The sequence below is a fragment of the Mesocricetus auratus genome, unplaced genomic scaffold (assembly GCF_017639785.1).
Source record: "Mesocricetus auratus isolate SY011 unplaced genomic scaffold, BCM_Maur_2.0 Super-Scaffold_4256, whole genome shotgun sequence".
Classification (NCBI taxonomy): Eukaryota; Metazoa; Chordata; class Mammalia; order Rodentia; family Cricetidae; genus Mesocricetus; species Mesocricetus auratus.
Genome location: NW_024429182.1, coordinates 37237431 through 37309519, shown reverse-complemented (window position 1 = coordinate 37309519; position 72089 = coordinate 37237431). Strand labels below are relative to the sequence as shown.

Genomic DNA, 72089 nt, shown 5'->3' with positions numbered 1-72089 from the left:
GCCAGCTCAACGTGCACCTTCTTGTCTCCATCATGTCTGATCAGACCACATCAACATCACAGTTTCTCACCGCCTGTTTGATCTGGTGCTTGTTGCTGGCCTGGATATCTCCAGTGAACACATGTGTGTTGCTGTTGTCTGTTCTCTTCACAATGTTCTCAGTGGCCAGGGGGATCTTGGTGCTGGCATAGTGGACACACTGGTTTCTCTTGGGGGTGTTCCTGTAAGGATAGAAAGGGCTGCCTCCTAGTCAACTAAAGGTCCATGACCTGCCAATCTTCTTTTTGTGGCTGTGGGTGGTTTTTAACACTACCTTGGCTTTTAAAGCCTTTGTGTTGGCTTCAGCCTTGTGAGGGGCAGGTGCTTCTGTCTTCACTTTAGGTGCTATCTCTTGCCAAAAGGGCTGTCTCTTTCTTAAGAGTTAGTAAAGCTTGCTAAAAACGAATCAGATTCTGGCATCACTAAGGTGATGCTGTTTAAATTGTCAAGTCAATAGCTAATAGTTATTGTTAGTTCGTTTGCTTCCTTATTTGTTTTTCTGACACTAGGTCTCACTCTATAGCCCAAGCTGATTTGAACTTGCAATTACTATTCTTTAACTTTTCAAGTGCTAGTCAGTTCTTTCTTTTTTCTGTTTGTTTTGGTTTTGTTTTTGTTTTTCAAGACAGGGTTTCTCTGTGTAGCCCTGGCTGTCCTGGAGCTCACTCTGTAGATCAGGCTGGCCTCAAACTCACAGACATCAGCCTGCCTCTGCCTCCCCAGTGCCAGGATGAAAGGTTTGTACCACCACCACCCAGCCAGTTCTCTTTCTTGATTAAATTTTAGGATGGCATATTTTCTAAAATATTGCTCATTCTACCAGTTTAGAAATTTAGAGATATGAGCTTGTTTGTATTCATCATTTGCAATATTTTTAATCCCTAAGAATCTGCACAGTGATTTCAATATTGCTTACAGCTTTCCCCTTTTATTTCTGGACTGAGCCTGCCAGAGATTGACTATTTTATGAGATTTTCCAAGAAGTCAGCTTTTGTTTGTCACAGTTTTACAGTTTCTTGTTTCTATTTTACTTCATTTTAGTATTATTATTGCTATTTTCCTGATTATACCCTTTTAGATTTATAGCATCATTTTTAATTACCCCTTACTATAATACTAACTTACTTTCAAATTTTCTCAATATCTAGTAAGTGAGGTAAATATGGTAATTTCAATGCCTATATGTCTGCTTCTATTTCATAATTTCTTTTATCAAATCAATATTTCCATTTTCCCTTTTAGTATTTTTTAGAGTTTTTCATTAGCATGTATTAGCTCACATACAATGGGTTTCATCGCATCATTTTATACATATATAATGTATTTGAGCATAATCATTCCCCACTACCCTCTCTTGTCTCCTTTGCACTCTTTCTGATCTCCTTCCTCTTCTCAACTAGTCCCCCTCTACTTTCATGGCTGTTTTTTGTTTGTTTCTTAAACAGGTTATTTCGTTGGGGTAACTTATAGGAATATGGGTAGTGAGTTAGTTACAGAAACATGGGCAAATTACCAAGGGCTACATACTAGAGAAAATGTTTCTCCCTTTCCCAGCAACCACTAAAGATCCACAAGCAGGGATGGAACCTTGTGAGACCATTCCTCCCATCTTGATGGAACATTGACTGGTTCAGTATTGTTCAGGTCCTGTGCAGGTTGTCATAGCTGCATAATAACTATCTCATGCCTACGAGACAGCACTCCATAACATTTCACCTCTTCCGACTCGTATATTCTTTCTGCCCCATTTTCCATTATGTTCCCTGAGCCTTGGAGGAAGTGATATAGAAGTCCCATTCAGGACTGAGCATTCAACAATCATTTATTCTTGGCATTTTGGTCAGCTCTAAGTCTTTGAAGTAAAAAGCAGGGTCTCTAACCAAAGCTGATGGCAACACTAATACATGGGCATAAAAAAAATATTTAAAAAGCAATTTGACTCCCTGATACAACTACTGTGTTGGAGCAGACAGAGAGCCCAAGTTGGAGCTTGCAGTAAAGGCCCTTTGCTTTTGCATATAAACTCGGGCTCCTGGTGGTCTCTGGGGAGCTCATGATGCAGGCACAACAGCAACAACATGAATTTTTTTTTACTAGGTCTTATAATTTTCTCAGTCACAGCTTTTTACCAGGCTTATAGTATCTATATGAATTCCCGTCTGTTGATTGGACCTCAAATCCAATGAAAATATAGCAGTCATAAGTCATGCCACTATGGCACTTTCATACTTTGTAGCTTCTTTAATTAATTAATCAACTTATATTTTTGAAACAGGATCTCAGTCTATGCAGCCCAGGCTAACCTCAAACTTGCAGTAGTTCTCCTGACTCACTCTCTTGAGTTCTAGGATTATTGGTGTGAGCCATTGCAGCTTCTTGAGTGTCTTAAACATATTTAAGTTGTTTTCATATTAATCAATTAATCTTTTCATTGTCGATTGTGATGGACTGTTTCTCAGTTTTATTTTCCTCCATGTTTTTGTTTCAGGCTCATCCCCTGTGAGAGTTTCTCCTACACTTTTCCCTCACTATTCCTAGTCTAAAAAAATGACCTGATGAAAGGATGTGGTAGTGGCAAGCTGCCACCCATCATCACAGGGTGACCCATTGCTTAATGATCCCTTGTTTGGTGGACTCACCCCCCTCTGTCATTTGTAGTTAAAGGACAATAGAGCTGTTGGCAAGAAAATGCATGCTTAAATATTAAGACAAAGTTCATTGGCCAATTTACCTTTAAACTTGCTATGGTGTATATCTCAGATTATGAGTTTGTGATAATATAGCAACAGTGGAGATGAGAATGGAGTTTTCCTGGAGTGACAATATGATTAATAATTTGTGATAGTAAAATTATTTTTATATTAAATATAATATACATATGACTACATAACACTAACACAGGTCTTCAAAGAAACTACTATATCCTTTAACTCCAATCCTTAGATGCTAAGAAGTGTCACTCTTCTGATTGCCCAGGTATTATGGTAAACAATAAGTAAGAGTTATCATTAATGAACCAGGTAAAACACAAAGCAAAGAGATGGAATGAAAATGTTCACTACCCATCCATTCGCTACCTCTCTTCAATTTCTGATTTCCTACTTTATAACATGGAGGCTGGTGTCAAAGTCAGTCCTTGGTATGGCAATGAAAGTTTAGTCTTTCCCTTAGACATTCTTTTAGAAAAGCTGTGCAAAGCCATAAGTATACCACATTACTGAATATTCTGCTTAAGTACAATAACTCCAACCACTAACCATTCTTTCTATTCTAACCCAATCTTTGTAGTCTTTCTGTGACCACCCTACTTTCCAAACTAAACACATATTGAACCTCATGATGAAACTGAATCTTGAAAATAGACTGTCCTGTAAAATGCATGATGTATATTCCATAGAATTGTGCTGCTGGAAGGCTTATAATGGAGAGACAGGACTGTGTGTAGTCTTAGACAAGGGGTTTTCTTCCTAACAAAGAAGGAGACTGAGGTCCCAAAGGAGCCAACTGGATCAGCAACCCCAGCAGGGCAGCTGGAATGTTCTCATACCGGCATTCTCAGAACTTGTCTTCTTTTTTTGGTATTCCATCATCTCCTCCATCATGACATGCTTCCTTGACTCCTGGTCATCTCTCACAGAACAAGGTTTCCTACTGACAGAGGGCCTTATTTATCATTCACTTGTTCAGTCACCCATTCATTTATCCATCTCTCCTCATTTGGCTTTCCTTTGTATTCTCTTGTACATGTTGGCAGCTTTTCAACTTAATAGCCCGTGAAAATCTATGCCACCTTATTTGCAGTTTCTTTTCCTTTCTTCCTTTCATCGCGTGTTTATTTTGGCATAATAATCTTTCCACTTAAATATTCAGTGAAGTAGTGAATAAGAAGTAGTATGTTACCAGGCAGTGTTAGCACACACCTTTAATCCCAGCACTAGGGAGGCAGAGGCAGATGGATCTCTGTGAGTTCAAGGTCAGCCTGGTCTACGGCCCTAGTTCCATGACAGCAAGGACTACACAAAGAAACTCTATCTTGGAAAAAAAAGAGGGAAGAAGGAGGAGGAGGAGGAGGAGGAGGAGGAGGAGGAGGAGGAGGAGGAGGAGGAGGAGAAGGAGAAGAAGAAGAAGAAGAAGAAGAAGAAGAAGAAGAAGAAGAAGAAGAAGAAGAAGAAGAAGAAGAAGAAGAAAAATGCCTTTCACTGAAGTTTCCAGCAAAAATCTGACCAAGTGGGACTAGAGAAATGGCTCAGCAGTTGGGAGCACTTCAAAGAACCTGGGTTCAATTCCCAGCACCCACATGGCAGCTCACAACTGCTAGTAACTCTGATCTCAGGGAATCTAACACCTTCTTCTCACTCCACAGGTATCACATGCATATGATACAAAGGCATACATGCAGGCAAACCACTCATACCCAAAAAACAAAAATAAATAAAATCTAAACCAAAAAACCCATCATCAATTTCCTCAACAGCTAACTATAGGGAACATTGTTAGAAACAATGTAAATTGTGAATCACTTTTGGTTAAATCAAACACTTTATGTCATGTGTATATATGCCAAGTGAGAGGACTGAAAGGCAATGAACACCACCCATGGCTTTTATGTCATTGAGACAAGTTCTTACTTTGTCACACAGGATGCCTCTCAAGACATCTTCCATCAGCCTATGAAGTAGCTGAGACTCCAGGCATACAGCCCCTTGCCTAGCCTAGTGTCTCGCAGTTTCCAAGCAACATGCTCTATCTCCACACAGTACTATTTCTTTGACTCCCTGCCCCTGGGCTCCTCCCTTCTCCCCCCCCCCCCACTATCTTCTGTTGTTTTGGTTTTTTTAAATGTAAGGCCTAACCTTACATTTAAAAATGAGATTGTGGCTTACTTACCTGCTTGTTTTGTAGCAGTGGGGACTGTACCTGTCTGTGCTAAGCAAGCACTCTTTCACTCAGCCCCCAGCCCCAGCCCCCATGCGTTTCAAAGCACTCTCATGTTTAGCTTTTATGTTGACCTAGAGGTATTTTTCTCTGCTTTGCTTTATTTTTAGTTCAGTGTGAGTGTAAAAGTCACCAAAAGGTTAAAAAACTGAAAAGGGGAGAAAGTGCAAATGTTTAATGTTATAGTTTACTTTTTTTTAAGAAACTGCATTTAACTTTCAAGTTGCTGTTTAATATTTAAATTTTTTTTAAAGCCTGGCCCAATACTTGAGAGGCAGAGGCAGGCAGATCTATAAGATTTGAGGGTAGTTCAAGCTATATGTCCAGTTTCAGGCCAGCCAGCCAAGCTCCCTATTAAGACCCTACCTTAAAAAAAAAAAGGAAAAAAATTAAAAATTAAATTTGTTTTCATTGTTTAAGTTACATATCTTTGCTTATGCAAAAAAATGCTAGCTATCTTTAAAATATATAGCTGTTTTACTTTCCTTTAGACTCAGCAGATGAATTTTAAGATACAAATTAGAATCATTCAGTAAAGATGAGTCTATTGTGTTCAGGGAATCTTATGAAGCACTGGGAACTTAAAGATGAATTCAGCTCAGATTCTGCCTCTAGCTCATAACCTAATCTACTCTAATTTTTAAATGGGGGAAACAGACTACTAGGAAAGCAATGAGATAAATGCTAAAGACATAGAAGACCCTCTCTGTAGCTAACTGGGATTTTTGGTAGGTATAGGAATCTGAAAGGGAAGATTCTTTGCTTAGCCTTTGCTTAGTCTCTCCTGAAACAAACCAAAAGAATCTGTGCTTGGTTCCTTTAAGAGTTGCAAAGCAACTAGCTTGCAAAGCTCCCCTCAAGTAATTTAAGGTTCTCAGTTAGTGGCTAATAATTAACATCCATCTACTAGACAACTCCACTTGATCAACCCGCAGAGACCGCAAACTCAACTTACTCGAAAGGCGACTCTTTATGCTTGCCTAAAAACCTCTCTCGCTACATTTTTCGAGACATGTTCCAGTCTGGCTTGCAATTCCCAGTCTTCATGTCTCAGCTCCCTGAGTGCTAGTATCACAGCAGTAATGATGAACTGGTACCTTATGTCTCTTTCCTGAGACTGAGTCCCTGAATCATTTGCCATTGCCCTTGAGTAAAGGGCATGGGTATTCAAAGAGTTATCTCGAACTGAGCTCAGCCTTTTCTTTTTCCTTTGTTCCTTGTTGTATTAGAGATCAACCTAGGTTTGTACGTAGTAAGAAACGGGTCCTTTAAGATCTAGCCTGCTCCTGCTGTCTCAGCCTCTCCAGCTCCATTGCTACCTCTCCACATTGCATTTCCTTCAGTTCCTACATGCAAAGTAAGATGTCACCTCAGGAACCTTGTGCTGGCTGCCCCCTTTTTCTGGAAAGGCCACCCTCCACCCATCTTCCCCTTCTTGCTTGGTTTGATGCTGCTCAACTGCACTCCGGGTCTCCCTGATGTTTTGGTGAGGTGTTACATTTTCTTCAAGCACCCTTCAGCTCTCCTGGCACAGTACCAGTCACGCCATATTGCTGCTAGTTATTGTCCTCCTTTTCAAGCTGTAGGTCTTCGGAGGTCGGGATTGTTCCTGTTCGGTCCACCATTCTATTCTTGGGAATTGAAACTAGCGTATCCAACTCTAGCTAGATACACACTGGCAGGTAGCTGGGATTAAAAAACAAAAATCAATCTCTTCTTTACAAAGAGTTAAAGAAAACTGCCTATGGGCTCTGTGATTTAATTCAAAGAAACAGATGTCCAGAAGCTCATTTTAGTTAACCAGCAGGTGTATCTGAAAGTTCCATATCTCAAAGCGAGCTTTTCTTGGTTCTCAAAGGGTTAAAGCAGTGATTCTGGGTTCCCTTATGAGATCCATCTACTTCCCTCGTCACCTCCCCCACTCCCCTCTATGATTGTGGGCTGGTCACTGTAATAGCTTACCCACTCTACCAATACTTTGAAATTCCTCTGCCTCGTCCCTTCCTTTGCTCTTGCTGAATAATTTGGAACCAATCAATAGCCATCTTTTTCCAAGAGATGTGCTGGAATTAGCATCTACTGAATCTCACAGACGCCAAAAGCTAGAGAGTGTCTGACCCACTATGTTCTCTACAGCAACATGTTAGAAGAGAGACACTAGCAGATAAATATGATGGACTTAAATACCACCAGACATACAAAACCATGGTAGTAGTATAGAGATTTCTTGAGAACCAGTGGGGTCCCAGCCAGGTCTCTTCCTAAAGGAGTGAGCCTGGAAAATGACATTTGACAGCATTATAACATGATGCTCTAGGTTGAAGGCCTAAGAGCCAGTTTGTTGACTTTTTTGGTGAGGTGTTATGTTTTCTTCAAGCCACTGCTGCTTTTGGAACTTACACGCAGTGTGCAGAAAAATCTTAGAAACTTGTCTATCAGCACCAAAATCCATTTATGGTTTCCCAGGCAACTCTCTACATTGCTAAGACATTCAAGTTGTTATAAACTTTGAGGCTAGCAATTTGGCATACGGCAGCTCTGGCATTTCCCTCTTGGCTGTCTGCTTCATTCATGCCCCTCAGCGCTCCGGTCTGTGAGACCAGCCGCATAATTTGCAGGGTGAGTGCAAAATAAAAGTGTGAGACTCTTGTTTTTAAATGAAAATTTCCAGGCAGTGACAAGGGAACATTAAACCCAGCACAGGGCTCTTTTAAGGGTGGGGCCCTGGGCGGCTGCACAAGTGGAATGCCCATGGAGTCCACAGCAGTTCTCTCTGCATCTCGGGAAACTGGACCCTGTGAGCTCCTTTGCTGTTTGCTTCTGGTTAGTTCATTGGATAGGAGACACTGACAGCTGACTATAGAGGGCAGAAAGGAAGAGAACATTTTATTCCTCTGTTGCTGCAGCTGTCTCTGAAGCTTCCCACAACGGGGAAGATCATTTTTTCCCAGACTCAACAGCTGCAGCAACCAATGACTCGGGTTCCAGTATCCTGCAGGGATTCTAACTAGGCTTCTGTAGTTTTGCAAGGGAGACATGTTTTCAGATCTCTTTAGCTGATTTTGTCTTTGCGCAAACGTCATACAATGGTCTTACACAAACCTAGACTGTACAGCGTATCACATACCTAGACCACATGGGACACATCTACGGTACAGTCTATTGTTCCTAAGGCTACAGTGAACAAAGCCCTAGTCAAGCAGAAGAGAAGGTGATGTAACCAGAATTCAGTAAACTAAAGATATATGAAGCTGTTGCTGCATCAAACTGCCTTACAGTAAAGGTTTTTTGACTTGGTTAAGACAGTTCCCTTACGTATCCCTGTGTTGCAGAACACTATATCGTGAACACAACCGTGTGATCACAGTAGCCGTGACTGCCCCCAACCCAAGAACTGCTTAACAAGGACAAGCTGCTCCTAATAGAAGGAGAGATTAGAGAGGGCCATCACACCGTCCCCTGAGATTCTTCCCACTGTCTTCTGAGCCTCCCTCCAGGCTGTAAGTGACTCTGCCTCTGTGCTAGAGTAAGTAGACAGTGGAAAGTTAACTGAAGGGGCCCCTCATGGAGCAGCTATAGGAAGTCATCATCCATGCTAGGTGGGATTTGCACTGCTGCTGGGGTCACCTATGCTCCCATAAGCAAGTCCAATAAATCTAATGGTTTACCAAGCAGGACTTAGGTGGAATCGTTTCTTTGGGCTGACATTTGTGCCTGATCTGGGGCGAGAAGATCGTTGATCCAAATAGACTGTGTATCCAAGGTTATATTAAACTCATGATATTCCTGCTACCTCAACAGTGCTGGGATTAATACAGGCACACACTACCATAACCAGCTATAGTAAACATTTTTCAAAATTATTCTTAACTACTAAGTCATCTCTTCAACCCAACAGTAAACATTAATTTTATAATAAAAGCCCTCTGTAAAATAATGACTAGACTACTGTGTAATGGTTGCATAAAACCACCAGCATCTTCATTTGCTATCACGATCAAGTGGTATATGGCATGAATAATGGTACATGCTATTCTTTTTATCACTGGCCACACAATATGTGTGCTTACATCAGAGTCGCCACAAGGAGAAATGTGTTGTCTTGTGATGATATTCTTATGCTTACACAGGCACCACACGTAAGGGGCTTTTCATGTTCATTATAATTTTTGGGACCCTGGCATATATGCAGTCCACTGTTGACAGTAAGGCCCTTATGCAGCGTGCCAGTATGGCGTGCACATTGCCACTGGTTCCAGCAGCAGGCACTGTCTTCAGCAGGGACAGCAATGAGTGCTTTCAGGGCTCTAGTAAAACCAACTCCTCCCTATTCCCATAATCCTAGGGATAATAGCTGCTTCCTGAAGTCACTGCCCCCAGGCTTATTCTAGCTTCCCATTTTGCTCCTTCAGCTCTTCCAACAATAGCAATTATTCCTTAAATTAAGGTCCCTGGTTAAAACAATTAGTACCATTTCTAATTTCCTGATGAGACACTGGCTGACAAAATGGCTAGGTCCTTAAAATGATGCTTCCCCACTGACCCAGCTGTTCAACTTGGAAGGATACACCTTACGGAATGAATAATACTATGGAATGGGAAGAGAGATAATAAAACTGATACTGCACTTTGTTCCCTGTGCCTTGCTGGAAGAGCAGAGCCAGGAAACAGTCTAACTCCTAATGTCTAACAATGCAGCTGCTGTAAGATAGGGAAGACAAATGCCAATGGGACAAAGTGTAACATGAAATCCAGAAACGGGAATTTAGTATACGATTCAGGTGGTCTTTGAAGTCAATATACGGTAAAGACAGGAGAAGAGAAATTACAGAACAAAATATCTCTTATGAGCCAGGTGGTGGTGGCACACACCTTTAATCCCAGCACTCAGAGGCAGAGGCAGGAGGATTTGTGAGTTCCAGGTCAGCCTGATCTATAGAGCAAGTTCCAGGACAGCTAGGGAACTGAACACTGTCTCAAAACAAACAAAACAACAACAACAAAAAAAAAAAACCCAAGTATCTCTTATGAACAAAATATATAATTAATTAACAAAGAATTGGTAAATAGACTCAATAAATACATTAAAAGGATAATAAATCATGATCTGTGGGGAATAGATTAAGTCCTAAGTGATGTGTGTAGCTGACATGACCACAAGCATGTGAAGGACCCCAGTGCCTCAAATCCACGAGAACAACAAAGCCTTCTCCAAGTCAGGCTCAGAGGAATGGCAAAGCCTTCCTCTGGTCCCAGTACAGACATTTATGAACTATTATTAACTATTATTAGCTAAAACAAGTGTTTGCAGAAACCATTAGCCACAACTTTCTCCTCCTGGATGATGGCAACCTGAACTACTGCCCCACAGAGATTAGCTAGCCTGCATCCTCCTTGTTCATGCTGTCCACAATAACTGACTGAGGCTTCAGGCTGCTGCAGGTGCATCTCCATTGGAGCTCACAGCCCACTTGATCCCACCTTTTCTATGTTTGTCTGTTGGTTTGGTATTCTCTGTTGTCCCAGTTAGATCAATCCTTAAACCTTGAAGGTCTTGGCAATGATAGTTGGACTTTTTTCCCCCAAACAAATTAGTAGTTAAAAAGAAATAAACACTGCTGGAGATAGTGGCACGTGCCTTTTGTCCCAGAATTTGGAAGGAAGAGGTAGATAGATTTTTAAGTTTGAAGCGAGTCTGGTCTACAGAGCAAGTTCAGATAGTCATGGTCACACACAGAAATCCTATCTTGAAAAACCAAGACAGAAAAAAAAAAAACACTGAGTGCAGGGATACATGCCTATAATTCCAGCACTCAGGAGGTCAAGGTAAGAGGCTCTTAAACTGAAGGACAATATGGACAAATAGTGAGTTCCAGGCAAACCTAAACTGTGTAGCAAGACCTTGTCTTAAAAATAATAAATAAATACCACATTAAAAGTATAAAGGTCAAGCAAGATGATTTCCACCAATAAGGGAAAAGCACTTGTCAAAATCCATGACAAACACTCTCAACAAGCTAAAAAAAAGAGAGAACGTTCTCAATATGATTGATAAAGGGCATCTACAAACACACACACACACACACAGATAAGTTCATACTTACTATTTATGGTTTCCTAGGCAACACATATTCTGAAAACTTATTCAGGTTGGCAAAGAAGAAGAAGGAGGAGGAGGAGGAGGAGGAGAAAGAAAGAGGAGGAGAAGAAGAAGAAGAAGAAGAAGAAGAAGAAGAAGAAGAAGAAGAAGAAGAAGAAGAAGAAGAAGATGAAGAAGAAGAAGATGATGATGATGATGATGATTGTGGATAACATTCTGAAAACACATAGCCAGGATCAGGGAGATGGCTCACCAGTAAAAGTGCTTGTTAACAAACTAGATGACCAGACGGGCATTGGTGGCACACGCCTTTGATCCCAGCACTCGGGAGGCAGAGGCAGGCAGATCTCTGTGAGTTCAAGGTCAGCCTGATCTACAGAGCAAGTTCCAGGACAGCCTCCAAAACAATATAGTGAAACCCTGTCTTGAAAACAAAACAAAACAAAACAATAACAACAACAGCAAAACCAAACCAGATGACCTGAGATTGATCCCTGGTATTCACTGGCTAGTGGAAAGAAAGAACAGACTCCTGCAAGTTGTCTTCTGACCTCCATATGTACACAGGAGAAAACGCATATAAAAGATAGATAGATAGATACATAGATACATAGATACATAGATAGATACATAGATAGATACATAGATAGATACATAGATACATAGATAGATAGATAAAGAAAAACCACATAGATAGCTATTTTACCTGCCTGCTCTCAGATAAGCAGAAAACAAGCTACAGTGCCTACTACCTCTACACTAGTCAACATTTTACTAGAGTTGTAGCACAGTCAACAAAAACAGAAAAAGGAATAAAAGTCATGAAGGTCAGGAAAGAAGAGATATCCTTCTCAGGGCTGATGTGAGCAGGTAACAGCAAAGTAAAATCAAACATGGACCAATCAGAGATCAACCGGAGAAAAGTAAGTAAGGTACACACCTCATGCATTATACCAGAAAGATGTTTTTAAGCATGGTGGCACATGCCTTTGATCCCAGCACTTGGGAGGCAGGGGCAGGTGGATCTCTGTGAGTTCGAGGCCAGCCTGGTCTACAAAACAAGTTCCAGGACAGCCTCCCAAACAATACAGAGAAACCCTGTCTGGAAAAAACAAAACAAAAAACAAAAAAAGATGTTTTTAATAAATCAATGAAACCAGAGGAACTAGGAGCATCATGCAACAGCTTTCATCTAATATAGAAGGTATTCTATTTATTAAATAACTCCCAGAAGTATAACAGACTAGTGAGTACAAATATTGTAACAAAAATTTTTTATAAAACTTTCTGGAGTTTTGTGTCTGTGTGACAGTGTCTTGCCTGCATACATGTCTGTGTACCAGATGTATTATGTCTGTTGCCTAGGGAGGTCAGATCCCATATAACTGGAGTTACAGGTTATTGTGAACTACATATGGATGCTAGGAACAAAACCTAGGTCCTCCACAAGAGCAGCAGGTGCTTATAACTGCTGAGCCATCTCTCTGGCCCCTGTAACAAAGATCTTATAATTTCTAGATAGCTAGAACTCAAAAACAAAGTTAAAAGGCAAATAAGTTGAAAAAGTATTTGTGCTTCTTGTCACAGACAGACTCTAGAATCTACAATCTGAGGTCAATGGGAAAGAAAGAGATTAGAGGATAAGAGCCCTCAAACAAGCCAGGCGTTGGTGGCACACGCCTTTAATCCCAGCACTCAGGAGGCAGAGGCAGGCAGATCTCTGTGAGTTCGAGACCAGCCTGGACTACCAAGCGAGTTCCAGGACAGCCTCCAAAGCCACAGAGAAACCCTGTCTCGAAAAACCAAAAAAAAAAAAAAGAAAAAGAAAAAGAAAAAGAAAAAAGAACAAAAGAGCCCTCAAACATATTCCTCAGTCTCCCCATAGTGAAAAGATGCAGATTAAAAGCACCTCAATAACATCATTTTTCATCAATCAGACTAGCAAAAGTCAAACACTATTTGTTTTCCAAGACAAACTGTCCTGGAACTTGCTCTGTAGACCAGGCTGGCCTAGAACTCACAGAGATTCACCTTCTGCCACCACCCTGCTCAAACACAGTTTTAACATACTTACTGAAGAGGAAACAAACTTAGGAAAGGGGATAAGAAGGGTAATTGTGAACAATGTGATCAATGCATGCTATATGCATGTATGAAAACATCACAATGAAACCTATTAATCTAAAAAATCCATGCACACAAAAAAGGAAGAGTTTCTTAAAATGTAAAAATGATATGAGCTAATATAAACTCTAAGGAAGGCAATGTAACATTTACTAAAATTACAAATGTGATCTGAGCATGGTGATATGCCAGCAATCCCAGCACTTTGGAGACTGAGACAGGAGGATTGCTAGTTTGAAGCCAACATGGCTTACCTACAGTTTGTCTCAAAACAATAGCAATGTATGCTCCCTTTAACTCAGCAATTGGGTTTCTAGAACTCTTATGTTGCAGGTATATTGCCCTAATGGGAAAAGTTGCTTGTCATAAGATGATAGTCTTTGAAATTCCAAGAGATTCGGTGTAGCTTAAATGCTGAGCAAGAGAGAATTTGTTAAATAAAATAATGTACATTTCTATTGGGATTCTATGGCAGCCCTTAAACCCGAGCAAACTGTATATTGAAGATCAATATATAGTTGACCTTCATGAAGTAACTTTCAAGATTTATTATTGTTAGGAAGGCAAGAAGCAGTACCTTTATAATAGTAGCCATCTGTGTACAGTTGGGGAGGATAGGTATATCGGCTTAGATATACATTAACTATCTGGAGCAGGATTGAAGGTGAACATGAGAAGGGAAAAGGATTTTAAGGAAGGAATGGGGAAGTGGTAAACCACATGGGACAAGAAGAGGAGAAAAAGTCTGCTGGGAAGAAGGGGCACAGGGGTGGGGGGAGGGCCAGGTGGGAGGGGAGGTACAGCAAAAACAAAGCTTTATGAAAATGGCATTATGACCTCAGGATTTGGGGTCTTAATTACAGAATAAGAAAGCTTTCTTTTGCAAACAGTGTCCTAGTTTGCTTTCTATTGCTGTAACAAATATCATGACCAACTTGGAGAGGAAAGGGTTGATTTGACTTGCATGCCCGTCATTGAGGGAAGTCAGGCAGGGACTCACACAGGAACAGAAGCAGGTACTATGGAGGGATGGTACTTATTGCTGCTTTCCCTGGCTTGCTCAGCTTGCTTTCTTATACAACCCAGGACTGCCTGCCTAGGGGTAGCACCACCCATAGAGGCATGGACCCTCCCACACCATCCGTATGCCATATACATACACGTACTTGTGCCTACAAGTGTGCACACACACAATATACAAAATAGATTAATTTTAAATTAAGTTTCTTTCTGAAAGGGACAGCTACTACAGCTAAACTATCCTCGAACTTAATGACACAGCCCTCTGTATTTATAGGTTCCAAGTGTGGATTAAAGAGAAAGTATATAGCTGGGTGTTGGTGGCGCACACCTTTAATTCCAGCACTCGGGAGGCAGAGGCAGGCAGAGCTCTGTGAGTTCCAGACTAGCCTGGTCTATAAGAGCTAGTTCCAGGACAGCCTCCAAAGCCACAGAGAAACCCTGTCTCAAAAAACCAAAAACCAAACCAAAACAACAACAAAACAACCTAAGAAGTATATAGCTGTGTGGTAATGGTGCATGACTTTAATCCCAGCACTTGGGAGGCAGAGGTAGGCAGATCTCTGTGGGTTCAAGGCCAGTCTGATCTACAGAGTGAATTCCAGTGTAACCAGGGTTACAAAGACTATCTCAAAAACATAAAATTTAAAAAAAAAGAAGGTAGCCGGGCAGTGGTGGTGCACACCTTTAATCCCAGCACTTGGGAGGCAGAGGCAGGCAGATCTCTGTGAGTTCGAGGCCAGGCTGGACCGACAGCCTCCAAAACAATACAGAGAAACCCTGTCTCGTAAAACCAAAAAAAAAAAAAAAAAGGTATATGTAAGGTGTTATGTATGCACTTAACAAATACACACATTTTTGTGTCATTAATTCTGTAAACAACACAGTTCAATTACTATTTATACAGATTTACATGCCACTTGGTATTATAAGTAACTATAGATGATTTAAAATGGTATGCAAAGGTCATATGCATATACTATGCCACTTCAAGTAAGAGACTTGAATATCTAGACTTTGATATTAGCAGAGGGTTCTGGAACCAGTCCCCCATGGAAGTCACAGAGCCAACTCACTGTTTCAGTAGACAGAACATGCCAGATCCTGAGCACAGGTCACAGGTCAGTCAGGAAGTGCTGCAAGCTTTTGACCCTGTAGTGTGTGTGTGTGTGTGTGTGTGTGTGTGTGTGTGCGCGTGCGCGCGCGCGTGCGCGCGCGCACACACCTTATACCAACTACCTCCTCCTGTGTAATGGAGAAAACAAACATCACCAGCCAAGCCCCCCCCCCTTTTATAATCTTCTCCATCTCCTGACTTCTCCAGTTTCTAGACAGGCTCAGCTTCCTCTTTCTGCTTCAGAGAACAATGTGGCCAGCCTTCCCTTCCCTTCTCAAGCACTTGAATTTTATTCCCTATGTATTGCAATGAGTTATCTCTTTTATGTCTCTATGTTCAATTTTTTTCCATTGCCTTTCCTTTGTCTTAATGGATACTAGCCCCCAGAGTCAGGAACCTCAGCTTTGTCTAGATTCCTTCAGTATTGCAACCTTTCCTGACCCTTATTTCCTGACCATCTTCCTAGCATGTCCTCATCCCTGTCCCACTTCCCAGGCCCTAGTTCAGGATTTTGTCTCGTTTGTTTTGGGTTTTCTGGTTGTTTGGTTTGGCTTTGGTTATTTGAGACAGGGCTTCTCTGTGTAGTCCTGGCTGTCCTGGAACTCACAGAGATTGGACTGTCTCTATCCCCGCTCCCCTAGTGCTGCATTTAAAGATGTGCAGCACCACCGCTTGGTGTGACTTTTGTGTCTTTAATCAAGTTCTTGTTTGTTGTTTGTTTGGTTTGGTTTGGTTTAGTTTGGTTTTTGAGACAGGTTTTCTCTGCGTTGCCCCACCTGTCCTGGAATTTGTTTTGTAGATCAGATTGACCTCGAACTCACAGAGATCTGTCTGCCTCTGCCTCCCAAACACTGGGATTAAAGGCATGAGCCACCACCTGTAGGAGGAAACAGCACTCCGCCATTAGCCATGTGACTTATTAGAGGTGCATACAGATGAGATAATAAAAGGGCAGTTTACCGCACCGCTAACCACACCCACTTTAGGCATGACTAAAGACATATACAGACGTAGTTGGTGAACTATGTCACTAGCCAGGCCCACTTTTGGGCATGGCTAAGGGCATGTACAGAGGAAGGAACAAAAGACTGAGCAGCAGAAGTCGCCCTTTTTCCGGCTTCCAGTTCGGTGGCGGAAAAATACTCGGCTCATCTGGGTTGCTTGTTTGCCTCTTGTGAGTAATTTCTACAATAAATACTTACTTATACTTTCAGTAAGTGTGCCGTTTATCATTGCAGCATTATTTTGATGTCAGAAGTTCTGGAACCCGGATCCAGGCGCCCTGAAAGCGGCTGCTCCTTGGCCCGACCACCGGCCCCAGGTACACGTGGACTCTCCTTCCGCTAAATTCCCCACCACTTCGCTCGGCAAGGCACGATTCCCGCAGGCGGGAACCAGCACCTTCTACCTGCCGGTAAGGTTAAGTGGTCTTCCGAGATTTTTTCTCACGGCCATGTGCTCTTTCACTGGTGGCCTGCTGAATTCGGCCTGAATAAAACTCCACTGGTAACAAACTTTTTTTTTTTTTTTTTGGTTTTTCAAGACAGGGTTTCTCTGTATTATTTTGGAGGTTGTCCTGGAACTCACTCTGTAGACCAGGCTGGCCTCAAACTCACAAAAATCCGCTTGCCTCTGCCTCCCGAGTGCTGGGATTAAAGGTGTGTGCCACCAAAGCCTGGCTTGCACCATCAACGCCCGGCTCACTGGTAACAAACTTAACTGCTATATACAATGTCAACTAACATTACAATGCAGGATGTTAAGAATTTTCTTGTTTTTTGTATGGATGGGATATTAGAAAGGGTTGAGGACCTACCTGGAAGGTACTTTTTACCCACGATGGTGATTATTAGTTTCATAATCCATATAATTTTGCTTAAGAAATGGTTCAAAATAGGGTGAAATATGACAAACTTATACAGGTCATACAGTCATCACAGGATGGTTATGAAATCCTAATACAAAGAATTCAGGAAATGGAAAATTCCTTGCAGGATAGTAAGGAAGGTTTGGTAAAAAAATATTCAGGATATTAAAAATGATAATGTAGATCTGACAAACAGGTTTAAAGAGATGGAACATAAAATTGAATTACTTTCAGGAAAAATATGTTCCATATCTATCGATTCAACAGACAGAATAGAAAAAGTGGAACATAATGTTGAAACGTTTAACCAACAAAACTGTTCCATGTTTGATGATTTCACTAGCAAACTACAAAGACTGGAACATAAGATTGAAAAGCTAACAGAAAAGATGTGTTCCATGTCTGAGAGCAATGACAAACTAGCTGATAGAATGTTATTTCTGGAAGGCAGTTTACATGCTATTGAGATACTTTCTAAGGATGAGAATATTAAATGTTTGGAATCACGTGTAAATGATGAATGCAAAAAAATGAACAATTCCATGATGTCCTTAGAAAATTATTTGACCCAAGAACTTCAAAAGCTCAGAGAAACAATGATAAATAGATTGCAGGTCTTAGAAGATGTCCAATCTGATACTTCAGAATCAGACATACAGGCAACAGGTCAGGACAAGGATTTCGTTGCTTATCAATGGGAACCTATACAGATGAAGGACCTAAAGGGAATCAAGGAGGCCATTGTTTCATATGGTCTTCATTCTCCCTATGTCAGAGAGCTCCTAACCTCATGGGCCACTGCAAATAGAGTCACCCCAAGAGACTGGGCCCAATTGGTCTCTGCAGTGCTCGAAAATTCATGTCAAATTCAATGGAGAGCTTTATGGAGGCAAGAGGCAAAAGTCCTAGAGATTCAGGGATTAAAGAACGGTTATGAAGCGCCCCTAGACAAGATTCTTGGAGAGGGTGCTTACGCTGACCCGCAGGTACAGTATGCATATGACAAGCACATGTTGTCTTTATGTCTGTCATACAGCTGCTTTGAATGCTTTGGATAAGGTTTGTGAAACAGGAGAGATAATGCAACCCTATACCAAAGTAGTACAGGGTCCAAGGGAAAGGTTCACTGAATTTTTAGAGAGATTGTCCAGAGCAATAGAAGTACAAGTAACAAATCCAGAATCTAGGCAACTCTTTATAGAATCTTTGGCATATGAGAATGCAAATCCATAATGCAAGCAGATACTTTGGCCATTAAAAATAAGATCAGCACCATTGGAGGAATGGGTCCTATATACAGCTAACCTTGAATGTAAAAGTCAGGACACGGGAGCTTGGGTAGGTGAAGCAATTTCTACAGGCTTGAGGAGGCACCAGGATGCCAAATACCCTACCCGTGACGATATGGAGGCCTGGGTAGGGGAGGCAATCTCCAAAAATTTTAACAGACATAAAGATGCCACATGCTTTTTTTTTTTTTTTTTTTTTTTTGGTTTTTCGAGACAGGGTTTCTCTGTGGCTTTGGAGGCTGTCCCGGAACTCACTTTGTAGACCAGGCTGGCCTTGAACTCACAGAGATCCGCCTGCCTCTGCCTCCCGAGTGCTGGGATTAAAGGCGTGCGCCACCAACGCCCGGCTGATGCCACATGCTTTAACTGTTGTAAAATATGACATCTGAGTAGGAACTGTAGACAAAGCATTCCTAGAAGTAATGCTTCTACCAGGAATGCTTCAGACAGAAGGACTCAGCCTTCCGGTCTCTGCAGGAGGTGTGGAAAGGGAAGTCATTGGACCAAGTAATGCTGGACAACTACAGATAGACAAGGTAGACTTATCCAGGGGCCTCAGGAAGGCCCCGAAACCCAAGATAGTCCGGTCATTCCCAGTGACAGTGGAGGACAGCCTCTCCCAGGAAAATTAGAAGATCCACTGCCCATTGTAAGTAATACAGCACTGGATAATACATTAGCTCCAGAGTATGAATCAATTATATCAGGAGGAAATACAAAACATATATTTTGGCAAACTTCTATACAATATCATAGACCCAAGTTACCAGTTAAAGTAAATAATACCGTGATTAATGACATTCTAGACACTGGACTACAGAGAAGAATTCTGAACTGAACCAACCGGTGTATTTTAAGGATGTTATGACCTCAGTCTGGAAATAAGGATATGTGTTACGTTAGGGAAGTGGTTTTGCTTTTGTTTCCACAGGAGAAGAAAAACTTTGGGTTCCATCAAAATTAAGATTCTATCAGAACAGAAGACATCTCACGAGGAGGAAAGATAACAGCTCATCTACAAAATCATATTCTACCATGGGTAATGTGACCTCATAAAAGGAAATAGAAGTGTTTTGTTTTTTGTCTTCACAGGTAAACTCAGTAAAGAATACTGGACGTATGGATTCCTGAAGCATCAACCACCACCAGGCTTTTAATCAAGATTTTTATGAGTAGCTTGCAATTTGCTTCTGGCCTCCTCACTCTGTTTTCCTCAATTTATTCTCCATCTTATTCCCCAGCAATTCTCTCCTGTGAGGCTGTGGACTACGAGTCCTCAAAATTTACACATTGTATCATTATTAAGAGATGAGACTTTTGGTGAGTCCCCATCAGCAGGCTGCAGCCTTGTGGACTGGATTGGGGTGCTTACAAAAGGGCTTGAGGGAGGGAGGGAGAACACTCTGCATTTTTTTTCTTCCATTCCTTCAGCCATGTAAGAACACAACATCTGAAGTACCAACTTGGAAGAAGGGATGTAAGCCCTCACTCGATATTGGACCTCCCTATACTTTAGTCATCTACTTCCCAGCCTCAAGAACTAATCTGTAAATTCCTTTTAAAAATGCCCAAATTATGACATGTTGCCATAGCAGTACATGGACCAGTACAAGGCCTTTCTTGGTATATTCACACTCCCTACCACTCTCAGAAGCCAATCCCAGTGACTACTGTGTACATTGAATGTGTGTGGCATTATCCACTCATGCAGCCTCATTCCTGTTGTTGGCCACTGACAAGATGTCTTTTTCCCATCTTCTATCACCCTTCATAGTTCAGCACTAAGAAAATTCCCAGGAAAAAGCTTCCCAAGAAGAAAGAGCTATGTTATGATGATCTGAAAACATCTTACTTTGCCATACTGTGATATCTTTAGGAAAATATACTATTGCAGTCCCTTCTACATCAACTGTATCAATTCACATTTTACATTATACTACTTAGAAAACTTGTAATGGTATGGGTTTACCTTATCCTTTATGCTAGAATTGCTGCATATAGGGAACTTATATTATTATAAACCCCATAAAGCTATAATTTTGGATTTAAATACTCAACACGTGTTTGCTTGTTTGTTTTTCAAGACAGGGTTTCCCTGTGTAGCCCTGGCAGTCCTGGAACTCTCTATGTAGACCAAGCTGGCCTCAAAGTTGGAGATCCTCCTGCCTCTGCCTCCTCAGTGCTGAGATTAAAGACATGTGCCACCATGCCCAGCCTCCTAGTATGTATTTTGAATAAAATGTTTTAAATGTTGCTTGAATTTACCCACGTATTTATCACTCCCAAGGCTCTGCACTCTTTCCTAAAGGACCCAATGGCTCATGTCTATAATCTTAGCCCCCTTCCCCTCTAAGATTAGGGAGACTGTCATGAGTTCTAGGCCAGACTGGGCTAGAGAGTGAGACCCTACGGGAAAAAAGGCGTGGGGTGGGATAAACAAATTAAAAGCCAAATAAAACAAGAACTCTCACCAACTGCACATTAGAACTTACTTTTTTTCATCCTCAAAAACTTCTTATATGGGTCGGCTGGTGACAGATCTCATTTTCCTTTAACGGGAAAGTATTTTATTCTGCCTTCATCCCTGAAGAGTATTTCCAGTAGACACAGAAATCTGTCTGACAGGAAGTTTTTCTTTCAGTCCTGTAAAATGCCACTGTTGCTTCTTATGGGAAATCTGTGCTACTCATATTCTGTTCCTGTAGTTACCGGATGACTACTCCTCTGACAGTTTTAAAATTCTCCCTTTATCTTCACATTTCCAGAGTTGGGCTGTGATATGCCTTCTTATTATTTTCTTTGTATTAATCCCGCTTAAGTTGCACTGAGGTTTTTGCATCTGTCAATGTATGTTTTACTATGCCCTTCCTTCCTTATCTTCAGGGAATGTGTTACAAGACTCCCAGGAGATGCTGAAACCACAGATAACTCTAAGTCAGACATATAATACAGATATATCATGTTATATAATATATATGTGTGTCAAGGATAAAGATTAATTCATGAATTCAGCAAAATAAGAGATTAACAGCATTAACTAAAGGCTAGGGTAGAGCTGAGAGACAGAGTGCTTGCTTAATAATAACTAATGATAAAATAGAATACTAATGGACTATAGATGTAGCTCAGTGATAGAGAGCTTGCCTAGATAACTATGGGTTTGGTCCTCCAGACCTCAGAAAATTATAACAATATAACTAATAAAAATTATATGATTCCTCACTATCTCTTTCCCTCTCCTGCCACTCTCAAAATATGTTGTGCTGGCCAGGTGTGGTATTGCACAACTGTCATCCAAATACTTGGAAGGTAAAAGCAAGAAGATCATGAGGCCAGGCTAGGGTACATAGCAAGACTCTGTCTCAAAACAAATATATAGGGCTGGCAAGATGGTTCAGTGGGTAGGGGCACTGGTTGCCAAATCTAAAATCTCGAGTTCTATCCCCAGAACCCACATTGCAGAAGGAGAGAACTTACCCCTGCACCCCATCCTCTAACCTCTATAGAAGTGCCATAGTATGCATGTCCCACAATCAATAATCAATCAATAAATAAATGTCATAAAAATCTGTAAGTGAAATCTTACTGTATTAATATTTCTTACCTGCAGTTGACAGTAGGTAACAAGGCTTGACATATGTCTTCAAATACACCACCTGTCTCCCCCACCCCCTTTCTGATACTACACAGCACAATTGTTAAGTTTTCTAATGTTTCCCACCAAGTCCCCAAGGCTTGCTCTTTCTTTTGTTTTGTTTCTTCTTTCAACATTTTTTCCCTCTGTATGCCTCTAAGTGCATAATTTTAACTGATCTGTCATTAAGTTCATTGACTCTTGGTTAATCATCACCATCTGTTGTTAACCCTTACAATGACCGCCTCATTCCTCTCTCCCTCTTCCCCTTCCTTCTTTCCTTCCTTCCCTCCTTCCTTCTTTCCTTTCCTTTTTTCCACCTGTGTGGTGCTGGAGATTGAACCCAGTGCCTTGTGCCTGCTCTGAAATTACTATGCCACTGATCTATCTCTAGGCCCTTCACATATGTTTTCAAATTCTAGAACTGCAATTTGAATTCTTATTTCTCTGCTGAGGTTTCCTATGCGCTCATCGTGAATAGATTCTTTCCATTTATACATATAATAGCTGCTTTAGAAGTCCTAGCTCTAGTACCCACCATCTGGTCAACCTCTATCCATGACTGTCTTTTCTGGTGGTAGTGGGTTGTGATTCTCTCTTTCGCTACAAGCTGAGTTTAAAATCTATTCTGGGCATTGTAAGTAATGCATCAGCCACAGCCTAGTTTCTCTTCTCTAGCTTTCACTCTTCTGGAATTTCTTCCTTAGATTTTCATTAGCTAAGGGTGCCCAAGCTTTGTTCTCTGACTCTTAAGACAATAAGGGCAGATGTGGTGCCTTTGGTCTATAACCCCAGCCCTTGGGAGGCAAATGCAGGAGGATTTCCATGAGTTCATGGTTATCCTAAACTATAGAGTAAAAACATTGTCTCAAAAAAAAGAAGAAAGAAAGAAAGAAAGAAGGAAAGAAAAAGGAAAGCAAAGAAAAGACAATGAGACTGTATACACACGCATCCTGTTCACGTGGTAGCCACTTTAAATGGCATTGATTGGTACTGCCCTCATTTGCTTTCTATTGTCCTGATAAACGCCATGACCAAAAGCAACTTGAAGAGGAAGAGTTTATTTCTTATTACAACTCCCAGGTCACTATCTATCACTGAAGGAGGTCAGCAGGAACTCAAGGCAGGAACCTTGAGTCGAGCAGAAACCATGGAGAAATGTTCTTACCAGTCTGCTCTCCCTTCCTATACTTCACAGGACCATCTGTCCAGTGATGGCACTGCCCACAGTGAGCTGAGCCCTCCTATGTCAATCATTAATCAAGAAAATGCCCCATGGCCTTCCTCACTGGACAATCTGATGGAGGCATTTTTTTTCCAGCTGAGGTTCCCTCTTCCCAGATGACCCCAGTTTGCATCAGGTTGACAAATGACTAACCATCACAGGAACCTACCATCACCCTTAAAGCTGCTATAAGCAAGAAGTTACACCAAGCTAAACCCTGAGTCCCTAAATTTTTAGAAATTTGATCGACAAATAAAGATTTGTCAAAATTTGCAATGGTGGTGCACACCTTTAATCCCAGCACTCGGGAGGCAGAGGCAGGTGGATCTCTGTGAGTTCAAGGTCAGCCTGGTCTACAGAGCAAGTTCTGGGACAGGCTCCAAAGCTACACAGAGAAACGCTGTCTGAAAAATCAAAGATAAATAGATAGATAGATAGATAGATAGATAGATAGATAGATAGATATTATATATGCAACATGATAGCAATGGCTAACTACACCGATCAAATGAATTAACACACCTGTCACTACCTTGATATCAGAATTGATTGGACTTACAAGTGAAGGTGTGCGCCTTTAAAGTCAACACCCTCTTTTCTCTCTACGGATGCCAGCCTTCTTCAAAAGATAAACTGCCTTTTACTGCCTGCTCTGCTGTCCTCCTGAGGCCTAAGCAGTTGCTTTGTTTTGCTTTCTATTTCATCAAGAATTTTGTTTTATAGAGCTATATAGGTTGCTTTGTTTTGTTTGGGGCTGGCTTCAAACTGGTAATCCTCCTGCCTCAGCCTCCTTAGTGCTGAGACTACAGACACGTACCACAGTGCAGGTTTATTTTTATTTTTCATACAGAGTACATAGTTTATTCTGCTCTTGTATCTACATGAATATATAGCAGGAGCTTACTCCGCTATACTAGATATAGGGCCAAGAGCTATTTCCATCTCTCTGCCTTCTGGGCATGTGGATGAATCGTGCTTTCTATTCCCCTTAAGGGTGGGATGGCAATGTTTGAGATGTGAGTGGAAGTTCTGCTTTCAATGTTCCAGATGGTGGCTCTCCCATCGACCCTTGGGCCCTGAACTGACAGACACATCAACCCATCTTTGTTTTGAATGTATTCTAAACAATAAACAAGTCATTTTTTTTTACTTAAGCAACTAACATCAGGGAGTCATACATTATTATAACTTCTTCACATAACATATCCTGACTAATCCAGGCCTCATGTTGTTCTCATTTGTATTAGTTTCTGTGACTGCTGGGACAATGTGCCACAGCTTTAGTGGACTAAAAATAAAAATGTATCTCAGCATCTGTCTGTAGGGGTGTGTCCAGCAGAGGTTCTTCAGAAAAAGCGTCCCCTTAACTTTCCAGCATCTGGAAGCTGCCTGTGTTCCTCTCCTCCATCTTCAGAGCTAGGTGTGGCATCATCATTCCAGCCTCTGCTCTCCTCATAGGAGCCTGTGAGCATGTCATGCCTACTCCGTTAATCCACAATAAACATTCTATCTCAAGGTCCTCAACTGAGTCAACATCTGAAAACTTCTTTTGCTATGGTCACATATTCAAAGACTGAGGATCCAGACATGGACATTTTGGGGAGACTACTATTCAGCATACCAAAACCAAAATGCTGCAGTCTCTAACGCAGTAATTCAGACAGAGGAGGGGCTAGATAAGTATGTATCAATTAAATAAAATCTTGCTATTAGCATTAGCACCACATGGGAGCTCATTAAAATGTAGCACTCTGGCCCACCCCAAACCTAGTGAACCAAAATCTTCATTTTAACAAGCTCCCAGGTGAGCCTCTCATTCAGTAAGGATGAGATGTACTGGGGTGTCATCTAATCTAATAACAATGGCTAACACAGATTGAGCCCTTTCAATAGATGCTTCGAGTGCTCTTCCTCACACACTCATGACCCACCTCTAACCTCAGGTGCATCGAACATTTCTGTGGAGTGCAAATTTCTGACTGATTCCTGAATACTCTCTGGCCCAGAGCTTTCTTCAAAGTCGAGGAGCCCAGAAGCAGAGAGGCTGGTCTTTCTGGAGGAGACTCTCGTCAGTGAGAATGTAGTGCTGGTGGATAAGTCCCTCTGCTTCCCATTCTTGGAATGGCAAATTGTAAGAGGCTTTCCTGTAGAAGGCATCTCAACTGTGCTCCCCAGTACTGGCTCTTCTCCTTCCCCTGGATTGAAATCCCTTGTGGAGAAGTTACCTGCTGCAGAGAAGCTACCTGCCTGTCTCCAGGTTCGTTTCTATCGAAAACACCAAGGTGGAACGTGCTCAGCACCAGGCCCTCTGCTGAATTCCGCGTCATTTTTAGCATGTTGTATGCTTGCATCGATTCTGTGAAGAGGTACTATTTTAACCCCTTTTTAGATGAACTTTTAAGAGCCATGTGTAGGTGCTAATGTCTGTAAACCCCTGTTCTCATGATACATAAGAACTGCCAAGAATACAAGGCCAGCCTGGTCTACACAGTGAGACTGTCTTTAAAAAAGATGCATATGAACAAAACCAGTGTGGTGGTGTATGGCAGGAATCCCAGTATTCAGGAGGTGGAGGCAAGAAGATTTGAAAGCCAAGGTCATTCTTAGCTATATAGTTACAGTTCTAGGCTAGCCTGGGCTGTATGAGGCCCCATCTCAAAAAACAAATAACAACCCCCAATTCCATGAAATTCTAAAAGAATATAATTTTCCTAACATCAAAGAAATAATGAGTGGTAGAACCCAACTGATAAGGGTTAACTGGCTTGACCTTAGAACATGTCCACTCAGTGTATTGCATCTCTCCAGAAAGAACGCACGGCAGCTTCCAATGCACAGAATTTCTCATATTAAGACTAGAAAGGCAAGACATGGCGGTGCACACCTTTAGTCCTAGCACTCAGGATGCAGAAGCAGGCAGATCTCTTGAGTTTGAGGTCAGCCTTGTCTACAGAGTGAGTTCCATGACAGCCAGAGCTACACAAAGAAATCCTGTCCCCAAAACCAAAAATGACTGAAAAGAAACAGGGCCTCCCTTAACCAAATACTAGGCAGACTAAAGCAGGAGAACTGCCATGAGTCTGACACATATTATATTATATTATATTATATTATATTATATTATATTACATTATACATAATAACAAAAAAACCCTGTCTCAAAAGGGGGGCCAGCAAGATGACTCAGCAGATAAAGACACTTGTCTGGTGATCTTGGCTCCATCCCTGGAACCCACATAAAGGTGGAAGGAAAGTACCAACTCAACAAAGTTGCCCTCTGACCTCCAAAAGTGCCCATCATGTAGACACAGAACAGTAATAAATAAAGCTCTAAAACTATGAGCAAAAAGAATTAAATATTTAAGACTGAGAAAGATCAGGGCCTACGCTCTCAGCTACTCATAAGGCTTGAAGGTAGGAGACTTAAAAGTTCAAGGTCTACTAGGCTACATAGCAAAGTCCAAGCCAGCCTGCTCTACTTAGTGAGAACTATCTCAAAATAAGAAGACGGCTGCTGTGGGCATGGGACAAGAGCTCAAACAGAGAAACACTTTCCGGGGAATATGAGGAGTCCAGTTTAAATCATCAGCATCCAATAAAAAGCCACAAGTCAGGTGTGGTGGTATGTACCTGTAACCCCGGTGTTGGGTGAGGAGGATGAGGAGATACCCAGATCCCAGTGGCTAACTGGAAAATCAGTTAGCCAAAACAGGGAGCCAAAACACACACTCCATTGTGATCATAGTAAAGAAATCCACTTCTAAATCCCAAAGTGTAATCTAATAAGTCCTAGGGTTCTATCCACTTTTCCTCCTCCCCTGTCCTTCCCTCTCGCCCTACCCCTTTCTTTCTCCTTCCTTCCTTCTTTCCTTCCTTCCTTCCTTCCTTCCTTCCTTCTTTTTTTAAGACAGGGTCTTGGGCAGAAGCCTAGGTTGCTCTTGACATGGCAATCCTCCTGCCTCTGCCTCCCAGTCACTGGGGCGACAGGTAGAGCCAATGTGTCCCACTTTGCAGTGCCTCTCAAAGGGGCCAGCAAAACTGTTTTGAACATTGTCCTCAGTGTGTCTTCTTTCCTTGCCATGCAATTCCCAGCCAATGAAAGGCTTGTGATGTTGCTACTCATTAACTTTTTTTAAATACATTTTCCAAATCCTTCTAGAAAGGGCTATCTTTTTACCAAGTATCCCCTGACCATGTTACAGGTTCATGAAAGTAACTTAAGTTAGCCCAATCAAACCAAAGGAAAGACTTGCATAAGACATAAGTGTCTTCCTCTTTATCATGACAAGTGTGAACACGAAGGCATATTATACCACTGTCCCTGGCTGGCATTTCTCACAGTGTCAGGAACTGGCCCAGGAGGAAAATGATACTGTAAATGGCAGAGTGGAAAGACGGGTAGGGGGTAATAGGTGACGTTGATGCTAGAATGGTGGAGTATGCAGATGAAAAGAGACATCGTGTTATGATCAAGCTGTGTCTGTGGACCCTTTGGGCCAGGAGCTTTTCCCACTACACTATGACGCCTTTACACAAATCTGCTCAGCGTCATGAGGAATCAAGTACTCCAGCCAAGACAAACACACAGCTGTGTCCTCACTCTGCATGGCGGGCACGTTCTTCAGCGTTTGTGTCTGGAGTAGGAGAAACGGCCCATGTGACACACCCTGCTCCCCCACACATACAGATGACATCTGGAAATGCCATTGTGTGTTTCAGCAGCTGACTACAGCCACGGCAGGAAGAACTTGTTTACAGTTCTTTGCCTTACTCACAGGCAGCGGCGGGATAATGGAACACTCAAAAACATGAGTTCTGGATGCAGGGTCCTGAGAGCAGATCTCAGCTTTGCCCCCGTGTGACTTTGGCTTTGTACCTTAATTTCCTCATCAATAAACACGGAGTGTCCAAATTGCAGAGTGCATATTTTATCAGTGTCTGGGAAATATAAGAGTTCAAATGTTAACAGAGCTTTATCCTCTGTATTTGGCTTTGGCAACATTCACTGGGAATGTATTATCTTCCAGGCATTGTTGTAGGAATGAAGAATATATCAATGAACAAAATAGCTTGTATTCCAGCAAGAGAGAGACCCAGAATTAACAATTAATATGGAATGGGAAAACAAAACCAAGAAGGAAAAAAAAAAAGAAAACAAATGTTTTCTTGGAAAAGAAAATGTAAAACAGAGCCAGGGGCGATGGAAAGTGTCAGGGTTTGCAAAGCTGGCCAGTGCAGTTTCCTCTCAGAAGGGTCATTTGAGCAGAGGCCTGAAGAGAGTGAAGGAAATCTGGGCATGATTTGCATGTCCATAATCACAGCATTTGGGAGGTAGAGGCAGGGAAATCATGAGGTTAGGGCTAGCCTTGGCCATATAGAGAATTTGAGGCCAACCTGAGACCCTGTCTCAAACTAACGAATAATGAATGAACAAATGAATGTATGACAAAAAGAACAAGGAGTTGCAGGGTGGGGGTTGGGGTCGGGGAGAGGGAAGTCAAGTAGGATCTTAGAGAATGGGGTTCCAGGATAACGGATGCGCCTCTGTGAAGGTTTCCAAGGCAGGAGAGCTGTTGGTTAGCTCCCATGGTAGGAGAGCAGAGTGGCTGGAGCGGTTGGTGTAAGGAAGAGCCACAGAGTAGAAGAGGGGTTTAAAGAGTTCAGAAAGCTCGCCCAGACCCTACACTGTAGGGGCTTGTTCCTCTGTGCAGACTGCAGCAGGTGCTCTGTAGGACACGAGGGGTTTTACAAAGAGATGTCCTGTAACCTGTTATATTTTAAGGAGTCTCATCAGGATGTCAGGCATCATGATGAACATGTGTAACCCCAGCATTCCAGAGGCCAAGACAGGGAAGTTACTGTGAGTTCTACACCAGCCAGAGCTACACAGTGAGGCTGTCTCTAAACGAACAGCTTCTAATGCAAAGCTCCAAATAACTCAGGGAACCACTGAACAGAAGGTGTGAAGTCTTAAGGATCTGTGAGGTCACCAATGGGGTGGGAATGGTGAGGACAAAGCTCTGGAGTCACTTGACTGTAAGAGATTCAGAAGAGAGCTGGAGAAATGACTAAGCAGGTAAAAGCATTTGCATACAAGCCTGACAAACTGAGTTTGATTCCTGGAACCCACAAAGTGGAAGGAGGGAACTCTTATCTCCATAGACACTGTGACATGAAATAATATTTACTCATCCATACATCCATACATCCATCCATACATCCATCCCTCTATGAGACAGGATCTCACTATATATCCCTGACTGGCCTATACCTTGCTATGTAGACCAGGCTAGCCTCAATCTCAGAGATTCACCTGCTTCTGCCTCCCCTGTGCTAGGATTAAAGGCATGCCTGACCTCTTGTTTTTTTTTTTTTGTTTGTTTGTTTCAATTTTATTTTATGTGTATGGGTGTTTTGCTACACATATGCCTGTGCATCAAACTCTCGCCTGGTGTCCCCAGAGGCCAGAAGAGGATATCAGATCCCCTCTAACTGGATTTGTGAGATACCATGTGGTACTGGGAACCAAGGGTCCTCTGGAAGAGCAGCAAGTGCTCTTACCTGCACAGCCATCTCTCTTACAAATAAACGTTTTAAAAAGAGAAGCGAATGGAGGGTATTGGAGGAGACAGCTGAGGAACTGGCCTCTCTTTGCCTTGGCTTCTAGGAGTCTGTTCTTTTTTTGTGATTTTTTTTACTGCCTCTTCCTTCTCTTCTGTGCTTTGAGGTAGCTGATGGAGAGAAATAACTTCCTGAGATTTTGCAGGATGAAAGTCGTTTGTGACCTTGACAAGAGTAGTTCTGGTCTAGTGACAGGGTGAAAGTGTGACTGGTGAGGTCAGATGGAGAGAGAACAGAAGGAGTATGCAGTGAGTGCTACCAACTCAGGGTATGTGCAGTCAGGTAAAAACAGTAAGAAAAGATTACAGACGAGTATGGAGTCCTTGAAGAACACTCATGTAACAAGTCCTCAGACCTTAGCAAACTGGTACCAGGTTAGATGCACTAAGGCACAATTATGGCATAAAGCCCAACACATAGACCCCAACACCTGCCTAAAAACAAGAACACAGGCCTAATCTATCTTAGGCCATGGTTCTGGGAAAGTCCTTAAGTATACTAACCTTGCTTTTTGACTTCTACAGCTCTGCTTATTGCTAACTGTTCTTTCTAATTTAACTGTGTCAACCAGGATATGATTTTTGTGTATAAAACGATAAGCAAGTAGCTACACAATTTGGGAGAGTTCCCCGTGTAGCCCACCGGTAGGCAAATAAAGACTTTCTATTGGTTTTAAGAGTCCATGTGCTCGCCGGGCATTGGTGGCTCACGCCTTTAATCCCAGCACTCGGGAGGCAGAGGCAGGTGGATCTCTGTAAGTTCGAGACCAGCCTGGACTACCACAGGAGTTCCAGGACAGCCTCCAAAGCCACAGAGAAACTCTGCCTCGAAAAACCAAAAAAAAAAAGTTATTAATAAATGGCTCTGGTGTGAGTGCTTGTCTCTAAACCCTACCTGGGGAAGTCATCTCTCTCTCTCTCTCTCTCTCTCTCTCTCTCTCTCTCTCTCTCTCTCTCTCACACACACACACACACACACACACACACACACATACACACACACACACACACGGCTCTCATGAACCCACACTCATCTACACACAATATACATATACACAATAATAATAATAATGATAAAAGTTTTTTTTAATGTTTGTCACTACTATAACAAAACAAGGTAGACTGCTTCACAAAGAAAGGTTTAGTTTGGCTCAGGGTTCTGGAGATTCAAGGCCTAGGAGGGAAAAGATATTCTTGAAGGCATAAAGCATCAGTTGGCAAGAGACAAGGATGCTAGAACATGCCTCTCACCTGATTATAAAGCTAGCAGAATTCACTCCTGGGAGTGTTGCTGATGGCTATCCTTTGCGCCAAGCAACTGCCCTCTTAGGGAGCTCAGCTATATTCCCCCTGTCAAAATGATTATCCCAGTGTGCTTTATTGACTGCTTGTAGCTTGACACAGGGAGGTAGGGAGGACTGGGAGTCCCTCACATGAGGATCTAGTACTTTTTATTCACATGTAAGGAAGGGGAGGGGGTCAAGTAATAGGCCTGAGAAAACATGTCGAGGGAAGCTCAGTCTATAAGGCTACTGGGAAGCTCTCATCACTGGGGGAGTAAAGGCTTTCCTGGGTGACCTACTGGAGGGGGACGAGAGCCCATACCCCATTAAGTATCCACTTACTTGTGCTCTGTAAGGAAACCCAGTACAATCATTGTTTACCCAGAGTGAATTTAGGCAGGAACTTGCCTTGGATTTTTGCTGGGATCTTAGTAGAAGAGTTAGATGTTGTTTACATTTCCTCCTGGGAAGGAAAACTGAGGAACAGGGTCTGCTCCACGGTAGCCAGAGATTTGTTTCTTGTGTGCATGTGTGTCTATACATGTTCACATGTGTATGTGTGTGGGGGGCACATATGTGTACATGCATGTGGAAGCCTGAGGTGGACACCAGAAATTCTGAGCAGCTTGCCCTGCCCACTATGCATTTACATGGCTTCTGGGAATCGAAACTATTGTCTTCTTGCTTGTACAGCAGGCATAAAGCATAAGGAAGCATTGAACAGGGACATGAACCTTGGACTCCCAGATTAAATGATACTCTCGCGCTCTGCCAGTTTAGCTATCCTGGCCTATTCTTTCCCGATCTCACAATAGGGATTAAATTACAACACATGAAGCCGTGGGGCCATTCAGACAATATCCTACGCATAGCACTAGACAACAGGGAGGCATCCTGGTGCTGTGGGTGAGGTATGGATGAGTATCCAAGGGACAGAAGTGTGGGCAGCACCTGCACAGAAAGACAGAGAGCGTGGAGGGTGCAGTGGGCAGAAGGTGAAGCCTTTTGTCAAATTGCCTTCATTTCCTCAGTGACATAAACAGCAGGGCTTTTGGCTCAGAGTGTGGAACCAGGAGGGTGTCTGAGGACACAAGGTGCAATTTAGTTATTTCAGAGTGTGGGGAAGTCCCTGGGGATATGCAAAAGGACAGTGTTGAGAGCCCACTGGAGACTCATGATCATACATTTAGAGTAGCAACATAGCAACTTGCTATGTTAGTTCAGCATGGCACAGTCGGAGGGAAACTGTGCTTGCCAAGAGGTCCCAGGAACCAGGTGAGGGGTGCATGCATACAAACCATGACGTCATAGCTGGGTCGGAAGGATGTAAGGACAAGACTGAACAGTGGAAAAGGAGACTGGAGGCCAAAACTGAGTCAAAGAATTGTGCAAATATGGTTATTGGAGCAAAGAAACTAGGAGAGAATGAAGTGTTGGTTGGGAAGAAGGGTGTAGGACCAGAATTCCGAAATGGCTGTGGTATCTGGTGTGGCAAAGGTCTAGGGTACCCCACACGACAACGGGACGGTTCAGGGACTGGAGTCTCAGATGGGACCATTTACCTACCTGAATGCTAAGTTCATTAGCAGTGTTCACAGTGGCAGGGTGGGGGTGGAGAGCTGTGAGTCAAGTGTGTGCGACTCTTGGAGCATGAAGGAGAATACAGTCAGCAGAAAGGCACAAGGCAGGGCGAGCATCGCCCGGGGACAAGGTCTAAAGCTGCAGGCCTTGGGGAGAAACAGACCAACTTGGGGAAACAACGCTGATGCTGACAACAGATTCTGAATCTCACTCTGGAGGCTTAGTAAACCTCATCCTCTCTTTGGGGCTAGGAGGCCATCCAGGGTAAAGGATTTATTCAGGGCCATGGAGTCAGAAGGAAACAGGCAACAGCCAGACCTTTCATTTCCTTTTCTCTACTTCCCAAATACCAACCCAGTGTTTTGGATATTTAAAAGAACACTTAAAATGCCCTTGTTTGTTTCTGCCTTTATACAAGCAGTGCTGCTCAAGGACAGGGCGGTGGTAACCATGGCAGGGAGCAGAGGGAGGCGAAGGGGCGGTTTTTAAAATGGGGTGAACCTCAGGCAGGCAGCACACAGAGCTGGAACCGCTTGTCCTCCTTGGGGCCCTTTGTTCGTTCAGTTTAACTGTTAGGGAGAGCTGAATTCCTTCCTGCAGGGAAGCAAGCCTGAAAGGGGTTGGTTTGCCTCTCTCTAGGTGTGTCCCTGGGAGTAGATTTTGGGGGACACTGGGGAAAGTTGGGGCAGCTGGCATAAACAGGACGGTCTGCAGTGGCTAAGAAGCCAGCTCTCTTGCCTCCTGGGTGTAGAGCTCTTAGGATCTGTCAGCTGTCTCACCGCCTCTCCCGGACAGGTGGCCGCTCATGGGGGTGGCCCAGAATACCAGCCAAAAAGACTGCCAGGCTTTGCCTTTGTAGGACGGCATGGGGCGGAGGGGGGGGGCAGAGGAGAGTAGAGTTGAGAGTTGCTGGATTAGGAGCCTCAGGTGCCATCCTTTCGAAGACACGCCCCAAGCAGTCTCAGGGCAGGACAGGGCAAACTTGGGGCCCATGGATTTAGGAAAGTCCCATGACTGCAGTGTTTTGCGGCAGGAGGGAGGCAGCCCCAGTGATGGGTGAGGGGAGGGAGAGAGAGGAGGAGGGAAGTAAACAGGAGACCACGGAGAGAGCCAGTTCCCGGTGTTCAGAGAACACCAGCCGCCTCCGGTCCCGGTGGGTGGCTGTATGTGTGGAAATGAAACGGAGTAGGAGGGAGAGCGAGGAACATGCACACACTTCTTGTCTGTCATCCACTCACCTCACCTTCGCGACCCTGCAGCCCACGTCCCTACTGGGGTAGGGGTGGGAGGAGGTGGGAGGAAGACAGTTCGCCAAGCACCCACCCCTAAGTACGAGCAACTGTCGGTGAATCAGAACTGTCTCAGCCGCCTGTCACCTCGGGAGAGGAACATGGCATCATCCTTGGGACACGGGACGGGAGGGGATGGGGGACCCAGCGGCCGGGGCGCGGGGTGTCTACCTCCCAACTTCTAGGGGTCATCGGGGGGAATGGGTGGGACCAGGGTCTCGGGGGTGGGGTGGGGAACGGGACTTGGAAGCAGGGGAGGTGATGAGAGAGGGCGGGAGTGTCCGGTGGTGGGAAGCGCCTGGGAGCGGCGCCGGTACTGAGGGGCGGCTGCTGCTGCCGCCAGTGCGCGGGGTTATGCGAGGTAACCGAGCCTGGAGGAGGAGGGAGGCGGCGTGGGCCGCGGGCCGGGGTGTCTGGCGCTTGTTGGACAAAGAGATGATGAAACGTGAGCGCTATATTTACCAAGGGGGTGGAGACGGGTGGGAGGGGGGGGGGTAAAAAGGACAAACTGTTCCACAACAACCACAGGAAACACAGCCCTTCTGACTCACCCAGAGGACCGCGCCGACCCCAGCGCAAGCATAGCCCCGAGGCAGTACCGGAGCCTGGGGCAGGGGCGGGAGCTTGGGGGGGGGGGCGCAGGACCGAACCCGAGTTCCCCGGCTGAAGATGGGTTGTCTTATAAATAAAAGGCACACTGGGTCAAAAGGCCTCAGGCGTGTGCGCGTACCTTTTGTGGGGTAAAGGTGGGCGCGGAAAGACATTACTGTTTTTCAGCCGCATGGCCGGGTCATCGCGGGAGAGACTGTGCCTGCAGTCGCCGAGAGCAGGATTCCTGCAAAGTCATCTTCACCGCACAGCCTGGCCGGCGGGTCAGCCCGCCCCGCCCCGCCCCGCTCGGGGACAGCAGCACCAGCCACTCCACCCCCACTCCCGCGCCTTGCTCGCAGCGCCCAGAGTTGGGGTGCGGTACGGACTATGTTTAGAGGCTGATGTCATTGTGACACCCTACTCTGCAGTGTTCCCAGGGGTACCGCAGGGCAGGTTTTCCTGATCTTCGAGGACTTGGGGGTGGAAGGTGGCCTGCCTTCTCAGCACAACTCACCCATGGTACCCCAGAGATTAAAAAAAATCTCTCTAGAGTTACGAAACAGGGCGGTGCGCGCACGTGGAGGGTGCTAACCCAGTGGCTAGAGCCCCGAGGGGCTAGCCACCCTCCCGAGTCGCTCCACCCCCAGCTCAGGTGTGGGGGCTAATTTCAAGGTTAGCTCACGTGGGCGCGGGCGCCCGGAGCTCCTTGCACGAGTTTGGGGCGGGTTCCTCGTCCCCCAATCTAGGGCAGTTTGTTCAACTGCAGCAAAGGGAGCTTAATGTTCCAGCAGGGAAGGGATTTCTGAGAACTGGGACTGTCCTCAGATGAACCTGCCTCCTCCGGCTGCTGCTGCGGCGGCAGCCTGCGGAAGACTTTTTAAAGGGGCGATGCCAGTCCCAGACGCTCGGCGCGCAAGTGGCTGAACCGCCCGCCACTCTGCGGCCGGAGCAGAGCACCCGCCTCCGAGCGCCACGCGAGGCCGCTCTGAGCACAGGGGGCTGCGGGCTAAACTTATCCTCCTGCATATGCATGAACGGATGGCCTTTCCGCTCTGCAATGGAGAGGCCTGGAGTTTGCGGTAGGCAGCTTAGTGGAGCGAGAGTAAAGTAGGGCGTCAGTTTTCGCGCTTGCCGGAGCTCCCAGCCCCCTCTAGACACTGGGTGTTAACCTGGCCACAATCGTTTCCCCAGATCCGGCTTTATCGGATTGGGTTTCAGATCCAGGCACATCACTGTAGTGGAGAGCCCACCCCTTCAGTCCAGTCTGTGTCCCCACTAAGCCCACCACCTTCTCCAATTCTGCTTTCACTAAAAAGAACACAGCTTTCCCCAGTAGGCCCTTCATGTGCACTGGGTGGGATGGCCAAAGCTGCAGAGCCCAGGCCGGGAAAGGGAGGGGTGTGGATCCTGCCCAATGTGAGGTCTGACACGTGATCCCCTACCCCCAGCGGGCCATCTGTTCTTCTTCCTTCCCGCCGGGAGGCTGGCAAACTCTGTCCAGGCACAGTCCACGCCTCTCAGCAGGAAAAGACTGCTAAAAGCCAGAATCGGCAGAACCCTGCATCTACAGCATGTGACTTTAGGCTGAACTTCGGTCCTAGAGCAGGGATGCTACCTGGCCATCTGTGTTTTAAACTGAGTGCCAGGTGATTAGCCCCACCCACCAAGATGGGGAAGCCTAGCTTTGGGGCTAAATAAATCTCCCGGGAGGAATCAGCAGCATTAAGCCTGGAAATGCCTTACTGGTGCTTACCTAGGAAAAAGAATAGATTCTAAGCCTCCAGGCCACTTCCTACAGACCAATGAGAGAAGTAGGTGGAGGTGAGGTTATGAAATTAGGAAAAAAGGTATGTTATCTCTAGCTTTTGGGAGGTGCTGGAGCTGGAGGCTAGCCTAGACCCTGTTTTTAAAAAGAATAAATTTGAAAAAAAATCTTCTCATTAAATACCGGACTTTAAGTTTCTCCAACTCACACTGCTGTAACATGTGCTACTTAAGCAGACAAGGTAATGTTCTGAGAGAGCAAATCTTACTTTAGTGGCTCCTGCCCCAGGAGTTTTGAAAGAGTCTCCTATAGCCCACTCAGGCCTGCAACCTACAATTTCCCTTCCTCTTCCTCCCTAGTACTGGGATTATAGGTATGTCCTTCCACACCCCGACCTGTCCTTTTGGAATTTTTAAAGAACCCGGCATCACAGGAATTTGAAAGAGTCTGTGCAACTGTATTAATGTAATCCTATCAGTCTGCAGATAAGGAAACGGCTAAGGGAGGTTGGGTGAGGTCACAGATCCCATTTTAGGCCCAAGAGACATATACCTTCAGGCACTACTATGTACTAGATAACCTGATGATAATTATTTTAGGAAGCATTGGAAACAAGGCTCATTGTTCTGGCTACCAGATCTCAAGCCATAGCCTTGAAAATTTGGGTAATAAAACATAAGCTTAGGGAGAATGTGGAGAGGTAAACAATATAAACTAAAAGCAATTACAGTCTTCAAATTCTAGTGTTCCTCTGGGTGGGGGTATTTGGAGTAGAAATGTAATGAAGACTAACTTAGGAAAGCAAACCTGTTATATTTATGTGGCATAATATTAACGGAGTAATTTGCCAAAATTTAATTGAGACAACCACATGCTGGCTAAATAACATGAGCTGGTTTTAATCATAAAACTATTATAGTACATTCCAACACAGCAAGGAAAATATTGTTGAAAAATACAAAGGAAAACTCATGACATAGGAATTATTATCTCTTGTGCTATATGTCATCAAACACATGTATGTTTTTTAACATGTAGCGCTCATCTAGGACAGACTCCCTTTGTATTTCTGTCCTCATGCCTATCTTGCTGCCAAGAACAAAACTGTCTGAGGCTGAATGGCTGGGAAAGGAGATCATGGTGTGCAGTGCTAGCTAGAATTGCTGGATTTCAGGCCATTCTCTAAATCAAGTGGCAATTTGTTTGCACATCTGTAAGAGAAATTCACATGATGGAATCTTTATAACTGAATCGACGATATCGGAAGACTCAGTCCAAACCACATGAAGTTTTAAAGGGCACCAAAGAGAAGGCCACAAGAAGTAAGGGAAGTTAAAGTCTACATATAGAAAAAAAAAAAACGAGGTTACTATATTCAAATTCAGAATCATAATCTTTAAGGAAAGATGCAGGCTTTGTTTTTTTTTCTTTCTGAGGATAATACTGCAGACCTAGGTCAGAGACAGGGGAAACACAGGTCTGGGAGGCCTTGATCACGGGGCTCCTGGACAGATCCACTGGTTATCTGTACTGTGCCCCAGGGGGCAAGCTGACTTACAAATTCCAATCATGTATCCTAGGGACAGAGTTTATTCTAGAAAAAATGACCATGAATTAAGCAGAATCAATCCCTCCTCCTCCCTTTTTCCCTTTCTTTCTTCCTTCTTTTCCTTTCTTTCTTTCTGAGACAGGATCTCACTCTGTAGCCCAGGCTACCCCCAGGCTGGCCTCCTCAAATGCTCTGTCCTCTAAGTTTGAAAGTTCAAGTGTACACCATCAAAGCCAACTTCTGTGAATTCTTTCCTAATGTTAAGGTTTTCAGAATGCAAAAAGAAAAAAAATCCAAGATGACTTCCCATTACATAGTGTGCTATATTTCTACTTACCTCCCATGGTTACTACAAGGGTCCATGAGGGTGTTTGGGCCTAGGCCTGGCACAGAGCAGAGGTTGCATGCTCCCTGGGGTTGGATACTGATGTGATCGTGATGGTAATTCTCCAGAGATCAGCCCTACTTTCTACCTGTTCCTTTCCTGGGAAATGACCTTGTGTGGTGTCTTTCCTGTATCACTTTAAAAGTCAAAACCATCTACTCTAACCTTCAAACTGGCAGGATTCATCTGAGACCCAGAAGAACACTATGTAAGCATCCCAAGCGTTAAAGGTTAATCACTAGTGGGTGGCAGGGTTAGATATTGTTTTGGTTTTTTTTGTTTTTTGTTTTTTTGTTTTTGTTTTTTCGAGACAGGGTTTCTCTGTATTGTTTTGGAGGCTGTCCTGGAACTCGCTCTGTAGACCAGGCTGGCCTCGAACTCACAGAGATCCGCCTGCCTCTGCCTCCCGAGTGCTGGGATTAAAGCCGTGCGCCACCACCGCCCGGCTCAGGGTTAGATATTGTGAAATAAGCATCTCACAGAAACAAGAGCTTTTCATATTTCATACTCAGGATAAGTGGATGGATTTTGAATCAGCAGTGCCCTTGACCGTATTCCCCTGCTAGGACTACTGGCCTTAGATTCTTTGCTCAGCTATCAGGAAAACAACCCTAGCATTTATGACAAACCTACACTAATTGTTGATCAAGTAATGCCACAAGAGTCAGTTGGTAAGGATGTCTGGCTGATTCCAGTTCTTAAGAATCTATTAAATTAGTTAATATTTCACAGGGGCTTGGTTCTTCTATAGCAGACTGGAATCAGGAACCCTGTGGTTTCTATTGAGTCCTGCTATTATCTACCTGATAAGGTAGAAAAGTATTGTTCTCCAAGCATTTGCAAAGCAAGGGGAGGAAATGTGCCCGGCAGGAATTGGGAGGCGTCCCTGAAAAGGGTTTTTAAAGTTATGTAAATGAGAGTTTTCGCTGGGTTTTCTTAGTTTAAGATAGCACTTGGGGCAGTAGGAACATTGGGGTATAGCAAATACCAAGAAATGGTGGATCTGTGCAAGATTCTGGAACAAGATGTTTTGTTAGCTGTGAATTTTTTTCGATGAATTTCTCATAGTATATGTGTGGGGTGGAAGAACTTTTAACCATCTCCAAAGTGCTGCAATCCAAACAAGGACGAACCGATGCTGTCTCTTCAGAGTTTGTCCTTGGACAATGCGGCCTGCCATACTGAGGCTATGTTTAAAATTATAGATTCACACTGCATTTATTGATCACCCCGTCCTCCCACCACCAGCAACACAAAATGTAAAGATCTGTCCGATTTCACCACAGCTCCGCAGGTTTACAAGTGTCGAGCGCTTGCTTTCGGAACGCCCTTCTGATTGGCCGAGGCAATGCCAGTGACATCAACCAACTTACTTTTGATTGGAAGGCTGGTTGCTGGGACTGTAGCGTTTGCAGGAAGTCACTTAACTATTTGAAGGCTGGAAACCCGAAGCTTAAGTTCTGTTTGGCCCCTAGGGATGGGTGTAACCGCCTGGGGGAGATACGTCTCCTTGCCACGCCAGCTGGCACGTGGGCCGGGAGGCGTGGGCGCGCGCGCGGAGCGGGCAGCATCCGCGGGGATGCGCTGCCCTGCTCGGAACAGTTTCCCTTTTAAATGTCAGCGTTCAGGGCTGGAGGGGCAGCACGCGGCGGCGGAACGGAACGGTCGGATTGGCCGTGCGCTGTAGTTCTAGACGCACCTCTCCACCGAAGGGCCCTTCTGACTGGCAGGGGGAGAAAGTAAACAGAGTTGAATCACCCTCCCCACTGGCCAATTGGAGGGGGCCTGGATTGTGACGTGATGGGATTCTGCGAAATTGTTACTGAGCTGGAGAATGCCGGAGCGGCGCGGCGCGGCAGGACCAGGGGCTCGGTGGCCGTCGGCGGACGCGGGAAGAAGTGTCTTGTAGGCGCGGCGCCCCGATCGGCCCCCGCCCCCCGCTTCCGCGTACTCGGCTGATGCCCCAGGGCGGGAGCTCGGCGAGGAGGCGGCCGAGGGCGTGCGTCTGGCTCGCAGTTGCCTGTCCCCGCGACTCGGACGCGTTTGCAGTCGAATAAACTTGCGACCGCCACGTGTGGCATCTCTCCAAGGAGGCGGCTCAGGAGGAGGGCGCGCCCGTCGGGGGATCGCGCGGGGCGCCGGGCAGGGCGGCGGCGACAGCGGCGGAGCCGACCGCGGCTGCTACGTGCGGAGGCGCAGCCGGTTACGTAAAGATGAGGGGCTGAGGTCGCCTCGGCGCTCCCGTGAGTCGCAAGCTCCCGCGCCCCCGCCCCCTCGGCCTCGCCGCACCGCGCTCGTCGTCCGAGGCCAGGGCAGGGCGAGCCGAAGCTCCGCAGCCACCGTCAAGTTTGGCCGCACCGCCCGGGGTGCCGTCGCCCGCACCATGTCCGCGGCCGCCTACATGGACTTCGTGGCTGCCCAGTGTCTGGTTTCCATCTCCAACCGCACCGCGGTGCCGGAGCATGGGGGCGCTCCGGACGCCGATCGACTGCGACTACCTGAGCGCGAGGTGACCAAGGAGCACGGTGACCCGGGGGACACCTGGAAGGATTATTGCACACTGGTCACCATCGCCAAGAGCTTGTTGGACCTGAACAAGTACCGACCCATCCAGACCCCCTCGGTGTGCAGCGACAGTCTGGAGAGTCCCGATGAGGATATAGGATCCGACAGCGACGTGACCACCGAATCTGGGTCGAGTCCTTCCCACAGCCCGGAGGAGAGACAGGATTCTGGCAACACGCCCAGCCCGCTCTCCCTCCTCCACTCTGGAGTGGCTGCGAAGGGGAAACACGCCTCCGAAAAGAGGCACAAGTGCCCCTACAGTGGCTGTGGCAAAGTCTATGGAAAATCCTCCCATCTTAAAGCCCATTACAGAGTGCATACAGGTTAGCGGCGTCGCCTCTCCCCCCCGCTCCGGGCTTGGCTAACCTTTGGCCGGCCACCATTCCTGGGTGCCCAGGACTCCGCACTCGGCCTAGAGGCTGCAAACATTTTTGGAGAAGATGCTGTTTAACTCTTGCACTCTCTCTCTACTTGGCCGCAACCCTTAGGAGCCACCCGGAGCCCCCAAACTGCCGGGTGGAAAGAGTGGCTTGCGTGGCTTGGCGGGGAACGGGTCCGCCCCTCCCTTCCCCGCCCCGCCCCCGAGACTCCGCACCCCGCTGATGCGGGGCCGCCCCACCTGGGGAGACGCTGGCGGCGGGCAGTCAGATGGCGCAGCTTTTATTCCATTTCCCTGGTGGGGTTGCAGCGGAGGGGTCGCGGCATGGGGGAAAGCCACACTCTGTGTGAATCCTTTTAGGGATGACTAAGGACTCATTTTAGCTGGATGGCGGCTGCTTTTCAGGGCTTGCCAAGGTGGTTTTAAATTTGTCCAAGAGTCCCTTGAGAGGTTTAAAATAAAACTGCTTCAGGCTGCCGGGGAGACTGATGAAGGAGTGGTTGGTGGATTAACTTCTTGACTAAGTTAGCCTTCCTAAGGGACGTGATTCAGTGCTGATGTGTTCCCACGTAACTTATTAGGTAGCACGCCTGAACCCTAAATAGAGAAGTGTGGTCCTTCCTGGAATTCAAGGCCTCGGGGTTGAATGTGGGGCGCCTCTGCTAGCTGTAGGCCTAGCAGCACACAGCTACGTGGCTGTAAATCATCTGTGTGGAATGGGCTTTAGGACTGAGGACCTTGGTCAACTGGCTCTGGTTGTTCTAATTAAACATGTACGGGAAACGTTGGAAAGCGTTCACATATGGGCGTGCTGTCTGATCAGCTTGGGAAGGGTCGCTTGTGACTGCTGTTACGGTCAGGCCTGTCCCTTCTGCCCTGAGACAGCATGTTTTAGAAATTGTTGGCATTGTATGGAAAGGCATAGAGGTGTTTTTGGTGTAAAGGTTTGATTTGTAGAAGAAATCCTGAACCTTTGGTTTCAAAATGGTACTCTCGTTGGCGTTTTCGCCTTTGTTTGCCTTTTAAAAAGAGCATGTAACCACCTCCGTTTATTTCCTTTGGAAAGCTGAGTCTGTTGGAGGTGGCTGCCAGCACCCATATAAATCTGAATTACCTAGTGCTAATGAAAAAGCAGGTGTTTTGGGGGGTCCACATCTAGGTTGCCATATGAAACAGCACCTTTGAAAGTTTGAATCTGTAAGGCAGATAGAGACAGGCCTGTACCCTCAGGGAGGGGTGTGACCTTTAGTGGAGGGCTCTGGGAGGCAAAGAGTGGTGTGTTAACTCAGCGTGTTACTCACCACAGCTGTTGGGCGGGCCTGGCCATGTCAGCCTTGTTCCCAGGGTTCAGTGGCTCACACGGACACCCACTGCCACCTTGAGCAAAGGCATTTTCTCCTTCAGGAAGGCTGCCCGGTGGTGTGAGTGGGGAGGCTCGCAGTGCCTCCGCGGCTCAGCAGTAGATAGCCAGCATTCGGGGCCATTTCGGCTGAGTGCTTTTCTCGGGCATTTATAGAAATGGCTGCTCATGTGTACCGGCACGCATGCGGCTCCTTAATTCTCCAGAAGGCACATCAGCTCAGCTGTTTCAGGAGAAGCCTTCACACAGATCACAGTGGACAAGGGAGTGAAGCAAATACTGCAGTATTCTTTTGGTTCTAGTGGTGTGGTGATTGCAGGGGTCTTATGTTTTGGGGGACTGGGAAGAGGAGGGTGGGATGGGGTGAGGGACGCTATGTCCTGCTAGTGTGGACAAGAACTCTAGCCTCCACAGATCCTGCCCAGAGTGTACTCACGAGGAGACACATGGCAGGCTGAGTTTCAGGTGCTTTGGATTCTCAGGCAGCTTCAGGTTGGGTGGGGCAAGGAGATTCCTGGTTTTCTTTCTGCTGGTTCTTAAATCCTGAAGGTGCCTGGAGAAGACAGCCATGATCGTCAGCGTCCCGTGAAAATCTGAAGAGCTGAGTCCCTGCCACACCTCCGTGTTCGGCGGCTTCACTCATTGCCCGGAGAAAACCCCCTTCTTGCTCACTTCCTTATAGGGCCCCTGTTGCCATAAGCCAGCAACTTTGGAAGTTGAAACATTTCAAAAACTGTTTTATTTAATTCAGTGGAGCTCCTTCCATGGTGTCCCGAGGAAGGACACAGTTAGGGTGGCTGAACTAGGCTGGGATTTATTGCTCTATTCCGAGACCCTACACAGATCTTCAAAATTTGGGGTTTGAAAACTGGAGTAGGCTGCTGCAGCATTTGCTTTGCAGATTTGTTTGCTGTGGACGGCACAGAGTTTATAAAAATTTCATTAGTTAGCAGCATCTAAAAATCAGGATTCTGGCATAAGGCCAGATTCCTAGTTCTCTTGGAAAAATCAAAAGATCTGGCAAATAGTGAGTGGGCCGGGACCCTTGCCTAGCAACAATTGGTTGGAACTGCTTTATATTGGGTAGACCTCATTTATTTATTTTTGAGTTTTTGGAGATAGGGTCTTGCTGAAATAGCTAAGCTGGATTTGAATTTGAGATGTTCCTGACCACCTCCGACCCCCACCTCCCTAATGTTGAGGTCACAGGCATGTACACCAGACTTACACTTTCTCCTTGGATGCTCAGTGTTTGGCAGAAGGGACTGGCATAGCATCCATAACAGAAGCCTTCCTCCAATTTTGGAATAGAATGTTTGGTCTCCTTAGGAATGCCTATGCTGGCCAATTCTGACTCAGGTGAAATTTGTACTCAGTGGCTCTTTCACTGTTCTCTGCAGCTTTGGAGTTACCTGTTTGGGAGTCTAGTGTTGTTCTAAGTGTGATGTGGCTGGATGTGGTAGCCCACGCCTTTAATTCAAGCTCTTGGGAGACAGAGGCAGATAGATAAGTTTGAGGTCAGCCTGATTGGCATAACAAGTTACAGGCCAGCCAGGGCTACATAGTGTCACCCTGTCTCAAAACAAACAAATGTGATGTGAGTCATTTACAAGGCTAGGTGCACTCAGTGGCAAAGTGCAAGCTTGCTAAGCTTGTCCAAGGCCCTGGGCTCAGTTCTTAGCATCCAAAGAAAAGCCCAGGGAGTCTGGATTGTAGGGCCAGAGTCAGCTCAGGCTGTGGCACCACACCCTAGACTGAGAGGCCTTAGTGGCTGAAGTGTTGTCACCTGGTCCTTAATCATTTTCTCTTTTTTGGCTTTTCCGAGACAGGGCTTCTCTGTGTAACTTTGGAGCCTGTCCTGGAACTCGCTCTGCAGACTAGGCCAGCCTTGAACTCACAGAGATCAGCCTGCCTCTGCCTCCCAAGTGCTGGGATACCTATGGTGTCTTAACACCGAGAGAATAAGTTATAGAGCTACTTAGGAACTGTGTCCCTTTAGAAGGCCACAAATCATTCGGATACCTAAGATTGTTTCCATCAAAGCCAATTTCTTCCCACCTGGGGATGACATTCACCCACCCACCCCAGTGAGAATGTCTAGATCAACTCTCGAGTGCTCTGTGTGGAGAAATAGCAATGAATTACAGACAAGCACAGGCAGGGCAAGATGCATCTCCCCCCTAGAAGATGGATTCCTGATTTTTTTGGGTTCTTGTAGGTATACTAGTGAATTCCAGACAAGGTGCACTTCTCTTGAGTCCAGGACAGGGTGGCCTTTGGTTAGGTGGCCTAGTTGAAATCTCCCCTTGAGTTGCAGACCCACCATGGTTACTCTTGTTCGTAGTCTGGAAGACTTCTTCAAGGACCAGTTAAATGAAGGAACCCTCCTCCATCTCTTACTTGCCTGTCTCTTTGCCCTAGCATGGACAAAAGCAGGGTGGCCTCCAGAGCTTCTTCGGAAGCTGGCAAGGCTCCCTGCTTCACAGCATGAAATGCAAATGGGGTGCAATTACAAAGCACGTGGGTGTTTCCTTGGTTTCCCTCTCAGAGGAGCATGAGCGCGCCCAGTGTTGGAGGAGGGAGGCACCAGAGGAAACCGGGCCCTCTGGATGGTAGCACCCCATTGCCTTCAGACACAATGCTCTAACAGGAGGCAAGTGGACTCTTAGGACTCCATTCTTGTCACAGTTGTTGATGCTGATCCCAGGAACCAGTCATTCTGCAGTGTCTGTGGGAAACTCCCAAAGTGAACTTCCCAGGGAGAAACATCATAGGACATATTGGGAAAGTGGCTGGCAGCGATCTTCCCTAATAAGTTCATTGAGAGGGAAAGTGGGCAGAGGACTCCCGAGCGCTCTCAGCAACCCCTAAAACCACAGGGCTAGCTCTGCTTGGAACCTGCTTTCAGCCTGGTTTCTGCATGCCTTCCGATCATTAGCATTGTTGGCTTTGAAAAACAACACCCGGGCCTGTTGTGTTTCTCAGTCTGGTTTTTATTTTCTCTCTCTTGCCTTATCTATTCTCAGGGTTGGGGGGAAAGCTTACAGCTAGAAACCTCCCCCACATCACCCTCCCACTCTTCCCTAGTATTTCTTCAGCAAGCCCAGCGCCCACGGAGGAGCGTAAATTAATGCCTAGTAATTGGTACAAAGGCACTTTCTGTTTCTATGCAACACATAGAAAGGCAAAAAGGAGGGGGGCCCACTGATGTTAAAAAGGGAAAGAGTGATCCTTCCAGCAGTGGTCTTGGGTAATCCTGGCTCCCAGGCCGCCCCACTGTTTAAAGTTAGTCACAGGCCTAGGCCTAAACTCAGAGCACTTGGTGGCAGTAGTTGTTGGTCTGAAAAGAATAGACCTTGGAGTTTGGAAATGACCTTGAAAGGTCATCTCATCCATCATTTTGTCTATAAAAGAGCATGTGTCTACCCTCCCGAGATGGGTTTGTTTGGCCAAAGCCTTTGGAGGAAATTGGGAGACTTGGAGGCACATTGCCAGGACACAAAAGGCCTTCACTAGCATGTGACTCTGAGCTTATCCTGGAATCTTCTAGTGCCTGCATTTTTCAGTAGGAAATGTTAAAGCCTGGGCTTGCAGCTAGCATTCTGTGAGTGCTCCATTCTCCCTCCGTTGTGAGTTCCTGAGGTTTTGACTCTATAGTTAACACTGTTTTACTTTTGTTGTTTTAAATCTGTGCCTAAGACACTGCTCATAGGAATTAATTGGGTAAAGGGGCTTGGTGGAGTGGCCCAGCCTCTGTCCTTTTTTTTTTTTTTACCAGACAACTTCAGTACCAGTTTGGTGCCTTGGGGCCAAGTGTGAGTATTTGTCTTGTCTTGGCCTCAAGCTGCCTCCTGCAAGTGTAAGATTAACATTCATATTGAAGAGAACGGGGTCCAAAACATTTCCCACCTAGGGTCTTACTGGACACTCATTTCCACTTGTGTCTAAACACCTGCGTTAGTGAGGTGTGCCTTCGAGTTCCTTTTTTTTCCCCCAGCTGCTCACTCCTCCCAGGTGTACGGGACTTTGGAAGCCTGTGGTGAGAATGAGATTCTCACTTCAGCATCCAAGTCCAGAGCTGCTGGGTCCTTGAGTGAATGAATGTATTTTTCTGGAGTTGGGAGATGGAACCTGAACCCCCTGAGTGCTAGGCAAGCAACTGTTGAGCTATATCCCCAGGCCCCTGGATTTATTTTATTATTTATTATTAGTTGCTGGAGACAGGGTTTCTCTATGTAACCCTGGCTGTCCTGGAACTCACTCTGTAGACCAGACTGGTCGCGAACTAAGGAATTTGCCTGCTTCCTCCTCCAGAGTGCTGGGTTCAAAGGCGTGCACGGCCACCACCCACCCTGAATTTATTTTTAAAATGAGATTGAGAATGATCACTACAATGAACTGGAGAGTGGGATTTATCCCTGACTGACCAGATTGAGTCCTTTGAAAAAGTAAAGACATTATTTAAATATGTTAAAACAAAACCGTGGGAGCTTATACCATACAAAATTAATGGCTTTGAAATGCAGACAGTGCTGTGCTTTGTCTTCAGTGACATTTAGACATGTTTTGGAACCTCCCTCTTTGTGGAGGTGACTGGATGCTTCTGGGAGTCTGTGACAAGTGGGAGCTGCTAGATAGGCATGGGACAAATGGCCCAGAGGCTAGCCTGGGGTGATAGACATTTTGTTTTTCATTTATGTGAAGATGTGTGTCTGCCTGTGGGTATGTATGTGCACTGGAGTTCAGGTACCGCCAGGGGCCAGATGTGTCCAATCCCTCGGAGAGGGAGTTAGTTATACAGATGTTTGTGAGCCACTCCATGTGGGTGCTGGGAACTGAACCAAGGTCCCCTGCAAGAGCAGTAAGTGACTCTTGACTACTGAGTCATTTCTCCAGCCCAGACCCTAGACAATTTAGACTGGAAAGAATTACACAGAGCAGTGTTGCTCAGAAAAAATGGGAAAAGGTGCAGGACTTCACTATCTGCCCTTTCCAGGGGGCCGGCTCTGCTGAGATTTCAGTCAGTGAAGAGGAGGCCCTGGCCCATCAGAGTAATCTCCACCAAGGAGCTAGAAGGTAAGGGGCTTCCAGAAGAGCCTTTACCTTCAGCATGGAGGCAGGGGTATCGCGATTGGCAGCACAGGCCTTCAGCATACTCTCCATGGATCTATCCCTGACTCCCTTACTCATCACAAGGACTTAGGCCAGGCCTTTGTGTCCCTTAACCTCAGGTTTCTCAGTGAGATGGAGTTCCCTAATTACATATTCATGAGGTTATGAGGCCAAGTTCAGGTGAGAAGGCATTAAAAGACTTAGCATGCTAATCTTGTGCTGAGAATTATTACAATTAAAATAAATTCTTTACATATAGATCCCAGAAACCTTTGAGAGTCTTAGAACTTTTTGTTTAAAATTCTAGGTGAACCCAGTAGCATTAGATGATACTGAGTGACACAAAAGAAAGGTGTGTTAAAAGTTGATGGCCATTGTGACTTTTTGAGTGCCATGTTGAGTACGTAGTATGTCAGCTCTTGGGCCAAACAGCAATCCCATGAGATAGAAATATACTGTTTTTCTCATTTAATAGGAGGAATCAGACTAGTTAGTTAACCTGTCCAAGTTGTGCTGGGAATTCCAACTATATTTCTAGGTTTGAAGAGTTGTATTGTGAGGGCTGTGGCCTTAACCCCATGGATTTCTCCCGGTGAGAAGAGGTTCTGTGTTTTTTGTGGCTCGTTTGCGTTTGGTGGCCCTAAACCCATTTTGAGCTTTCTTCTTTGTGTTCCAGCTCTGATGTGAAGATGGTTTTCATGAGCCTTGGTTAGGAAAGTCAACAGAAATACTGACATCGACTGTGTCATCCGAAATTGTCTACTTCCAAATGGAAAAAACCTATTTTGTCATTATTGTTTCAATTCGCTTTTATTTTGTTTGCTTTTTTTTTTTTTTTTTGAGATAAGTTCTGGCTATATAGCTCAGGCCAGACTGAAACTATGTGATCCACGATGTCTTCAAACTCTTGGTCTTCCTGCCTCAGCTTCTAGAATGGAGATTATAGGCCAGTGCCACAATAACTGCAGGGTCTGGGTTTCCATACAGGAGTTGCAAACAAGAAAGTGCATAGACTTGCTTAGTAGAAAACACCAGTCGTGGTGTAATCACAACACTTGCTAGGCTGGGGGCATTAGACTGCCTTGTGTTAGAGGCCAACCTAGGCTATGTAGCAAAGCTTAATTTTTTTTTTTTTTATTATTGAAAACAGAGCTCCTGGTTCAGGCATTGCTGGATCCCAGCATTCAGTGTTTTTCTCTCTGTCCCCTCTCTCTATGGCTTTGCCACCCTGTTGCTGCTCTGGCTTCATTCATGAGCTGTGTCTCTCTGAATGGTGCTAAAATGGCTGCCAAGCAGCACGAGACTCACTTCCTGCCAATTCAGCAAAGCCGCATGCACGGAAAGACTACTTCCCGTTCCTAATGATTCCAGCAAATGACCCAGGCATTTAACCATGGCTGATCTTAAATTGTGTGTCCCTTATGAAAACCATCAGTGTGACCGGACTGGGTTCCATCGCATCCAAGCCTCTCAAGTCTGAAGATTGGGCTCAGCTCCTGAACTACAAGGACTCTGAGGAAGGATTGGTTGCAGGAGGAAACAGGGTGCTCTCTGTTCCTTACAAGAAGAGGGGATACATGCCAGACAAGGCAGATCCAACACCAATGTCCACTTAGCCTGCAAGCAGGATGCACCAAAGAGCAGTGTTTATTTTCTCTGCTCTCTGGAGCTTAGTGGAAAAGATGGGCCATGTGTGAACAGACAGGAAGAACTTTGCAGAGAACAGGTGATTTCAACATGTGTTGCACATGCTCACACACCATCCACAGGCCCTCCTGAGGAGATAAATGGTTAGGATAGTAAGACCAAAAGCTTCACATGAGACAGGTTTATCAGCAGTATTTACACAATCTTCACTCCAGACTGTCCATTTCAGTGCTTGGAGGAGTGAATCATGTGAACATTTACTACCCACGGTGCTAATAGATAAGGTCTGTGTAAAGATGAGCCATTTATGTAGTGGTTCCCATTGAGACCCTAAAATCCTTTCAGTGTGCACAGTACTCAGCAGAAACAGCATGATAAATACAAGAACTACACACACACACACACACACACACACACACACACACACACACACACACACAGAGTGACTTCAATTCCCAGGCTGCCGTATTCCCCTGTAGTTTTATAACACTACAGTTTCAAAGACAATAGCAGAATGAAGCTGGATGTGAAGGGTATGCCTTTAGTCGGAGCACTTGGGAAGGGTTAGGCAGGAGGAATGAATTCTGAGCATCCGAGGCCAGCCAGGGTCACTTGGCCAGCTTCTGTGGGGAACATGGTACTGCGGTTGCTTCATGTTTGGAGAGATCAGACCTATACTTCATAGTCTTTGGTGATAAACACTAAGCCACGGTAATCTGATTTTTTTTTTTTTTGAGGAATTAGTGGTTCAAGCTGTTTCATAGGGACCTGTGTGAAGTTAGACTATGTCACCACAGCCATGCTCTGGTACCAGCACTGATCAGCTGGAGTCAAGTGATGGTAGAACATCAGCTGTCACTTTTAGTCTTTATCTGTTACAGCCTAACTAGCTGGTAGGGTGGGTCCAGCTAATCAGGCCCCAGCCTTATTTCTGCTATTGGAAAGTAACTCTAGCTTAGGAGTTCTTGGCCACTTTTCTATTGAGGGTCAGTAAGTTGTTTGTTTGTTTGTTTTGTTTTTTCGAGACAGGGTTTCTCTGTAGCTTTGGAGGCTGTCCTGGAACTAGCTATTGTAGACCAGGCTGGCCTCAAACTCACAGAGATCCGCCTACCTCTGCCTCCCGAGTGCTGGGATTAAAGGCATGCGCCACCAACGCCCGGCTTGTTTGTTTGTTTTTTAAGAAAGTACTCTGTAGCCCACACTGGTCTCAAACTCAAGCCTCCCAAGTGCTGGAATTATAGAAATGGCTTGTTATTGTATTACACTGTATTGTCTTTCTAGGGTGAAGGTCATTAACAGCTGCTCTAATTTGGGGTCCTTTGCCTTTCTTCCCCCCAGTGATATCTCATGTGGACTAGCCGGCTCACCTGTTGCTCTGGCATGGTGAAGGGTCATCCATGTGACCCTGCAGCTTGGTGGTCTCCACTGTCACACCCACTGTGTGTCCCGGCCTCACTGATACCCTGTGCTGAAGAGGGCGTCTGCACAGCAGCTACAGGAGTGAGACCCTGGGCTCCGTGACACTGCCCTCCTTCAGTGGCATCTAGTCCCTCTCTACCCATTTGGAAGGCAGGAATCCTAGGTCTGCATACAGGAATGACCCACCTGGCCACAGGGGTTCAGCCCCTCAGGTGCCATTAGCAGAGCCTGCCTAGCCTGAGCTTCCACAAGCTTTGCTTGTGTTCTGGAGAGGCCTCAAACACAAGGTGATCCTTCTGCCTCAGCCTCCCAAGTGCCGAAATTACGGAAATGGCTTAAGGCAAGGGCAGCTTTTCTTGAGCACTTCCTGGTCTGTCTGTAAAAGGGAGTGAAGACCTAAGGCGCTCCCTACAGACCTCTAATGTCTGCCCGGATGCTGACTGTTCTTTGAATCCCTGTGCTGATCGCAAGCCTATTGCAGGTTGAAAATAGCATAGAAAGTAGAAAAGATCCATGTAAGCCTCAAATAGAACTTAACTTAGCCCACTATGGACCATAGGACTTCCTTCCTGATTGTGGCTGACTGGGGACTGGAGCTTACTGCTGCCCAGCATCAGCAGAGGGTATCGTGCCCAGGAAAAGATCACATTCCAAGTACAGTCTCTACTGAGGTCTGTTGCTTCTGCATTACAACAAAAATGAACAATCTACGGCATAGATTCTTAAATTCTAGGTAGAGCCATCGTAGGTCAGGACACATATGTACTCCAGGGTCTTAGAAGTGCTCCAGGGAAAGTAAGCTTAGGGTGTATAGCTTTTTATTAACATTAAGACAGAGCTTCATGTAGCCTATGTTAGTCTTTATTCATTAGGCTGCCAATGATGACCTTGAACTCCTGACCCCGCCCCCCTTCCTGCCTCAGCCTCTCTGTTGGAATTTCAGATGTGAGCCTCAGCTCCAGACTTGGTGTTCTACATTTAAAAATGTTACTTTGAAACATAAAGCTGTCAGGATAGCCACTTAATTGCCCTAACAATACATATGGAAAGAAGGACCAGGAAGACAGTAGGCAAAATCCAGCATGAAAGTTTCTCACTATTCAGTTCAAGCCTCAGCTGTTTTATCGCATCTCTTTGTAGTCACAACACTGAAGCAAGCATTTGAATTGGGTTTTAAACTGGTCGTGCACTTCTGTGCTGCGTCTGTGGGCCAATCACCTGCCCCTTGAGCTGGCTGTTTGTGAGACCTGACCGGTTAGAAATCAGTGATCATAGGAACGAAGAGAAGAGAATCCATGTGTCTGAGATCGCTATTGATCATCCGCTTCTTTTTTTTTTTTTTTTTTTTTCGAGACAGGGTTTCTCTGTAGCTTTGGAGGCTGTCCTGGAACTCACTTTATAGACCAGGCTGGGCTCGAACTCACAGATAACCGCCTGCCTCTGCCTCCCGAGTGCTGGGATTAAAGGCGTGAGCCACCAACGCCCGGCGATCATCCGCTTCTTGTTTGACATTGAAGACCCACTCAGCCAGTCATTTTTCACATCTACAGTAGACTGGGCAGGGGTAGGAGTCAGGCTAACCCAAGAACCAGCACATGGAAGCTGGGATCTAGTTTCTGAGGAACCAGCTGTGTGTGTTCGTGGGGCCTTTGGAGCATGGCTAGCAGCTTCCAGCTCTAAATTCTGTGACCGACTTAAATAATGCCCTCGAGTGAAGCGTACCAAGATGCAGACCTTGTTTTTGTGCTTAGAAATATGTTTGAGGTTCCTATTTTGCCTCTGCACCGGCTTTAGGGTTTCTGAGATAAGGCCACAAGATGCAGTTCCTGGTGTGCTAAGTACCTGAAGACCCGGAATCGTGTTCCACACAGATCTATTGAGTGTGGGGGTTATGCAAACAATAGCAAGCAGGTTCACTCCACAGATATCAAGTGGCTGTCATGCGGTATGCCTTGGGACACGCCCACTTCCTTTAAAGAGCCTACAGTGGAGCACAAGCTGTTTTCCTTCCCCCAGATACCCGCAGTATGGGTGGTACCCACAGAGTGAGCACTAATATCTCACATCAAAGGAAAAAAAAAACATGAAAGGCATTAAACCACAAAGGCTGCAGGAGGGAGGTGGAGCAGCTGGTACTGAGATCGGTAACCATGGGGGACAAGATTGTTCCTTCAGAGGCTGCCAGGCATCCTTGCTCATTCGGAACATCCGGTGACGATACTTCCGGCGAGGAGGCAGTCGGTCTTGCTTTTTGAGTTCAGTGTTCATGAAAACGATTAATGTAGGAGAAAATGGGATTCTCTCTGAGAAGTTCCCATACTGTGTTGGGTTGGGTTTGCACACAAGGTAACTGTGTTCTGCCCCTGCAGATGTGCGCCATGGGTGGAGGAAGGTGGCAGTGGACAGCCAGGAAAGTGGGCAGGTCTGTGGAACCCAGTCACATCAACCATCATGAGTGAGGCTGTGTTTCTTGGACTGGCCCTCTGCCTTGCAAGGATGGCAGTAATTGGACAGCCTTGAGGATTTGGGAAATAGCAAGCCACTCAGCAGGAGGGGCTCCTTTTGTTTGTTCTTGTTTAGGGCCGTTGGTAGGTCAGATGGGAGGGGAGGAAAGGAGGCGTGGGAAGTGTGAGACAGCAGCCATATATCCCAGAAGGTTCTCACTTTCTAATGAGTTGTCTCAGTAGCAATCAGTGGCTTCTCCTTTCATGTCTTAAGACACCTAGAGTACCCACTAATTTCTCCATAGGAAGTACACATCTATGCTCCTACAGAACACATTGGTTTGTTTGTTTGGGTGGGTTTTTTTGTTTTGTTTTAGGACAAGGTCTCAACATATAGCCCTGGCTGGCCTGGAGTTCACTGTATAGGTTGCCCTTAGACTCTGAAATCTACCTGGCTTTTTTTTTTTTTTTTTTTTGAGACAGTCTCACTATGTTACTTAAACTGGCCTCAACCTCTATACTCTAGTCTCAGCTACTCAAATGCTGAGTTATAAGCATGTGCCACAACAAACAATCTTGGAATACTGTTTGATAATCTGTGGAATAGTTTAAGCTCAAATGCATCATCATTTTCAGTAAATGTATATGTTCACATAGAAAACTTTTACTTGTTAGTTTTTGAAACAATGTTTTTACATAATTCAGTTGGCCTAGAACTTACTGTGTAAACCAGGCTAGATCTGGATTTGTAAGTCTCCTGTTGTAGCCTACTAAATACTAGGGTTGCAGGTAGTATGTCACCATGCTCTTTTAAATATTAGATATTTGTCTTTATCTGCACATGAGAACACAGGAGTATGGACATGGCTGCTACCTTTCTGCCTCTGCTGACCTCAAGCTCACTAGATCTCACTGTAAAGATGCGCTTGAGTATCTGACCTTCCCGCCTCTATCTCCCAGCGCTGCAGTTACAAGCATGCACCGCCTGCTTTATGTGGTTCTGGAGATCAAACCTTCGGCATGCTAGGAAGGAGTCACTCTACCAAGCCACACCCCACCTCCTTTCTTCTCCCCCCCCCTTTTATTTTGCAGATAGTCTCACTAAGTAGCTCAAACTGGCCTCAAATTCATGGCAATTCTGCCTCAGTATCCCAAATACTGGGATTGTAGATGTGAGCTACCATCCCTGGCTCACTGGTGCCTTGATCAACATGTTTTGATGACTTCATAAAGTTGAATTTCTTTACTTTGCTTATTTATTTTTATTTTTGAGACAAGGTCTCACTGTGCAGTCTAAGCACTAAGCAAGCCTTGAATTTATGACTATCTCCCCCCCAACCCACATCAGCCTTCAGAGTGTTAGGGCTACAGGTGTGCCCCACCATGCCTAGTTATGTAGTATTGCTTATCATTAGTTCCTCTTGTAAATTTCCTTTTTACATCATTGTCCACTTTTATTACATTAGGCTATTATTCTGTATGAGTATGTATGTATGTATGTATGTATGTGTGTGTGTATGTATGTGTTCATGTCTGTGCAAGTGCATGTGTATACACTAGAGTGAAGGCCACAGGTTGACCTCATGTCCTTCTTAGTCAACCTCCACGTTTTAAAATTTTATTCTTTCATACAATACATCCTGACCAGTTTTTCCTCCCTCGTTTAGTTACTTTTGAGGTGGGGTCTCTGCGTATCTTTGGCTGTCCTGGAACTCACTATGTAGACCAGGCTGGCCTTGAACTCACAGAGATCTGCTTGTGTCTTACTGAACCTGGAGTTCACCAGTTCAGCTAGACTACTAAACTTTAGGCTTTCTTGTGTCTTCCTTCCCAATGCTGGAATTACACGTTCATATTGCTATACCCAGCTTTTTTTTTTTTAAAGCATGTGCCAGAGATGGAACTATCTCCCTAGCCCAGGGGTGTGTGTGTGTGTGTGTGTGTGTGTGTGTGTGTGTGTGTGTGTGTGTGTATGTATGCCCTGTGCTGTGCTACTGATGAAACCCAGGGTCTTGCACATACTAGGCAAGTGTTGTCGCTGATCTATATCCCCAGGCATCAGAATATTATTATATATATTTTTAAACTTTTGATATTATAATGTAATTACAACATTTCTCCCTTCTCCTTTTTCCCTTCATGCCCTCCTATATATCCCTCCCTGCTTTCCTTCCAATTCATGGCCTCTTTTTTTTTCACTAATTGCTATTACATGCATATACATATCTGCATGCATATATGTGTATATACATGTATATTCCTAAACAAAACCTGTTTAGTCTGTATAAAGGTACTTCTATATATGTTTTCAGGACTGACCCTTTAACCCTGGAAAACCAATTGATGTGCTCCTCTTGGGGAATACCATCTCTTCCCCTGGCAGCTTTCATTAGTTGCCTATAGTTCTTTGTGTAGAGTCTTGCTAATTATTAAAAGTTTTTTGTAAGTTTTGTGTGAGTGTGTTTTAGGAATTGGCTTCCTGTCAGCATGTTGAGGGTGAAGTATCTTGTTTCTAAATGCTGCATACTACAGGCAAGCTGGCCTTCCACCTTTTAAGTGATTCTTTTGTCTTTACTGCCCATCTTTCTGGGAATGCTGCGAATACAGATGTGCATTGCTGCATCTATCTGTTACTGCTTCTGGAGATCAAACTCTGGTAGCTAGTCTTGCATAGCAAGCATTTTTACTGGCTGAGTCGTCTTGCCAGCCCCCTGCTATTTGATTTGCAGGTGTTCTTAATTGTATTATAGATTTTAATCTTTATTATGTGCTATAATTTCATGAATTCATTACTCAGGTTCTTGTTTCATAACGTTTTATAATGTGTATATAGTTTCATACATATATATTGCCATGTAGAATTTGAGGCAGGGGGCCAGTGAATTTTGAGGTCAGACTAGGCTATGCAGAGAAAGACCCTGTCTCAAAAATAAAAACTAAGAAAAAAATATCCTTAAATTTTGCTTTTGGCTTTAGGTTTAGAAAAGCTTTGGTCCATCATGATTCAAAAACATTGATCTGTACTTTGTTTAGTTTTTACCCTTACAGCCCATTACAATTCCTTTAAGTAAAAAATATAAGATAGGAGTGCAGGTTTAATTTTTTATCTGATGTTCCTGTTATTATGAAAACAATATATATAGTCACTGGCTTGAAATACTCCATTAACATATACAAAATCCCTATAAAGTCTTATGTTCAACCTTGTGCTAAATCATACACTCAATCCCGATGGATTCTTGGGTTTGTTTTCAGTTCTACTCTATTGCTGAGTTGGTGTCTCGAAATCTTAATTATTATGGCTTTAATAATATATTTTATTTTATTTTATTTTATTTTTTTTGGTTTTTCGAGACAGGGTTTCTCTGTACTGTTGTGGAAGCTGTCCTGGAACTCACTTTGTAGACCAGGCTGGCCTCGAACTCACAGAGATCCGCCTGCCTCTGCCTCCCGAGTGCTGGGATTAAAGGCGTGCGCCACCAACGCCCGGCTAATAATATATTTTAATAAGTAGTCTTGCAAGTACTTATTGTTCTGCAGAATTTTCCTGACAAGCCAGGCATATTTATTCTTACAAGTGAACTTCAGAAATTTGTCAAGTTTAAGAAAAAGAAATTTGTATAGTGTGTGTAGATAAGTTTGTGCAGAACCGTGGTGTCCCATCACCGGCGCTCACCTCTGAGCACGTGAGAACTATCCCATCATGTGTTTCCTTTGATTCTTGTGGTACAGTTGGGAAGGTACCGAGCCTTCGTTTTTTAGGTCTATCCTGACTACTCCTGAGCAGCTCATCACAAAGCCTGGCTCCTGCCCTTCAAATTCAGATGGGATCCCCACCCCATGCCCTCCGAGTTCTCTAGACTTTTCAGTTAAAAAGGCTTATCAACTGTAAATCACAGGCTTCATTCACTCTTATTCCTCACCTAACTGCATCCACTCCCCTTTCCTGAATAGAGGTCCTTTGTAATGACAGGGCAAGTGTTCCCTGATGGCTTTGGTTTCAGATGTGTGTTCTTTAAACTTGTTAAATAATTTTCTTTCTGTTTTCCCAAAAGCTTTTATTAGGGAGGAACATTAAGTTTTATCAAGTGTTTTGCATCTATCAAGGTGCGCATCTGTAAGTGCATAACAGTAATGTATTTTCCGATGCCAAATTATCCTTTTTTTTCATAGACTTTTAGTGTGTTTTTTGCTGTCAAAAAAGAGACCTGTTTTTCTTGAAGAAGCAGGCCTGGTTTTATGCACTTGGAGGAAGCTAGGATTCGTGATTGACACTGGTAGAGCTTTGTTCTGGAAAGGAAGCTTCCCTCTTATAGATTCCTTACCAGGTTGGTTGGCTTTGGCCAGAAAGAAGCAGTGAGAGAATTTGATTTTGGATTTGTAACCTTGACGTGACAAGGTTAGACCCCCTTTGAGCCATCTCTGGCTAATGAAGGGAAGGTGAGAAAAGCCAGGGAGACAGAGGGATTGAAGGCCGAGGCCTGTTGGCTGAGAACACAGGGGAGCCTGCGTGGCGGACAGGGCCCCCTGCCTTTCTTCACATACGGAGTCTCAGCTCCGTTCACTTCACTCTTTCCCAGTAAGAATGAACTTTCTTTGCCATCAGCTGTATCAGTTGGCTTCCTGTTGCTGTGACAAAACACCTGAGACATGTCAGTTTTGAGAGGAAAGATTTATCTTGGCTGATGGTCTCAGAGGGTTCTGCCCATGGTTGGTTGCCTGAGTTTCTGTGAGTCTGTAGGGCAGCGCATGGTGGAAGTGTGGGGGGCAGTAGATGTTCACCTCATGGTAGCTGAAAAACTAGGAGAGAAGAATGGCCAAGGTCCCAGTGTGCCCTTCAAGGACTTTCCCATGAGACTCCATTTCCTCCTCTTAATAGATAGTACCTTCAGCTGAGGACCAAGCTCTCTGAGGCGCATTTGAGATCCAGTCCATTAAGACTGACTAATTGTTAGTAACCAGGAAGTTCCTTTCTGAGAAACAATGTGGGCCCTTTGAGAGCGTAACTAACTGGAAGGCCCTCCTTGGTCTGTCTCCTGCCACAGTGGGCCTAGGAGCATTCCAGAGGCCTGGTTGTCTCCACAGAGCAAGTCTGTTGCTCATGTTGTGCCAAGTTTAGTAGCTTTTATGGTCAAGTTTATTTTATACTCTGAAGAGTCTGTCCAACAGGGGTGGTAACTTGTACTGAAAGGGGCAGGGAGTGTGATGTAAATAATGAGAATTCGGCAACTGGGGCTTTTAGTAGCAAGTAGCTCTGCTCCAGGAAGGCAGAGTTTATTGCATTATTGCCTCTGGGTGTGTTTTCCTGAGAAAGCCAGAAACAAACTCCAGCACAAGTCTGCTTTTTCCCCAGGTGAATGGTAACTCTCTCATTAACACTGCAGAGGGGCTTAAGGACCCTCTGGCTGATGCTTGCCTTGCTGTGAGTACCATGCAAAAGGCTGGTCATTGCCCTTTGACCTTAGCGCGAAGCTGAGTGAGCCTGACTTGGTTTCCCCCTTAGAGTGACGTGACAGGTCACAGTTCCTAGGCCTGCTTTCCATTCTGTTCCCTCAACCTCATCCTTCTCTCTGCATAATGATTTTTTCCATCCTCCCTCTCCTCGTTTTCTTTGAGATGGACTTTTGCTATGCAGCACAAGCTTATCTGAGACTCATGGCAAGCCTCCTGCCTCAGCCTCCTGAGAGTCAGGTTTAGAGGTGTGCCCACCATGCCTGGCTTCTGGTTTACACTTTCTTAGGTGCAAACCTTGGATCACTTGGTCAATGACATCTTGTATTCCATAATAGATTCTGTGCACATTTTCACTTTGGTGAAGAGGAGAAAACAGTAAGTAGGTTTCCATACCGAGGCAGGCCTACGCATACACCACGAGCTGATTTTATCGTGTTGTGTTTACATGTCTGTCAAGAGGGTATCACTCTGGAGATGACTATGGAGCCTACCACATCCCAGGGTCCAGTTAGCCATGGATGTGGATTTCATGCCACTTCTCTTGTTCTTAACCATTTGGTCCTGGCTTCTGGCAAGCCAGATCTGGCCTGTGGGGTGTGTAGGTTGCTAAGCCCTGTTGGATGCTTTTCCAAAATACTGATGATTTTTAAAAAAAAACATACTCCATAAAAAGAACCAAGCCTGCTGTTACAGCTGCAGCTCGCTTTTTTAACTGTTTTTGAACTACCAGCTTTGGTGTACATATGAAATGAGTCCGGCAAAGGCTGTTCTTGGCTCTGGCCTTGCTCTGAAGTCTGGATTAGTCACTTTTCTCTGAAACACTCAGGGACGAGGAGGTCCCCCCAAGGACAGTACCTCGGTTATGTGCGATGGGAAGAATCACAAATGGTGATTAGCCATACCGGAAGTGAGTTTTGTGAGAATAAACGCTAAGTGCCCTTGACATCCTCCCTATGTAAGTGTAAGCATGAATAATGTCCCTACAACCGATTTGTGACACTTTCCACTGTGACCCTTCTCTGTAGCCATCTTCTTTTTTCTCTTTGGTTTTTGGAGACAGGGTTTCTTTGTGTAAGAGCCTTGTCTGTGCTGAAATTCACTCTGTTGACCAGGCTAGCCTGGAATGAACAGAGACCCGCCTGCCTCAACCCGAGTACTGGGATTAACTGCGGTACCCAGCAGGCAGCCATCTTCTGAATGAGGGAAGTCCCTTTCTCCCTGGCAGCTCTGCCGACAGACTGGCCCTTGGGAACATTTTTCCCTGGATCCAGACACAGATCATGGGATTAATCCCTCCTTTTCCTGACTCAGTTGACTCATCACTAAGGTGCCAGCTAAGCCATGTGGTCCGCTGCCAAGAAAGCCACTTCACTAACAAGCTCTGGGAAGACAAAAGCTTTGTTTCAGGCTTTCTTGCCGCTTTTCCTGAGCCTTGCAGAGCAGTAGATAGAGGTCACAAGGGTAAATGAAAGAGCTTTTGTCTCTTTTTTGCTTGAAGCTTATTCTATGAATTCTATGCTATATTTTTCCCATTATATAATAATAAGTGTGTGTGTGTGTGTGTGTGTGTGTGTGTGTGTGTGTGTGTGTGTGTGTGTGTTTGAAAGATAGGAGTCACACTATGTAGCCCAGGCTACTATGAACACATAATTCTCCTTCAATATCCTGGATACTGGGATCCCAAGCCCAGCTTGCTTTTTTATTTTCTGTTATTTTACTGACTCATCTATTTATTCATTTGTTTACTTGTTTATAGTTTTTGAGACAATGTTTCTCTGTGTAGCACCGGCTGTCCTGGAACTAGCTCTTGTAGACCAGGCTGGCCTCAAATTCAGAGATCTACCTGCCTCTGCCTCACAAAGTGCTGGAATTAAAGGCATGGACCACCACCATCCAACTGTTATTAAATTTTTAACATACCATTGTTTATAAAAACATTTCCCTATAGATGCCTTTTTGCAGTTGGAAGGACTTTGCTGCAACCTAATTCTAGACTAATTCTGAAGTCTGCTTCTGAGAAGGTTTTGGTCAATATTAGTGGTCTGGAAATAAATACCACCCCCCACACACACACACACCTCCCTGATCCTGAATCTGTGGGTTCCACATCAGTTGACTCAATCAAATACAGATAAGAAATATTCAGGAAAGCCTGGTCTGCACAGTGAGTTCCAGGACACCTTGGGCTATTAAACAGAGAAACCCTGTCTCAAAAAAAAAAATCAGGAAAAATGTGTTTCTACTAAACATGCATTCATCTTTTTCCTTGTTATTAGTTTCTAAACAATGAAATATAGCAACTATTTAAATAAGTAGCCTAGGGATCATTGAAAATATAGAAGATGTACTTATGATCTATGGAAAGTCCTAAGATTGTGGTATCCATGTCGGGGTGATGGTCTTGGAGCCCCCCCCCCACTGGTACTGGGCATTCCATAAATGCTGGGCAAACAGGTAATCCAAAAGTTGCATAGAATATTATTCTTGCCACAAGAAGCTCAATCATAGAGTTGTTACAATCTGGATTTCAACTTGTGCTCCAAGATCTGCCAAAGTTGGTGCAATGCTTTTCATTCAGCAAGAGTTTACAGCCCCTGCCTTTGCTTATTTTGGATTTGCTTTGAGCTGTTCAGTGCAAGCTTTGTGGCTGTCTTTTTTCTTGACCCCCTTGGGAACTCTCTGTGTGACATCTGCTCTCATCTCTGGTTGGCTCCAGCATTTTTGCTGTAAGGATTTAGCCTAAGCTTGCATGTAATTGTGGTTTGCCCAATTGAGTTCCCATAGGAATGACTAGGATGTACAGTGTTAGACCTGGGCTCTGCTTGGAGCATAGAAAACACCACAGGTAGCAGGTATACTTGGCTGGCTGGACTTCATTATTTCTACATCTCATCGGTGCAGGTGAAGAAGGGAGAGAGTGACTTCCGCATGACTCAGAGGCATCGCGCTGGACAGCTCCCAGCCTCTGCAGTGTCTTTCCAGCTTCCAGCAAGCCTGGGACAGGAGTGAGAAAATGATCGATCCTCACACCTACCAAAGGCTTGTCTGGAGAGCTGTGTGGAAACAGGAGCCTGTGTGTCCTATGTGTACAAAGCAGCTGGTTGGGGCTGTGCTTGGAACAGTGTGAAGGGCAGGCAGGTGGTCCCAGAGTAGGGTGATGACGGGTATTTGGAAGAGCAACTGAGGTCTTTGTCTTAACCAGCAGAGTCTGCTTTTGTGCTGGTATGTGCCCTTCTTGGGTGATGACACCGTGCTAGTATCTTGGTGGGTGTGTAAGGGTGGGTATCTCTTAATGCTACCATGAGCATGTCTTCCAGATTGGATTTGACTGCATTCTAAGTGTGGCATGGTTTGGTGTGACTCCAACATTAAGAAAGCAGTCAGAACCAAGAGGGATATAGGAAAAGTGCCAAGTCCTCATGGCCCATGAGCGCAGGATAGCCAATGAGTAGCTGGAAGCCCAGGGCTTGACATCAGGCAGACAGTGAGCTCCTGGCTTCCGAGCAAGTAACTTAACCCTCCAAATCTTCATTTTCTCATCCGTATGATGGCCGTCATGTGGGGGACCCTGTGAGAAGTCAGTGAAACAGTGGGTGGGTAGACCCAGCTCTCTGTCTTCACTTACTGGGAGAAACATGGAGGGACTAGGGTTGCTCAATCTGAGGAAGAGGTGGCCAGTGAAATGGTGCCAACTGGGTGCTGAGACACTGCGACACAGAAGATAGCTTTGCAGGAGGGCACAGTTCACAACAACAGTGCAGCCTATCTTCAAGCAGTGCCAGGCTGCCACCCCAGGTAGTGGCTTCCTGTCATGTCATCACGCTTGCTGGAGGATGCTAGGTGGCTGCAGTCCTGGGGAGGTCTAAGGGAAGTGCCTGTTGTGGGAGGGAAGGTGGCCTCTCAGTTCCTCACTTTCATCTCTACAATGCCAGGAAATAGAGCAAAGGGCTCGGCCTTTGGCCTGATATGAAGATCTCATGAAAGCACCAATTGCATAGGATAAAATTAGAAGGGGTATAAAAAGACTTGTAAGTGAGTGGCCACTGGATACAGGTACCAAACTTATTTGCTTAAAGGGTTCTCAGCAATTTTTCCATGTGGCCTCGCTTGCAAGGGCTGCCAGAAGAAGGAACAACAGACATCCAGTCATCTCTGGAGTCTGGATGCTCATGGAGGTCTCTCTCAGGGTGACTGCTTTCTGTGCTCTCGTGACCCTGCCCTGTTCCCCTTACAAGGACACCAGTCATGGGATGAAAGTCCACCCCCAGTGACCTCATTGAATCCCCATTACCTCTTTAAGGACTGGGTGTAGGGACCAAGCCCCCACCCCCTTCCATGCCAGCATCCTCAGGTGCAAAGCCCTAAACTAACGGGAGCATTTAGGGTGGTGGGATGGTTGAGCAGGGAGCATGTCCATGCAAGTCTGGTGACCTGAATCCAATCTCAGAGCCCCAGTAAAAATGGAAGAAGAGAGCTGACTCCACAACTTGTCCTCTGACCTCCATATGAGTGTCACAACACACGTGCCTATGTACGCACACATACATAATCTTTAAAATTTTTTTGAAAATTTAAAATGCAAGCTGCTTACAGTAGCTAATACGGTGTACACGTGTATTCATTCCATCATGAAGAAAACAACAGTAAAACGTCAGTATACATGAGACAGTCTTTCCTTTGCAGATATTTTTCCATCCATTTTTGGTTGAATCCAGATATGGACCCCGTGGATCAGGGGAACAACTCTACAGCCAGCCACATTCTGAGATGTGTGTATAAGGGGTTAGGATGACCTGAGAGCTTGAGAGAAACATGACAGAACCCATAACTCACGACAAGGGGATTGTGTCATAGGGTTTGTCATCCATAGATGGCCTTCAGAATGTTTTCGACATGGCCTCTCAACAGTGTTCTTTCTTGATTCACTTCTCTTAGGTGAACGGCCCTTTCCCTGCACGTGGCCAGACTGCCTTAAAAAGTTCTCGCGCTCGGATGAGCTCACCCGCCACTACCGGACCCACACTGGCGAAAAGCAGTTCCGCTGTCCTCTGTGTGAGAAGAGATTCATGAGGAGTGACCACCTCACCAAGCACGCCCGGCGTCACACCGAGTTCCACCCCAGCATGATCAAGCGATCGAAAAAGGCTCTTGCCAGCCCCTTGTGAGGTGCTCCCCAGGGCAGCTAGGCAGAGATGGTCCCCGGAAGGACAAAGCTCCCAGGAAACAGACGGACACGTGGAAACCCTCCCCAGCAGAGGCTCGCTGGCCACAGGAGGTCACTGCTCTTTGGTCAGTAGTCTGATACTCTCCCTGTACTGTTTCCAAAAAGCACATGGTAGCCTAAGATCAAAGTCAACATTTGGTCCCCTTGCAGAGGCAACTTGGAACCGTCTCTTGACTGTTGAAGGGGAAGGCAAATCCTTTTGGTATTTTTTTCCCTTTGTTTTGGGGGGCGGTGGGAGGGAGGGGGCAAGGCCAAGACTAGGGGTAGGATTTTGAAGATTCACACTGGTGTACATATGTCTGACTGGTTGAGTTGACCCCTGGCCTCCCACAGTGACTCTGGGTCCTTGATGCTTGTTGACTCTCAGAATTGTTTTCTTCTCTTTAATGTAACGACCAGTGTGCTTCAGTTTGTTTAGTAGAACCACTCTCTCGAATCACTTTAACTTTTGAGATTAAAAAAAAAAACCCTCCATAGCACAGCTGTCTTTTATGCAAGCAAGAGCACACCTACTCCAGCATGATCTGTCATCTGAAGACTTGAAAACGACAACAAAAAAGCTACTTATAGTCAATGGATAAGCAGAGTCCGAATTCACACTAATCAAGACAAACCTTCGAGAGGTCATGATAAGTCTGGAACTTTCAAACCCTGCTTTGTATGAATCGTCCTATCTGAACAGAAACTGCACTTTTATTTTCTGGTACCGAGGGTGAGTAAGGTAAACACATTCTTTGAGGGTAGAAGCAGATGTTCTGTTTGGCACCACGTTATAATCTGCTTATTTTACAGTGTACACGTTTCCCTGAGAACCCACGGCAGCGATGTGAGTGAGGGCAGAATGTATAAAACACATGCTGAGGAGGAGGAGGAGGAGGGGGAGGAAGGTAGTGTTTCAAAGATGCGAAAGTGAACAAACAGTTTTAACTTCATGAATTCGAATTTCCCGGTCCTTTCCGATAACGTTATCTTGTCACACTCATGGCACCAGGACACAGAGCATGAGCATTGGGCTCTGTCCAGGGTTAGTTGATCAATGGGTGCATAACTGTCGCCAGGCATGGAAATGCCTGTTTTCTTTCGGGTTTAATTTTGGGGGGGGTGTTTATTGGTCGCCTTCTTGTGTTCTATGAGACTCCCACTATAAGGTGCAAGAGTTATATCAAAGGAAAGGGAGCTGAAATATGAAAAAAATTTTTAAAAGTTTGCCCTATAAGTAGTATCAAGGGAAGACACCACAATAATTTCAAAGGCAACTCTGCAGAACAGCCCCTGCTGGTGAACACAGGTCAAAGAGACCCACATGAGTGACATCACATCGCCAGCTGTCTGCATCTGGAGCCCTACCACTACTTAGCTTGTTATTTAGGTGTCTACAATGGCCTGAACCACTATATCCATCCTATGCCATTTACTGAAAGCTTAATTTTGGCTTTTACATGGCCAGAAAAACAAACTCGTTTTCCTAGTTAAAAAAAAAAAAACGAAAACAAAACAAAAAACCTCAATTGAGGGGAGTCAGCAGTGATATGGGGAAATGTTTACATTTTTTTTCCTTCAGAAATACCACTTTCTGATGATTTTATCTGGTATTTAAAACAGGGAGCTGTGGTGCACCCTAGTTTAGCCGTGTGCTGCACATGGTGTGTACACCCGGAGTTCTCACCTGCAACGACCTCCACATTTCCCCCAGCACATGCTCACTCCCATCTCAGCATGGGTGCTCCTGCAGCAGGCACGGGGCACAGCTGTCTCCGACTTCCACTACAACAGCCATCACTAGCACAGTGTTTTCTGTTTAACCAATGGAGTTGTATCAGTAGTTCTAGCAAAGAGAACTGCTTTTAACATTAGGGACTGGGAGCAGTCCATGAGCTAAAATGGAAAGTGTTTTCTCACGAGAAAACATGTCAGGAAAAATAAAGAACACTTTCTACCTCTGTTTCAGATTTTTGAAACGCTTATTTTAAACCAAATTTTAATTTCTGTGTCCAAAATAAGTTTTAAGGACATCTGTTCTTCCATATGAAATAGGTTAGGCTGCCTATTTCTTCCTGAGCTCATGGAAAGGCTATGCATAGGGTACTCTGCGCGCTGCCTTTTAGTGAGTGAGGAGTTTGAGGTTGCCTAGCAACTTGCTAACTTGTATAAACTCAGCTTTCCCTCACAAAAAGAAATGAAGGAAAACCAAGTCAGTGAAAGACAATCTTTATTGTTTCAGGAGTAAATCTGTATGTGGCTCTTGTCAAACACTTAGATGGATATAAACGCAGCAACTTGTTAAAAAAAATGCACAATTTACTTCCCGGAAGAGTTGCTATTTGCCTTTTCAAGTTGTTGACAGACACATTTGATATCTCTTCTATGTTCTAGTAACGTAACGTATACACTCAAGGCTTTTTATTCTTTGTGATAAGTCCTGTTTTGCGCCACAGAACAGGAAGCAGCATTCTAATTAGATTTACTACACGGAAATATGGTTCAAATAGGACTACTAGAGTTCATTGAACACTAAAACTATGAAACAATTACTTTTTATATTAAAAAGACCATGGATTTAACATATAAAAATCCAAATGCAGGATAGTAATTTTTGTTTACTTTTTTAACCAAACTGAATTTTTTGAAAGACTATCGCAGGTGTTTAAAAAGAAAGAGAAGCTGTTCTATCTAATACTGTAAGTAGTTGTCATTCATGGAAAATATACTAGTTTTAGAGTTAAGATATCTCCTCTCCTTGGTTAGGGAAGAAGAAAGCCCTTCACCATTGTGGAATGATACCCTGGCTTTAAGCTCCACATCACGCTTCTTATGAGAATTATATTTGGTAGTTACAATTACAGAAACCAATTAGTTTGTCAATTTGCAGATAGATTTATTAGCACAGTACTCATCACTCTGGGTAGATAAAATGTTCTTTCACAGCGGATGAATGGTCTGTAACACTGTAAGATACTGATCTTTACAACTGTTTAATCAGTTTTATTTTTGTACAGTATTAGTGACCTAAGTTATTTTGCTGTCCCGTTTTTGTAAATCAAATGAAATTATAAAAGAGGATTCTGACCGTAGGTATTTTGTACATATGTATATATGTTGTCCAAATAAAAATAATAAATGATAAAGATTAAATTGCTGCTGCCATTCTGTTCTTCTGTGGGGTTACATCTCACTCTGTAGGAAGTCATTTTGTCACTGTGTTCACAGATCCCATGACAAGTGCCAGGGTGACTTAACCCTGGACACCTTTCAGCATGCACCATGTTGGGATCTGCTCTTCACAGACCTGCACGGGGTACATGGAATAGAGGCCACTGGAAACCACTGCATTATGCTGGAGGGGAATATTTATGTGTTGATGTAATGCATGTACATGCTGTGGTGGGTTAGGATCACAGACACAGTTTTCCAAAATCAGGAGGAGAAGTCATGGCAAGCAAAGAAGAGTATCAGATTGTGTATGTCTGTATGCATGGGAGTGTGTGTGTATGTGTCTCTGTGTTTGTGTTTGTCTGTGTGTGTCTTGTGTGTGTGTGTGTGTGTGCATATGATTTCTGTAACACACTGGCTGTTGTTTATTGAGCTCTTAACTGTGTGCCAATCATGGTACCAAGTGTTTAATCCCTGCAGCCACTCTGTGGTTTTGCTGTTCTCTGTTTTAGGTGAGGAAACTGAGGCGTGAGTGATTTGGCAGGAAAAATACATGTAGCATAGACAACCCAGGCTTAGTGTCCCTTCTCCAAAATGCTTAGTACCAGGCAGCTTTTGGATTTGAAAGGCTTATTTTGTATTTTGTATTATTTGCATATACATAATAAATATTATCTTCATATGGAGCAATTTTGTGGAAACACCTTGTCAAAACACAATTGTGTAATATTTGTCTCTAATTTGCCCTGCTGGAGGTTGATCTCAGGGCCTTGTATATGCTAGATTACTGTTTTTAGCCCTCTTTTCTATTTTATTTATTTTTAAAATTATTTATTTTAGTCAGTTTTGCTTTGTTTTTTGAGACAGGGTTTCTCTGTGTAACAATCCTAGTTGCCCTAGAATTCATTCTGTATACCAGGCTAGCCCCAAACTCAGAGATCCACCTGCCTTTGCCTCCAGAGAGGAGGTCACCATCACCTGGCTCTCTCTCTCTTTTTTTTTTGGTTTTTCGAGACAGGGTTTCTCTGTGGCTTTGGAGACTGTCCTGGAACTAGCTCTTGTAGACCAGGCTGGTCTCGAACTCACAGAGATCCACCTGCCTCTGCCTCCCGAGTGCTGGGATTAAAGGCGTGCGCCACCAATGCCTGGCTCTCTCTCTTATTTTTATTTGTTGTTTTGAGACAGTCATTAAGTTGCCCAGGTCTGCCTTGAACTTGGTCCTCCTCCCTTAGTTTCCCGAGTTGCTGGGGACCTACACTCCCAGGCTTGGGTTGGTTTGCTTTCTCTTTTTCTTCTTTCTCCTCCTGTAAAGGAGCCCCTCCCTCCCTAAACTGTACCCCCCACCACCCCCAATCTCACCCACTTCCCTTTTGTATCTTTTCTCTCAACCGACCTTCACTTGGTAACTGAGTCTGCTCTGGAACTCACAATCCTCCTACATATAATGCTGGGATTAAGCTATGCCACCACAGTCAACTCAGAATTCATGTTTCTTTCATATGCAACTCTAAAAATACCCTGAAGGTTTGTGTATCTGTACTTTGACTGCAAACCATAATGAGGTCAGACGTGGAATCTTCTACTTGTGGAATCATGTTGCGTTCAAGGTTTCGTATCATGGAGCATTCTGGATTTAAAGATTAGGGATGCTCAACTTTTGTTGTAGATAACTGCTGAGTGAACCCCCATTTCTTTCTGTGCCTGTGTCTGAGAGGGTAGTAATTCACCTGACTTGTTTTATTGGGCACCATGAATTGCTGTCAGTGTGGACAAAAAGTGACAAAGTAGGCCAGGTCCCTGCAGTCAGGGTTACTCAGGAGCAAAGGAAAACACTTGATGAACAAAGAAAGCAAATTATCCCCATGATCTCAGATAAGCGTGATGACGATGATGACAATGCCATGAGTGGCAATGGTGTGAGTTGGGAAAGGCTCATCTATGGAGAAGACTCAAGGAAGGTTTCCCCAAGGTCACTAACCATTTGCACCAGGACAGCATGCATAAACATGGCAGGAATTTGGGGGAGCTTGGGGAGTGATCAGCATTTGGGAGGACCTGAAGGAGGGGTGGGTGACTGCATCTGAGCAGAGAAGATGAGAAAGAAAGGGCCCTAAGGAAGGTTCAAAGACAGAGGGTGTTAAAGTCTAATAATGGATTTCAACAAGCTCTTTCTGGGTGCTGTATGGATAATGGATATTGAGGCAATAGAGTGGAAGCTTGGTGACCAGCAAGGAGGCTGTCACCCTTGTTAGGTTGGTCACAGCACAAAGTCATTAGCAGTGGAGGTGGAGAGCCATGCCTAGTTCCAAGAAATATGTCCATATACCATTTGAAGTTTTGACATCAGGATATGAGAAGGCAAGATTCCAGATAATGGCCTCAGATTTGTCACCCAAGCAATGGTGGACCTTAACATGGTCACTGGAGATAGAAGAGATGAAGTGGTTGGTGGCAGGAGGAAGGCCATGGATTGTGGTGATATATTTATGGTTTATTAAAACTTGCCTGAGAGGATTCAGAAAGCAAAGCCATCCTCAAGCTATAGAGATCAGACGGTGATGGTATACACCTTTAATCTCAGGACTCAGGATTAAGAGGTAGATGAATCTGAGTCTAAGACCACCCTGGGCTATCAGAAAGTGAATCAGATCTCATGCTTTTAATCTCAGGATTTGAGAGGTATAAAAGGTAAAGGAATTCAGTCTGAGAGTTAGTCTCTAGCCATGTTAAGGAGAGCATAGCAGTCTGAGTGAATCTGAGGAACAGTGAAGTCAGGAGCAGTTTCACTGCTTTGGTCTGAGCTGAGGTAGAGTAAGAGCTAGTGACTGTTTTGCTTTTCTGATCTTCAGGTTTCATGAAGCTTGGACCCCAATATCAGTCTCTGGGTCTTTTATTTTTCGTGCTACAATGGATTCCTCCTCAGACATGTTGCTGTCTCATCTGGGAATACGTACAGCACAATCAGAGATACTAACTTAGAGTTTGTAAGAGTCTACACTGGGGAGTTAGTGGTCATAATCATAGATGACAGTAAAACCAGAGACGTAGAGGAAAGTCTCAGGGCAGTCATCAGAGCCCAGAGACAGAGGACTAGGAATGAAGTAGAAAACAACACAAAACAAAACAAAAACTGAAGGGCCAGTTGTGTTGGTGCACACCTTTAATCCCAGCACAGATCTCTGTAAATTCAGGCCTGTAGATGAATTTTTCTTTGGACTGCCAGCTCACAAAGTGACATGGAGACTTCCCATTAATTACGAAAGCTTAGCTTCAGCTTAGGCTTATTTATAACTATCTCTCATAACCTAAATGAGCCCATTTCTATTAATCTATGTGCTGCCGCATGGCTCCTGATGTTTACCTATTCTCCTGCATGCCCTGTTTCCTCTCCTTCTCCTTTGGCATCTTTTCCTTACCTAGATTCATCTCTCCTTCTCTCTCTACCCGGAAGTCCTGCCTAACTACTTCCTGCTTAGCTATTGGCCATTCAGCTCTTTATTAAACAAATCAGAAATTGCTTTGGCAAAGACAAATCTTTACAGTGTACAATCAGATTATTCCCTAATACAGGCTAGCATGGATAACGCAACTACATAGGACTCAGGGGACAAGGCAAACAAGAGCTAGAAAACTTCAGAATGGCAAAGTAAGGGTGCAGGGTGGGAATCCTTTGTGTGAAATAGTGTTGAGGTATTGAAGTAAGGCCAGTGCTGAAAAGTCCACACCACGCTTAGGAATCTGAGCTCGCTGGTGGTTGGGTACAGTCATTTCATTCAAATGCTGAACCTGATTGGGCAAGCAAAGGAACAAGTAGGAGGGGAAATCAATGTACAATATGCTGATAATTTTGGACACTTTAATGAAAACCCATTGGTTTTCTAAGGAAAATAATTCTGGTAGGTGAAACATGAAAAGCCTAAAATATTTTTAAAAATTTAAAAAGTACTTATTTTAAAAAGGCATATGTGTTGTGTGTGTATGGGAAGGGGGAGGGCAGACTTGTGCTACGGGACACAGCAGTGCCTCTACCCAACAAACCAGGTATCTACTCACTGGCCTGTGTTACACTTTAATAGTAAGCAGAAACATCATTTTAAAATAAACTATTTTTAGTTAGCACATGAAATCATGGGCTCCATCACATGGGATTAATATGTTTAGTACATAGTTCACAAATGCACATGAGAAGATGAATACATACTGAGAAAAATCTGACAAGTAATATAGAATGAGACTTTATAAACATTTAACAACTCTCCATACTTTCAAAGCATAATTTGTTTAGGCAGTTAACAAAGAAAGGCAGTAAAAGTTTGCTTTTGACTCAGAGTTTAAGGACATGGTCAAGGCACCATAGGTGTAGTAGAGAACACAGCCCTGGATGTGGGGATAGGAGTGTGAGGAGGCTGGTCACACTCCTGTCCCCAGCAGAGGCTGAATACTGTGTTGCCTCTCCTTTTCCTTTTTATTCGCTCTGGGAATCTAGCCCATCAAATGGTGCTACCCATATTCAAGGTAAACATCCACTCCAGTTAAACCTTTCTAGAAAGGCCCTCATTAGACATGCCTAGAGGTTACTTAAGTGATTCTAACTCCAGCTGACAGATCAACCATTGCACATGTTCATATATATTTACTGTAAAAAGTATGCACAACCTACTTTATTAATTTATTAAAGATTTATGTATTTATTATATATACAGTGCTCTGTCTATGCCTGCAGGCCAGAAGAGGAAACCAAGTCTCATTACAGATGGTTGTGAGCCACCATGTGGTTGTTGGGAATTGAACTCAAGACCTCTGGAAGAGTGGTCAGTACTCATAGCCTCTGAGCCATCTCTCCAGCCCCTTATTATTTTATTTTTGTAAATTTATTTTTAAATATTTGTATTTATTATTTAATTTAAAACACACAAGAGATG

At 44.7% G+C, this 72089-nt stretch overlaps 1 protein-coding gene and 1 pseudogene across 1 annotated transcript; one reads left to right on the top strand and one right to left on the bottom strand.

The window, feature by feature from the left end:
* The window catches only part of LOC110341861, a 707-nt pseudogene extending 286 nt beyond the window's left edge, over nucleotides 1-421 (bottom strand).
* A 39451-nt stretch (nucleotides 422-39872) lies between these two features.
* On the top strand, nucleotides 39873-67149 carry Klf9 (Kruppel like factor 9). Its single transcript, XM_005063225.3, has 2 exons — nucleotides 39873-41301; nucleotides 63729-67149. Exons 1-2 carry the CDS (start codon nucleotides 40797-40799, stop codon nucleotides 63956-63958), a joined length of 735 nt encoding a protein of 244 aa, XP_005063282.3. The 5' UTR covers nucleotides 39873-40796; the 3' UTR covers nucleotides 63959-67149.
* Nucleotides 67150-72089: the final 4940 nt, after the last annotated feature.

Coding starts and splice junctions, on each gene's coding strand:
- Klf9 (XM_005063225.3), top strand. CDS start 40,797: ATGTCCGCGGCCGCCTACATGGACTTCGTGGCTGCCCAGTGTCTGGTT. Junction 41,302..63,728: donor CCATTACAGAGTGCATACAG/GTTAGCGGCGTC, acceptor CACTTCTCTTAG/GTGAACGGCCCTTTCCCTGC.